Here is a 67,306-nt window from a genome sequence, read left to right as displayed (position 1 = left end):
TGGAGCTTTTTGGTTGGAGCTTAGTGTTGGGAAAGGACAGCCCCCACACTAACATCCGAGGCATCTACCTCGACAACAAAAGTTTCCTCTGGATTGGGCAGCTGAAGGACCGGGGGGTGGGGGGGGGGTGTCAGCCATGCCTTAAGTCCCTCAAATGCCTCTTGGGCTTCAGTTCTCCAATGGAATGGACCTGGGGTCTTCCGGGTAAGAGCAGTCAGGGACGCTGCCACACTACTAAGGTTCACAAAGCATCGGAAGAAGTTGGAAAACCCCAGGAACCATTCGACCAGCCCGAGGGAAGTAGGGCGGGGCCAGTCTACCATGGCCTTTATCTTGGCTGGATCCATACAGAGCATGTTCTTGGACACTCCAAAGCCCAGAAATTAAACTGTCGAGGCATGGAACTCCGACTTTTCCAGTTTGACATACAGGTAGTTCTCCAACAACAGTTGGAGTACTCGCCTGACATGCCCAACATGTTCAAGAGATTGGCTGTAAAAGATTGCTGGGGCGTTCATGAGCCCAAAAGGCATTACCTGGTACTCCATGCCCAGTGGGGGTAATAAATGCAGTCTTTCAGTAATCCCCCTGCCTAATGCGTATCAGATTGTAGGCACTGTGCAAGTCCAGTTTAGTAAATATGGTGGCTTGCTGCAGTGCCTCAAATGCTGTAGACATAAGTGGCAGGTGGTGGCGGTCCTTGATTGTGATTGAGTTTAGGCGCAGATTATTCCCGAGGGACCCCCTCAAGGTTCTGTGTTTCTGGGCCTAGGGTGGTTGGCCCTCCAGAAGGGGGCCTTGGACATGGCCCCTGCACTGTGGACCCCAGGCAAACACTGACCGTGTGGACCAATCAATGCGGGGGTTGTGCTGTTCTAACCAGGGGTACCCCAGCACTAATTGCAGGGGGGGGGGGGGGCGCTTGAGTTTATTTATATATATATATATCTCGAGGTGTTCTCACTGTGGGAGCCCACCTTCAAAGTGATTGGTCCAGTGCCCAATGACCAACAATCAATGGACATGACAGGAAAGGGTTGGTCCCAGGGTTCCAAAGGCAGTCCATGGCTGGCTGCCAAGGAGGCATCTAGGAAGCACCCCACTGGGAATCTAGGAAGGCATCTAGAAAGCACCCCAAGCAGGCACAAGCAGAGAAGGAGCTTCATTGGAGGCTGCAGTAGCTACCTCAGTGAGTCGAGTGGGTGGTGCATCAGCACTGGGCTAAACAGCCTTGATTAATGCAGACAACTGCTGGACCATCTCCTGCAGTAGCTGCTCATGGCACCCTATGGTGGCACCCTGGCTTTGCAAGGCTGTTTTAAACTGATCCAACTCTGTTGGTCCCACCTTTCTGTTAAAGGATGATCAGGAAGTGGATCCAAGTGCAGAGAGGAAAGCCTGTAAGGACCGGACTTAATGTGTATGGTTAAAATATGTGTGGTTAATGGGACTGTGGTGAATAGTTGTTCCCAGCTGGGTTTTAACCAGCAACCCTGGCAATGGAGGTCCAACACCTCACCACTGCTCCACCAGCAAGCACAGGCAATTGTGGAGTTGCACCCCTGAAAACAGTGAAATAAAAAAAGGTGGGAAAACCAAACAAAGGAGACGCCAAGATGGTGTAGTTCAGACTTAGGATAGTTAGCACTAAATAACTGATGAAAAAACAAATGCAGCTCTCTCTGGAGAGAAACCTAACTGAAGTAGCTCTTAAAACAAAGGAACTGAGAATCAATGCTTCACTTAAACTCTTTAGCTGTGCTCTCAGCTTCTTTCTTTTGCAACCCTGTTATCTTGTTTTGAAACTTTTCTTGTTTTCTTCTTTCAAAACTTTTCTCTTTCCTTTTTCAAACTACTTCCTCTTCAGCTTGCTTTCTTTCACTTCTTTGTAACGTACCAATCACCCCTCTACAAAGGTGTGAGTGCCGTTTGTCACATCCTTAAATGCTGTGACCACCAGGTGCGTCTGGTTTGCACTGATTACCCCTAGGGTCTCTGGGAAATGGAGTTCCCTTGGCTAACCGTGCCTCACTGTTGTCGCCCTCTGCTGGTAAGTGGAGGCAGACACTGACCCCTTACAGTCAACTTTTCAAACTTTTTAGATGTCCAACAAGATGCTCACAATATTGCCTTTCTGTGTGAAAACAACAGAGGGCAAGGGCAATCAAAAGGAAACAGGGTGGGGATTATCCATGTTGTAATCTGTAGTGTTTCAGTAGATCTAATCGTCTTGAGGTTGTGAGATTACATGTTTTGTTTAATGTTTAGTTCGGGTAACATCCTTATAAAAGCTAATGTTTAAGTTTATATATCTGTTGTAAAAACCTGCATACCCAGGACCTACAGACAGATGAGAGTCTGTCTTTTAGTTTTGTACAACTAAAACCACTTAATTAGATTATGTAACTGTCTGTCACAGTGTCAGACAGACGTATCATGTAACTCTCATGTTGCAACTCTGCACAACCCTGCGTATACCCTCAATAAATATTTGTTGTTTAAAATGTAAATGGCAAAATGAGAAATTTTACTGTAAATGTAATTTCAAGGTGCACTACATGATTACAATACAATTAATCTTTTGTTAAATTCAGCAAATTTGTCATTATCCTCTGCTAGCTCTCTGTTCCTAATAGGTTAAAAACTAAAAACTAAAAGTAGTCTGACTTGCACATTCAATATGTCTGTTGTCCATTTGAAATTACACAGATAAGTTAAATTAGCTACTTAGCTTCTAAACTTCATATGTTAGTTGCCACCATAATATGCTGAAGGTATTGTAAAGCACTGTCAATTCTAAAAATGTAAAATTCCAAAACCTGTCATTTCTATTTGAGACTTCTAATGTTACCCTGTTCTACACATTCTAGTCGCCTTTCTTCCGCCACTATATTTTTTAACTTGGGAGAAAGAACTCAAGTTGACCGCAAACATTTAATTTGGACATTTTTTTTAAACCATGTCCATGTCAAATACAATGACAAGTAACATTGGCTACGAAGTAACCAATGAGCTTACCATTGACTTGCACACTGCAAAAAGCTTTATGCACTGATAGATTTTAGAATTGTTAAAATTTAGTAGCTAGCTAAATTTGCTTGCACAGACATCATATATTAATTAGCTTGCTACAACAGCTTGTGCCTAGAAAAGGCGACAAATGTCTTGGTTATACAGAACCACACCAACAACAAATCTTGATAGAACTTAATATTAAATGCATTAACATTTACAAATTAACAATTGTCATGATACACTGCAACATGTTGAACAGGAATCTTCAATCCAGGAGAAAGAGTGTGCTTGTAATTTTTTCTTTTATTTCAAATGAGTAAGTAATGAAGTAACCATTAATTTGACCAAAAACAATAAAACAACCATTTAGACAAACATACATTACCTAGAAGATAACATATCATTTTGAACAATCACCCATATGTAGCATGTTGAATTCTATTATTTATTTATTTTTTAGATTTAGCAAATTACAAAGTCAGCATAAGGTATAATAATAGATTTTCATATTTTATGTAAAAAAAAAACAACAACCCAGAGCTACAATATTTTCCACTGCATACTTTGTCACTAATCCTGACTCTTAAATTGGGCACAGATTGGAGGATAGTTGTTCTGGACTTTGGACTTTCAACAGGACATTCAGATGACAGTTGTAGAAATCCTGTTAGGCTCTGCCTAAATAAAATATTTGGTTTTGATTAAATCTGATTAATTCAGAATCCAAGATTAGGCAGATTGTTTGACAGTCAAAGTCCAGACATCAATTGAAATGCAGGACTTTAAGAAAGCTCTGGATAAATGAAAGCCCACAAACCTCAATAAATTGAAGCAATATTGTAAAGACGAGTGGGTTAAAATTCCTGCTGAACAATGTGAGAGACTGATAGTCACACAGTAATCACTGTGGTTCTAAAGCTATTGATCAACGTGGTGTACTTCACACCTTGTTTTACATTTTTGCCTTATTTTATTATGTCCTGGTAAAACCATTTTTCACAATTTAACTGCATGCGTATTAAATCACAGTAAATCAAATTCTGATCAAAATAATAAAAAACAGATTGGACAGTGTTTGGGCTAAATGATTTTCTTTTCAATGAAGAGATCTGTGTTTGAGGTGCATGGTTTGTCACTTTCATGTGCTGAACTCTATTCAACTTCATTTTGTTATTCAACTATACCAAGATAAATACAGTTTTCCATTCTGAGCCACCTAAAACAATTACAACACAACAATTACTTACTCTCAAATTGTTTTCCGATGTTATACGATTTTAATATAACATATAGAAGCTTATAAGAAGCTTTGTTTGTGAGTAGATCAGGTCATCTTTGCTTTAAGAAATTCAGTACCATTGAACTTAAAGCCAATGCAAATTAAAATCCAGTTAAACACCTTTAAATTGTTAAAGATTTAGTTGCATTTAGTACAATAGTAGATTCCCATAAGCACTCATGGATGATTCCTGAACATTTTCAAGCACTCTTATTTTTACCATTGTCTGCTGAATACAGTGCATATGCACACTTGCAGTTCAGCAGCTTATTTAATTGTGAAAAATCAACTTATTTGGGAATGAAACTGATGAACAGGGACTGCTTTGTTTCCAGACACGAATTGCTGTTAGGGCTTCCCCACAACGCAATTTCCTGTCATCATTTTCATTAACAAGCCGTAAAACCTGCCAGTGGTCCCTATCCATAAGTTCCATCTTTCGGCCACAATTCCGACCAAACTTTCCTTGCTAGAAGAGGATTTCATGTCTGAACTGTAATATAATAGCACTGACTTACTTACACTGACTCAGCTCTACACAGAGCTTCTGTCTGAGCTGTAAAATAACTAAGCTCTACACACTGAGCTGTAATATAACACTGACTTACACTGACTCTCATATAGCCTCTGAGCTGTGAGATAATAACAGTGACTTACTGACTAACATTTACTCTCAGCTCTACACATAGCCGCTGTCTGAACTGTAATATAATGTGTCCCAATAAACGTACTTACAGTGTCAGCATTTGTTTTAACACTGTTCGTGCTAGCTTTGTTTTTGTTTTTTTCAGCAATTGTCACTATTTGCCATCTAGAATAGAAAAACATTGATCAATTCCATCAAGTGGTATGCTACATTGCAAATTTGTCTAAAGAAATCTATCTGAATAACCACATTAAACTTGCTTAAACCGTCAAATTAATCTTATATCACTACAGTAAAACAAGTCAGGAAATCAAGTGGATCCATAGTTGAGCTCTGTAAAAACAAAAAATACTTTTTTATTCAAATTATATTAAACCTAAAAATGTATAAAACAGTTAACAAAGCAAATGTGATTTTTCCCATTCATCTTTTGGGTTACATTTATTACGTATTATGATACAGTTACATTTGAATTTCAGGTAAGTATTCGGGGGGGGGGGGGGGCATATGGATTCATGTGGAGCAGAGCCTGTGCACAAACACTTTATTTCTGACTTTGTTTTCTGTTTTGTTATTTAAAAAAAAAATAAAAGTTAATATAATTAAAGAATTTTGAAGCCGTAAAACCTGCCAGTGGTCCCTATCCATAAGTTCCATCTTTCGGCCACAATTCTGAACAAACTTTCCTTGCTAGAAGAGGATTTCATGTCTATACTGTAATATAATAGCACTGACTTACTTACACTGACTCTGTCTGAGCTGTAAAATAATGACACTGATTACACTGACTCTATTAAAAAAGTTAATATAATTAAATAATTTTTAATTGTATGCTTTTTGGAGATTAGCTCATCCTGTTCTCACTTGCATGCCAATGAATCTATTTTAAGCTGAAAACACATGGTTTGCTGATTCACAGCTAAAGACTGCATAGCTCATAGATCTTTCAAAATGTTTTTTTTTAAGAAAACGGTTAATTAAACGTTCCTCCAAGCACCTTAAGAGATTCCTGCAAAAACATTGTATACTTATACTTTTTACAGCATTGCTAAAAGATTTCAGAAACTTTATTCCTTTAACATTTAAAATTAGTTGATCACTTAAATAAATTTTGGAAAAAGAAATATAGAAATTATACAAGAACATTAATATGATATGAGGATACTTAAATTGCTAGTAATGCCTTATTCTTGCAACAAGAATAAGATCAAGCCATGGCAAGTTGGTTTTAGACAGCATCCACTTGACATGTTGTCAAAGATTATCCAGCATGAACTGAAATATTCAGAGGCAGTTCTTCCATTTCTGATCTGACAGGATTGGGACACTCCCACTGCATATACTGACAAAATATATTGTTTATTATATTATAATATTTACATATCTGTGTGTGTGTAGGGGTGTGTGTATTAGAGTGTTCAGTGTAAGGTTGATTGTAGGTGGTTGTAGGAATAGAAAATTATACGTATTGCAGTGAGATTAGGTCTGAACTAGCACTAAGGGATGATCTTGCCTCTTTTACTACTTTTAATAATTATTGTCAACAAAGATTATGTCTGATTCAAATGAGTGATTACTGTGTATGCTTGTGTGGAAACAGACAAGCTAAATCTTCTAATATACAAATACACAGTTATATGAATAACCTAACACATCAGTTCATATTACCTAAATACATACTTTGACTCCCTTGATTTCACTTTTGTTGGGTTCATGTAGCATTTCTCAAGGTGTGGGGCGCATAGGTACCGCAGATGGGGCGCAAGAAATCGGAGGAAATTAACATTTTAAGCCTGTTTTTTTAATGCCTGTCTGTCCAGTTTGCCAATAAAAGGGGCGAAGGGGCGGCAGGAATAAGCCCCAGATGTTTAAAATAAACAACACAATATAAATATAAAATATACAATATAAATAAACAGTACAACAAGACAATGGAGGTGTGTGTGTACAGCATTTAAAAATGTGTTACAATGCATTCTTCCGTGCCAATTGAGAAAGAGAAGATAGACAGCAGCAAAAACTGTTAATTTCATATGTCTGCTTTGCAAATCACAGACAACAAGCAAAGATTTGCTCTTTTGCAAATCTGTGCAAACAAGAGCCATGGCTGAGTAGCTCTTCAAGATTATGGACAGCTACTTCACAGAACATGAACTGAAGTGGGGTTTGCTTTGATGGTGCACAGTCTATGGCAGGGAAAAGGAAAGGACTGCAGGAGGTCTGCACCAGACAGAGTTGACGCACTGTATCATCCATAGGAAAGCGCTTGGCTTTCAGGTAGCTCAGCCCCAAAATAAACAGTTTTGACAGTGGTTATGAATATGGTCAATTTCATCAAAATGTGTCCTCTGAAAGTGCGACTGTTCTTGTGGTATGAGGAAGCACTTCAATCAAGGAAATACTGAGAGTACTGAGGTAATATCTGAGAATCTGACTGAAGTTGCTGAAACAGTTGATTCTGGAGCCACCACAGTGATCCCATACATACAACAGCACATCAGCACATTGAAAGGATTTTTTCAAAAATACTTTTCAAATAGTGCTGTGCAGTATGACTTGGTTGTGAACCCAATTAAACCATAATTTAATTAGTAGGCCAATTTGCAAACATTGATGTTAATGTTGTATCTGGTTGCTATTGATTGAAACTGACTAGAAATTAATGTTACGTCAATAATTTAAATAATAATTTAAAACTGGCATGTGTTTTACTATTTTGTTGGGCCGATATGGCACAGGTGGGGCACAGAAATTCCCCTTCTTCTCAGGTAGGAACTGATAGAAAAAGTTTGAGAACCACAGGGTTACTGTCTGAAACTCTTTGTTTGCTTGAAAAGTAGCACTCTGTTGGTGGAAGACAAATATGGGGGAATGCTTGGCAGTGCAACGGAGAGCCGAAGTGAGGCTGAGACCCTCCAAAAGTGTATTTTTTGTGACACTGAGCACATCGGTAGATGGGTTTGTGAAGTTGTTGAGTGAGTACCCAGAATGCTCTTCAGGTGGCATTGTGCTCCCACCCTGTCTATGTTTCATATTTTTGGAAAATAAGGTAAGTTTCCAAATTTTTATTATGAACAATTAAATATTCTCCCCATGTGCAACTACAACTTATTTTGCCTCTCCTGGAGAGGGATTGAAAATCTGAACATCCAGACCAAGGTAAGTGTGACGAAAGCCTTATTCAATAACAGCTGTTATTATTGTGAGGTTATGTAATTTCTCAACTGTTTGCCAAAGTCCAACCTAGTCAAAAAAAAAAAAAAAGTAATGTGCCAATTTTTACATTTTTTTAAATTATTTATACAAGAATCTTTTTATCTATTTATTTTATCTGATTGTCTAAATTCAAACAATAAAAACAAGTATGTTCATTAGGAGTAACTCAAGAGTCAGAGCTCATCTTTGTTGACCAGAAAATCCCTGCAGAGTTCAGTGATTCCAATCTCTGATGGACTTTGTAATGACTTATTGTAATGACCCAAAGGATGACAATCTTTGACATTTTTTAATCCAGAGAAGAAATAATTCCAAAATTATTTATACAAACATTAATAAAGGCCTCAGTTGTTCTGCTGTCATTAATCATCCTTCATGGAAGCCATTTTCAGGTGTGTGGCAGCAAATCAAAGCATTACAACATAAATTAGTTGCCCTATGTAGCTTTATTTCCTTCACATTCAGCTGGTTCAGCAAACAAAGCCTCACTACTAAAATACTTCATCAAATAAAACATCAGATCATTGATTTTGCACTGAAAACTGATCAGATACAGGTTTTGCAATGTAGTTCTTATCTGACCTAAACACAAGTTAAGCTAATTGAACCTCATATCTTTTTCTAATTTTGAAATTTAAAACAAATCCTTCTCTTGGAGTATTAAACATGAATAACAAAATAGGTTCATCCCTTCATCAGGCATTGTAACAGAACAGAATAGAGTGTGTAATGCAGATTATATCCACTGGAGGGCAATGTCAGAAAAGGATAGAACTGTATTTTTCAATTCTGACAGTAAAAGGTCACCAAGGTAAAATTCACCCCAACACATACAACACATATTGTCGATGTCATGCAAAAAACGTATTTCCAAAATGACAAGGAAAAAAGTGGCAAGAAATCTTTCAATGGTAGTCAATGTAAAAAGGTTTTAGTTCATTTCATTATTAAATGTTGCCACAATGTAAAGAACTGCCAGATTAATTTTAAAGTCAAAAATAGATGCAATATACACTTACCCTAGAATATATGCATGTAATACAAAAACACCATATTACATTTAATTCTGTATATTATTACACCACATGCAGCTCAATTGCAGTATAAATGAAGAAAATATATAATTTAATTAATGCCAGTAAATGAAACTATAAAAAATTAAGACTCAAGAGCATACACTTTGTAGTGAAATGTATCAGACAATGTGATTTTCAGGGTTTTTTTTTTTCTAATTTTGTCTTTCATAGTTGAGGTCTACCTATGATGTCAATTACAGGCCTCTCTCATCTTTTTAAGTGGGAGAATTTGCACAATTGATGACTGACTAAATACTTTTTCCCCCACTGTACATATGGAGTAAAAAACAATGCTAAGATACTGTATAACCTGTATTATACTGCATTAACTGGTTTGTTTCCTAGAATCTTAAACCACAAGAAAGTGAAAATCTAAACAGCAGTCACAAAACTAGTCAGATATCATGCTATCCTAATGGTTTTTTTTTTATTTTTTTATTTTTTATTATTTTTTTTTTTACAATTTTAATCATCCATTGGTCAATTATATGTCCAAATTTGGCTTTGTATTAAAGGAAACTCTAGTTTTACAATTTTAGAATGCTAATCTGTAAGAGTCTAGTAAACATTGTTTCAAATGTTACCTCTAAGTTTTTTACATTGTGCAGGTGTTATTATTTATTATAATATATAATAATATTTTGCAATATCAACTGATATAAATGCATGTAGACAATCATAAATGACTTGTATATGGTTGACATTTATAAACTGACATTTATTGAAATGAGCCTTTATAAGTGTTCATGTAACCTCATGTCAGTTATGACATAATGAATGACTTACACACATTTCATGTAGTCCTATGAACACAGCTCTTCAAGAAAACGTTACAAAGTGTTACCTCATTGCTAAACTCAAACAGACCAAACTCAGACATAAACCTTAAGCTCTGTTCACCCATGCCAAAACCAAACCTACCTATACAAACTCATTGTGGGGTAATACAGAAATACAAACTGATAAAAGAAAAACATGGCATTCTTCCACCTTAAAACATTTACAATTATTTAAACATTTAAAGAATTGTAGTGGAACAGTGAAATATGTACAATCTGAGACAGAATTCTTTAAGAGAGATGACATGGTTGGTTTAGCTATTTATACTGAACTAGAGGGTGATCACTCCACTCAGGCAGGCTGCTCAGCTTCTCTTCAGTACCGGGCTGGATGGGCCAGCCCCAGGCCTTAAAAAAGGAGGCTAGATTCTTCTCCACCACCTTGGAGAAGGTTTCAGCATACAGGTTCATCTTGCCATTGTTGTCCTTTGGCACATTCTTCATGTCATGGTAAGCTGCAAAGACTTTCTTAAAGGCATCCCAGCCAAACTGTTCCTGTAGCTTTAAAAAGAGAAGAAAACAAATAACCTAAAGCTTACAGGTGATACATCTTTTTGTGAAAGCAGTTACTGACTAAATTATTAAATATTTTGTTTTAATTCACTTGTATAGATTTAATGTAATAAATTATTTAACATTATTTATTAAATTTATAGTTTTGTTTCAGCTAAGTACCTCTTTATACACTCATTATGTACAGCTAAAAGGTATGAGATGAAAAAAGAAATGTAACAGGCCTTTAAGATTTTTCTTAAAGATTTCAGATTGACTGCCTCAAAGACATTGGCCATCTACTATTGTTTGTGTTATCTTGTTCTGAGTTTAATATAGTATCTAAGTGCTAAAATCTACCAAAATTGTGACAGTGCTTTTTTTATTTGTGACAGGAAATACAAATGAATAGTCCAACCATATTCAACCATATTCAGTCAGATCTGCCAGAACCATGTGATGGCTAACAAAAGCATCTAGTCAAACTGGTAAAACTTGCTAAGTAGTATTTAACCACATATTAGATGTGTGGTATGTATAATGTTTATACTATATATATGAAATGTATATTTTACATAGGTACATCAGAACACTTTACTGAAAGGGTTACTTAAGCTGCAATGATAAACTACTAAGAATTACTTGCTAACAATTTTGTTCATATTTTGTGGAGTCCCAGTCAAAGTGCAAGTCTCTAAAGTAAGTCAGGAATATTAGACTGGGGTCTTCAGCACTTACCTGCATATAAGTCTCCAAGGCTGTAAACATTTGCCAGTTCTCCAGACACCTGCCTCCCGTGATATACTTTGTAATTTGACTTAGACGTTTCTGTGCTGTCATGTCCCCATGAGCATTTGCGCTGTTCACACCCAGCACCACCTCATGCACATAGACCGACCACAAATTACAGGTAGCCTCAGTCGTATGTGGAGGGAATTCCCAATGAGAGCTCTGCTGGTTATGTCCCAGCTCATGGATAGGTCCCCATAAATCACTTTTACCAGCAACATATGGATTCACCAGATCTGGAGCAGAGCCTGTGTTCATCATAATGGGGTAACCAGAATGCATGAAGCCTGTGGGAACAGGCAAGTCATGTAAACACTGTAATCACATTTATCATGGTGGTAACGATTCTGCCATAAAAGAGGGAAAACTACATGAGACTCACCACAAGAGATCTGAACATCAGCAACAAAGCGCTCCTTGCGGGGAAACTTTGAAGGCTTAGCTGCCAAGTCAGCTATACTCCTCATAATGGAGTCCCAGAGAACGGCAACCATGTCTGGACAATCCAGTTGGCGTATCACCTCTGATGGAAAGGCCATAATGAGATTTTCAAACTCCAGCTCTGCCCAAGGTGCTGGCGCTGTACGGATCTCGGATACCCAGTCAGATACACTGGTCTGTCCTGAGAAAAACATTTGACTTTTACCATGGAATACCATTTCTCAATATTGACTTTCTAATGAGGAGTAACTATTAATCATATTTACCAGACTTGTAGTATGGTGCCTTTACAGCTGTCTCTATGACAACCTCCAAGTCCTGTACTGTACTTCTAGGAGGTGCAATCAGGTATATGAGTCCTCCCCACAGATTACAAACTTGGAGACTCTCTTTTTCCAAAGGGAAACGCTCACACACCAAAGGTGCCCGTTTCAATTCCTCTGCATTGCTTAAGTCGTCTGTTTGACAGCCAATCTGAACCTGCAGATTTTGTGTATTTTATCATATTAAAGTATGCAATAATACAAAATTCAAATAGTTTCTGACATATTTTACTATAAACCTATTGTGTTTTAATTGTTTAGTGTGCAAGCCAATGTGGTGACATGTCAGAATAACATATTAAACAAGTACAGCCAGATAGATATATACCTGCCATCCTTTGCCTATGATTATTCTGGGCACTGTTATGCAAGTCTTCATTCCAGGAGAAAGATAGAGACCTGTGCTTATCCATTCTTCGTTATCTGAAATAAGAAAGCAATTCATTATTTATTTGACAAAAAAAAACAATAAAACAACCACTTAGGCAACATATCATTGTGAACAATCGCCTATATTAAGCCTTTTATATTAAATCATTAAATGTTTTGTTGACCAAACTAACATTAATTTAATTACAAAATTACAAAATGAACATAGGTAATATTATAGGGAAAAAAAACAAAACAAAGCGACTACATTTTCACTGTATTCTTTACCTGCTGTACTTGCACTGATCTTGACTCTTGAATTGGCCACAGATTGGAGGTTAGTTGGTTTTAAAATCATGTATGGCAGAAGTGCATCACGATCTTCACAAACTTTGAACATTGTAGTCCCCACTTGGAGAAGCAGACGATCTTTTGGACTTTTAGCAGGGCATTCAGGGGACACCTGTGGAAATCCTGCCTTAACCAAATATTTGAGAAGTTCAACTACTGACTTATACACATCACAATCGAATGCCTGCATGGACAGATAACGGACACAATCATTGCCAAGCCTTTTTAGGAATTGCTGTTCATAATCTCCCAGCTGCTGGCCATGGAGAACATGCCCAGCAAAACGCTGCAACAAGTCCTGGAAATGATATAACCTTGTAGAGATAATGCCATGTTGGTTCACCTCTGGGGCCTTGTACGTGCCAGCAGTCACAATTTTCTCTGAGAGACACAACCCCATTTTGTCAAGAATATGATTTCCAGGGAAATCTGTCTTCACATTACAACCAGGGTTGCACTTGGCCCACCACCAAGCATGTCCACCAATTAAAAGGCTTCCACCAGCAGCCACAAATTCCTGAATCTCTTTAGACTGAGCATCACTGTAGGAGTTGCAGACAAAGACACTCAAGTCTTCTTTAAACCCAGTCAACTGACACTGCAATCCTGACTTACTCAGCAGGCTGTAGGCATCTTGAAGTTCAGGTAGGACTCCAATAACACCATTAGGTCTTTTATCAAGCCAGTGAACAGCATTGATCATGAAAGTGGACATGGATTCACAACCTAGGTAAGATTCATGGCTGGCTACTATTACACGTCCCTGTCCGTAGTACGCCCCAGCAAGGAATGCCTTTCCCTCTGGGGTAAGCCCAATAGGAAATGCTGAAGGACCGTTCACCAGCACCTCAGATGGTGCAGAATCACTTTGGATGTTAAATTCAGACAAACCTTGCAAAAGGAATTCTAAGTCACCTTCGAAAACATGCGGAGCTTTGTACAAACCAGCACTTACAGTGTTGTCTAAAAGGCACAATCCCATCTTGCTGAGGATGCGATTTCCAGGACAATCTATCAAAACATTGCGCCCACGATGACTTTGGGCCCACCACCAAGCATGTCCACCTATCAACAGGCCACCACCTGCAGCAACAAACTCCTGAATCTCTTTACACTGAGCATCATTGTAAGAGGTGCAGACAAAGACACTCAGCTCTCTCTTAAAACCAGTAAACTGACACTGTAGTCCTGTTGTGCTCAGTATCCTACAGGCTTCTTTAAGTTCTGGTAAGACACCAATAACCTCCTTACGTCCTTTATTAAGCCAATTAACTGCATTAATCAAGAAAGTGGACAGTGATTCACGGCCAAGGTAGGATTCATGGCTAATCAAAATTACTCGTCCCTGTCCATAGTGGGCCCCAGCAAAGAATGCCTTTCCATCTGGATTGATTCCAATAGGAAATGCTGAAGGTCCGTGCACGAATACTTCAGATGGTACAGCCGGCCCCTGTATGTCAAACTCAGACACACCTTGTAAAAGGAATTGCAGGTCATCTTTGAAAGTCTTGACACTCCTGGTGAAGAAAACAATAAATAGGAATTTTAGGATAATAGTAAATATGTGGTATTTACAGTCAGACCCATAAGTATGTGGATGTCAACCAACTAATTATTTTTATTTTGAATTCCATAATGTATATAAACAGTAGACACTTAGTTTTACTTTGATTTACATTCAAATTACATGTATAGTGTACAAATTATAAATTCTTCCTCATTTTAGGGGCAAAAACTGTAGTTGGCAAACATGTATCTATGAATGGCACTGTATATATTTAATTTTCTTGCTTTCATTGCATTGTAATTCTTCCAGAGAGCATATACTGTTGTGTCCAAATATTTGGTCAAAATATCTATTTCTGTGAACAAGAGTGTGAACAAGAGTGTGAACAAAATAGTAGTTTAATGTTTCCTGTCCTACTGGCTGCAACATTAGACCAAGGCATGATTGATCTATTTATAATGCTGTAAGATGTTAATTATCTGAACAAGACATATCCTCAAGAAATGAATCCAAACTACTAAGTCCTGATGCCTTTTTGCTTTTAATTTGTCTCCATAATCAAATAAATAAATAAAAAAGTAGCATTATTTAAAATATTACAGAAATTTGCTTTTTTTTTAGATTCATTTCATTATCAAGTTCCCAAACTTTGCATGCTAATGTATCTAGTTTAAGCTGAACACAAATATAGGTGTAAGCTTGCATTTTATTCATAACTGTTGTTGAAAAAATCCACAAATCATGGATGGACATGTAATAAACGTGAATGCACTTGTTTTTACAATGCACTTTATAACAGGTTTTACTCACTGCATCTTTCACTTTACTACATAGGCTTGAGTTTTAAATGAGGTTTCAATGATGATGTATTCACATTTGCACCATCCTATCCCATTTATTAGTTTAACATATCAAATAGAAATTTAGATATTACACTTCCAAGACTGCAAGTATGACGTTGAAGTAAATATAAATATTTATGGAAGAAACTTACATGACTGGAAATGACTTCTGCTTCAGCAAGTGCAAGATGTAGCACAAGTTGAGTTGAGAAAGCAGCACAGTGAAACAAGCTGTTAGAGGTTGTCCAGCCTGAGATGTTATATGTACATATATAGCCAGTTCATCCCTCCCTGATCTGATAGGATTGGGATACTCCCACTTCATACACTGAAAAAATAGTCTATTCAGTGCTTTACGATGTGTGATTTGAAGGTGGAGGTGGACGTACACACAGGAATTTATTTAAAACAAAACAAACCAGAACAAACAAGCTACAAGAGAACATGAACTTGGAAATACTATAAGCACTGAAACTAATAAACAAACAGAAACAGGTTGAGCAACTATAACAAATGCAGAAACTAACTAAGAAAACTTACAGAAACCAAACAAACAGGCCATGCCAACATACGGTATACTGACATTTACATACATACACATGCTCACACATGGGGTAGTAATACAAAGACAAACAAGGAATACCTGGGACTAACAAGTAGGTGTGGCACAGGTGGGAACACTGATGAACAGCCGGGGCTAGGAATGACAAGAGACAAACAGAGCCATGTGCTAGGAAGAACATGGTGATACCAAACAAAGGGACAGGCGTGAATGGATACTGGACAGGTGACTGGACACTGGGTATGAATGGGGAGCGGACAGGTAACTGAAATGGGGACTGAACAGGAGGCAAAACAAGAGACTGAACATTGGGCATGAACTGGCACTGGACAGTTTGACCATCTCTGGGGCAGTGCAGTTATAAGAGTCTAAGTGGCCTCCCTCACTAGTCTCTGTATCGCAAGGTCACTCTGTTTGTTACAAATAGATTTACGCCATATTCCTTCCATTTCTTAATGAGGATTTTTAAATGAACTCTTTTTGCTTTTTCAGAAACCTTTTCTCTATGTTATGTGGAGTGTTTTTTGTCTTGATATATTTGTAGCCAGGAATGCTGATTAACCAGTGACTGAAACTTCTAGACAGGTGTTGTCACAATACCACCGAATGTCTCTGCAGTTCCAGACTCAGTATCCCAGAATCCTCTGGGAGATTGCCAGAGCGATCATGTGACTCCTAACTTCCTAACCTCCTAACTACATGCTCTCGGTTACCTGAGTTCAGATCTTTTTCACCTGTGCCATGTCTAATTAGTATAGTATATAAGCCCGGGCTTTAGCTTTAGTCAATGTCAATGAGACTTCTGCACCTCTCAGCAGGTATTTTGGGCCACTCCTCATGAGCATACTTCTCCAGTGTCTCATGTTTGAAGGGTGCCTTTTCCAGACGGCATGTTTCAGCTCCTTCCAAAGATGCTCAATAGGATTTAGGTCAGGGCTCATAGAAGGCCACTTTAGAATGGTGTAATAATGTTTTCCTCTTAGCCATTCTTGGGTGTTTTAGCTGTGTTTTGGGTCATTATCCTGTTGCAAGACCCATGACCTGCGACTGAGACCAAGCTTTCTGACACTGGGCAGCACATTTCTCTCTAGAATCCCTTACTAGTTTTGAGATTTCATTGTACCCTGCACAGATTCAAGACACTCTGTGCAAGATGCAGCTAAGCAGCCCCAGAACATAATAGAGCCTCCCCCATGTTTCACAATAGGGATAATATTCTGTTCTTATTCTGTCTCATCTGTCCATAGGACATTTTCCCAGAAGCTTTGAGGCTTGTCAACATGTAGTTTAGCAAATTCCGGTCTGGCTTTTTTATAATTTGTTTTTAACAATGGTGTCCTCCTTGGTTGTCCCCAATGAAGTCCACTTTGGCTCAGACAACGATGGATGGTGCAATCTGACACTGGTGTTCCTTGAGCTTGAAGTTCACCTTAATCTCTTTAGAGGTTTTTCTGGGCTCTTTTGTTACCATTCATATTATCTGTTTCTTTGATTTGTCATAAATTTTCCTCCTGCGGCCACGTCCAGGGAGGTTGGCTACAGTCCCATGGATCTTAAATTTGTGAATAATATGTGCAACTGTTCTTTCTTTTCTTTCTTTCTGCGTTATGTATTTTGAGAATTCCCCACCTAGCTCTGACCAAGATAACATATCGTTTGTCATATCTCGTCTTGACTGGTAAAGCCATAGAGTGGACAACGACTAGTCTGATTAATCACCTGACTTATGTTAAATTTATTAAAGATTTCAAAACAATCTACAACTCCTCTTAAAACCAGACTGCCAGGTTTCCAACTTTCCAGGTTTCCAGTGTTTCTTACCTTGCCTGTTTCTATGGTATATGTTTCATATATTTTGTAGCCTTCTGTGTTTCTGTTCCTGGTGTTTGTTTTCTTCTGTTCTTACCTAGTTTATTTGAGTTCTCCTGCATTGCTTCTGTTGAGTTTTCATAGATGTCCCTGTGGACTATGATAATAAAGACTGCTTGTATTTGCATCTTGCTATTACTCGAAAATCGTTTTGTTTCCAGGCAAGGATTGCTGATAGGAGTCAACACAGGTCCCTCACAATCAATTTCTAAAAGAACACTCATTCACAAGTTATGAAACCTGGCAGTGCTTCATCAGCCACAATTCTGAAAACTTTCCTCTACACTGAGATTTTTGCCACCACTGCTGGTGGACCAAATGCAGTCACGTCTTTCTGCCAGTTATTAACTTCTGCTTTGCAACACACTTTCCACACATCAAACAGAGAGACATTCTTGTGCAGTGCTGTCTCCAGGAGCCTGAAGTTACTACTACCTTAAACATGCAAGGTGGCTTTTTCTTTGTCCAGGGAGTTTATATATCCTTTTGACTCCTTTAGACTGCTAAAGGAGGAACTGACTCTGATTTGCATAACCATATTAAACTTGCTTGCACAGTCAAATTAATCTTATATCAGTAAAGTAACTCAAACAAAGGTCAGGAACCTAAGTGGTGCAGTAGTTCTGTAAACACAGAGAATACTTTTTAAAATAAAGAAATCATTAAACTTGAAATCAAACATTTTTGGGTAAAATATGGTTACGTTGATTTTTTTTCTTTTATTCTTTTAATATTAATATCTTTAGACAAACACACACAAATACACATTTCCTAATCCTTGTTATTATTATCATCATTCATTACAAACTAACAAATGTACCACACAGGGTTCATATATTTTTAGAATTGTGACATTCTCTACAGCTACACATTCTTCCACAATTGTATTTTAATTTTTAAAAAGTTACAAATATCCCCTCCAAAGATCATAGCAAATTGCTAACAGGTGACATTATTACCAATTCCAACAGAATTGAAAATTATATATACGCCTTAATGGATCACACTTTGTGGTCATAATGAGGTCTTTATTGATCCAAACACAGAATCAGAAAACAGTTTAACCAAAAGAGTCCAGAAAACACACAGAACCCAAAGCTACACTGCTAAATATGGGGCCAGGTGGTCGCTGGACCCCAGGTGGCCAGGTGGACCCTGTGGTACACCCTGAGCAAGGCACATCGCAATACTCATTGCTATCTTACACCCCACCAATAGTCTAGTTTCACGTGTGCCCAATGCACATATACCCCCGCTTTGCACAAGAGACAAACAGAGCCATGTGCTAGGAAGAACATGGTGATACCAAACAAAGGGACAGGCGTGAATGGATACTGGACAGGTGACTGGACACTGGGTATGAATGGGGAGCGGACAGGTAACTGAAATGGGGACTGAACAGGAGGCAAAACAAGAGACTGAACATTGGGCATGAACTGGCACTGGACAGTTTGACCATCTCTGGGGCAGTGCAGTTATAAGAGTCTAAGTGGCCTCCCTCACTAGTCTCTGTATCGCAAGGTCACTCTGTTTGTTACAAATAGATTTACGCCATATTCCTTCCATTTCTTAATGAGGATTTTTAAATGAACTCTTTTTGCTTTTTCAGAAACCTTTTCTCTATGTTATGTGGAGTGTTTTTTGTCTTGATATATTTGTAGCCAGGAATGCTGATTAACCAGTGACTGAAACTTCTAGACAGGTGTTGTCACAATACCACCGAATGTCTCTGCAGTTCCAGACTCAGTATCCCAGAATCCTCTGGGAGATTGCCAGAGCGATCATGTGACTCCTAACTTCCTAACCCTCTAACTACATGCTCTCGGTTACCTGAGTTCAGATCTTTTTCACCTGTGCCATGTCTAATTAGTATAGTATATAAGCCCGGGCTTTAGCTTTAGTCAATGTCAATGAGACTTCTGCACCTCTCAGCAGGTATTTTGGGCCACTCCTCATGAGCATACTTCTCCAGTGTCTCATGTTTGAAGGGTGCCTTTTCCAGACGGCATGTTTCAGCTCCTTCCAAAGATGCTCAATAGGATTTAGGTCAGGGCTCATAGAAGGCCACTTTAGAATGGTGTAATAATGTTTTCCTCTTAGCCATTCTTGGGTGTTTTAGCTGTGTTTTGGGTCATTATCCTGTTGCAAGACCCATGACCTGCGACTGAGACCAAGCTTTCTGACACTGGGCAGCACATTTCTCTCTAGAATCCCTTACTAGTTTTGAGATTTCATTGTACCCTGCACAGATTCAAGACACTCTGTGCAAGATGCAGCTAAGCAGCCCCAGAACATAATAGAGCCTCCCCCATGTTTCACAATAGGGATAATATTCTGTTCTTATTCTGTCTCATCTGTCCATAGGACATTTTCCCAGAAGCTTTGAGGCTTGTCAACATGTAGTTTAGCAAATTCCGGTCTGGCTTTTTTATAATTTGTTTTTAACAATGGTGTCCTCCTTGGTTGTCCCCAATGAAGTCCACTTTGGCTCAGACAACGATGGATGGTGCAATCTGACACTGGTGTTCCTTGAGCTTGAAGTTCACCTTAATCTCTTTAGAGGTTTTTCTGGGCTCTTTTGTTACCATTCATATTATCTGTTTCTTTGATTTGTCATAAATTTTCCTCCTGCGGCCACGTCCAGGGAGGTTGGCTACAGTCCCATGGATCTTAAATTTGTGAATAATATGTGCAACTGTTCTTTCTTTTCTTTCTTTCTGCGTTATGTATTTTGAGAATTCCCCACCTAGCTCTGACCAAGATAACATATCGTTTGTCATATCTCGTCTTGACTGGTAAAGCCATAGAGTGGACAACGACTAGTCTGATTAATCACCTGACTTATGTTAAATTTATTAAAGATTTCAAAACAATCTACAACTCCTCTTAAAACCAGACTGCCAGGTTTCCAACTTTCCAGGTTTCCAGTGTTTCTTACCTTGCCTGTTTCTATGGTATATGTTTCATATATTTTGTAGCCTTCTGTGTTTCTGTTCCTGGTGTTTGTTTTCTTCTGTTCTTACCTAGTTTATTTGAGTTCTCCTGCATTGCTTCTGTTGAGTTTTCATAGATGTCCCTGTGGACTATGATAATAAAGACTGCTTGTATTTGCATCTTGCTATTACTCGAAAATCGTTTTGTTTCCAGGCAAGGATTGCTGATAGGAGTCAACACAGGTCCCTCACAATCAATTTCTAAAAGAACACTCATTCACAAGTTATGAAACCTGGCAGTGCTTCATCAGCCACAATTCTGAAAACTTTCCTCTACACTGAGATTTTTGCCACCACTGCTGGTGGACCAAATGCAGTCACGTCTTTCTGCCAGTTATTAACTTCTGCTTTGCAACACACTTTCCACACATCAAACAGAGAGACATTCTTGTGCAGTGCTGTCTCCAGGAGCCTGAAGTTACTACTACCTTAAACATGCAAGGTGGCTTTTTCTTTGTCCAGGGAGTTTATATATCCTTTTGACTCCTTTAGACTGCTAAAGGAGGAACTGACTCTGATTTGCATAACCATATTAAACTTGCTTGCACAGTCAAATTAATCTTATATCAGTAAAGTAACTCAAACAAAGGTCAGGAACCTAAGTGGTGCAGTAGTTCTGTAAACACAGAGAATACTTTTTAAAATAAAGAAATCATTAAACTTGAAATCAAACATTTTTGGGTAAAATATGGTTACGTTGATTTTTTTTCTTTTATTCTTTTAATATTAATATCTTTAGACAAACACACACAAATACACATTTCCTAATCCTTGTTATTATTATCATCATTCATTACAAACTAACAAATGTACCACACAGGGTTCATATATTTTTAGAATTGTGACATTCTCTACAGCTACACATTCTTCCACAATTGTATTTTAATTTTTAAAAAGTTACAAATATCCCCTCCAAAGATCATAGCAAATTGCTAACAGGTGACATTATTACCAATTCCAACAGAATTGAAAATTATATATACGCCTTAATGGATCACACTTTGTGGTCATAATGAGGTCTTTATTGATCCAAACACAGAATCAGAAAACAGTTTAACCAAAAGAGTCCAGAAAACACACAGAACCCAAAGCTACACTGCTAAATATGGGGCCAGGTGGTCGCTGGACCCCAGGTGGCCAGGTGGACCCTGTGGTACACCCTGAGCAAGGCACATCGCAATACTCATTGCTATCTTACACCCCACCAATAGTCTAGTTTCACGTGTGCCCAATGCACATATACCCCCGCTTTGCACCATTAAAATAGCAATCTGCACAAAGTCAGACTGCGCATGGCTCTTGCTCTTAAAGGGAATAGCAAGTGACACGCTGTTTGGTTTATTGCACATTACGCCCAAAACACACCCATGAATAATTAAGAGATGTTTTAAGCCAAGCAAGGCATACTTTTCCAGTCATTACGATAGCAAAGACACACTGACATGCCCTAAATCAAACTGCGGGGTGCGCAGTTGACGGCTCACTTCGAGATCGCTAGAATAGGGCCCCATGTGTCATGGGGCTTCAGTGTGCACCCATTCATTATATCTAACAGCCTTTCCACCACTGGGTCTCTTCAGTTCACAAAACCCTTTTTTTGTGAGGGCCCTTTCAGCGGGCATAAACTCTCTCCCCTGGCTAAAACTCCCAGCCTCTGGTCTGTAGATAGTTCTACTTCTGCCACAACTCTGCCGAGGTCAGGCACTGACCTACTCTTCACCTAGCCATTTGTGTTAGGTGTGTACAGGGAATGATAAATCCTTAAAAAATGACCAGTGAACTCACAGATTAAGACATGACATAAAGGGTTGATCCATTGGTCTGGACCATAGACTGAAGCACAAATGCCCTTATGTTTTCCATGATGATGGAAGGAAAGAAGGGCTTGAAGCACCAATATTTAGTCTATCTATGCATTGTCTGCACTGGTTTGCGGATTGCCCATATAGGTAAAGCACTCTGCTCTCTTTCCTTACCTAAACGTTTGTTATCTCTAAAAGTATTGGAACGGCAAGGCAGCCTGAAGACATTTGGGTTTGACATTGTAAGATAAATATGAGGCGACAGATCAAACCTGCAGCTTTCATTTTATGATAAAAATTTGATATTTCCATCCAGATGTGTTAAACATTTAAGTGTATAAGATCTTTTGCTTAAATGCATCCTTTCAAACAAAATGTCACATTTAATACACAATGATGTATTCAGAGCAAAACATCCAAAGTGACCTGGGACTACAGACATTTACTATGCCATGTCTGTTGGTTCCAGTGTGTTGAAGCATTTGTACAATGTTCTTCAATCAAACAAGGAAATAACCCAGATATGTGTCAAATTTCCATTACATTTACAGCAATTGCACATTACATTTATATTAGCAACAAACATTTTCATGTGCCATGTAAGCGCTTTTACTGGTGGGATCCATAAACCACTGTGCTCATTACATTTATATTAGCAACAAACATTTTCATGTGCCATGTAAGCGCTTTTACTGGTGGGATCCATAAACCACTGTGCTCATTTTGTCCTGGAACAAAACCGTAACAGTGCAAGTACAAATAGTGATGCAAATACGTTTCATGCCTTTCTGCTATTTTATGGCATGACAGCTCAAACATGAAAACCATTTCTTACAGTAGACCTATTTAAAGACTGACCAGTTTGCACATCAGCTATCTCTGCTTAGAACATGTGAACAGGTTATGGTCATGCTCTGGTTGGTACCCTGAGTCCAAAGATAAGGATAAAAAAAACATCATGGTAAAAACAAATAAGAGCAAAGGATTATTGATAGGTTATTAGCACAAAGCAGCATTCTTGTATGCTATCACCATGTACAAGCCAATGCTTTTAACATTATAAAGCATTTGTTTTTTCTTTTGGCATATGAACATGTTATAGTCTGAAATCTACAGTTGTATATTTAATCTTCTGTATTCTGTATCTTCTGAGTTCTATGGATCATTGGAATAGGTTAATCCATCTCATATTTCTCTCTTGAATGTGTTGTCTATTCTCTGCACACCACTGCATTTCAGGCAGGATGGTTTACAATACCCTCAATGTACAGTGCAGCCCCTCTAGTACTGTTATTAACCTCATGTCCTTGGTCAAGGTGATGTGCAACTTTTATAAATCTTGCTATTTCAAGGAATTTCATTCTTCAAGCTTCAATCCAAATTAATCCCAAAGAAATCGAACGCAAATGAAGCTAGCCTAGCTGGAACAGTATAACACATATAACCTGTTCTTATTATAGCAGCTCATACTGTAGACCTACTTATTTTAAATAATATACATTTCAATTTCAATTCTGCACAGAACATGGTCATGATTCAGGCACTTTTTGGCATGAGCAAATGGTAGCATCAATCCACTGACCACTGTTTTGTAATGCTTTCCCAGGTCTTTACTGCAGCTTCAACAGTATAGTATATACACAATCTAGCCAACTATCTGGTTTTCATGTTGGTTTAGCCTTTTTTCATCACATATTGTTACAGGTAACACCCAGGGCTCAAACAAGTACTATTACATCTTTAAATCTATCTTTTTCATTTAGTTCTTTCAGAGAAAGTATTGGAGAAAGGCTCCGGATGATTTTTAAGAAACAGTGGTCTGATCATGATTACAATTATAGTGATCATAAATACAAATCACAATTAAAGATCAACAAAATATAATTAAATAAACTAATAATAACAAACAGCTGTACAGTTGTTCATGTCTTTTATTGAACACACTGAATATACATTCACAGTCCAGAAAAGAAACAAATAATGAATTCTTTTAATGAATTCCCAAGGACTAATTAGCAAAAGCTGTTACAGATTTTGCAGTGGATGTTTTTGCTACTGCTTGTCACAAGTGTTGAAATCCACAAATGCGACATGTTGCTTATGTCTATGCATAAGTGCTAGTTTCAGCACTAATGCAGATGCTATGTTGGTGTTGGTGCAACATAATGTTTTGACTTTTATTTTTAGTTTTTCGAATTTATTTTTATTCCACTAATACCTACAGCCTTCTGTCATGTTTTATACCAATAGTTGAACACAAAAACACTATATTATTAATATGAGGAATAAATGCATTTACATAATTTTCAATAATTATTTATTTAATTTTGAGCCAGCAATAATGCACCTTGAGCAAGCTGCGATGTCTGGTGATTTGATATCATATTTGCTCTTTATCAAGTCAGTATTTTAATTTTAATATACATTAAAAATATAAAATAAAAACAAAATTGCAAAAAATGTATTCTAAAAAAATAATTCTAGAGATACAGATCAGGCAAAGTTAAGAAAAGCAGGCAAGAAAATTTCAGATACAGCCAAGAACAGAAAGTTTCACTTTAGCAATGATTTCATGCAGCTCGAATGTCCTCTGTCCACTGATGATGATTTTCACTTACTTTCAGAAGACAAACTATTAATTTATATATTATATGGGCCGTAACCAATTCATCGTGTAAGTTGTTGCCATGGCAATACTAAAGACAGCAATGATTGAATCTAAAGTCTGAAGGGAGATCAAATACAAGTCAGGGCCTACAGCACTGACCTGCATATAAGTCTCCAATGCTTCCCAGTTCTCCAGGTGTCGGCCACTCTTGATGTATCTCTTAATTCGTCTCAGTCGTCTTTGCGGTGAGTGCAAATAATTTTTGCAAGTGCAAATAATTATGCAAATACGTTTCATGCCTTTCTGCTATTTCATGGCATGACAGCTCAAACATAAAAACCCATTTTCTTACAGTAGACCTATTTAAAGACTGACCGGTTTGCACCTCAGCTATCTCGGCTTAGAACATGTGTACAGGTTATGGTCAACAGTATATTAATTTTGAGCAAGCAAAAAATGCACCTCAAGCAAGCTGCAATGTCTGGCAATTTGATACCATACGTGCGCTTAACAAATCACCATTACATTCAATATACATAAAAATGAATGAAAAAATTTAAAAAACAAAATCACACACACACACACACACACACACACACACACACACACATATATATATATATATATATATATGGTAAAGGTGCATGTATTTGTCAGCCAAACGCGTCTTCTCCATTTTATTTATCTGTGAAAGTGAACACACACACACGCACACACACTCTAGGGGCAGTGAGTGGTGGGAAACCAACTCCTGTACCCTGGGTGCAGGGCCTTGCTCAACAGTGGCAGCTAGTCAAGCCTGGGTATCGAACCCACAACCTTGTCATCAATAGCCTGGAGTTCTAACCCCTGAGCCACCACTGCCCAATATAGATATAGATAGAAACCTAGCTACTGTTTCCACCTTTAATAGTCGCTACTTTCTTTTTCTTGTTCTGTGAGGGCTGGTATTTGTCTGTTTACATCTATACGGCAAAGCTGTTGTCACTTATAGAATGTGCTTTGGCATAGTCATAGAATCTGAACCGATCTTTTCTCTACAATAGAAACTAGTCATACTGGACCAGAGGGTGGTCATTCCAATCCGGCAGGCTGCGCAGCTTCTCTTCAGTACTGGGCTGGATGGGCCAGCCCCAGGCTTTGAAGAAGGAGGTCAAATTCATCCTCACCACTTTGGAAAACATTTCAGCATACTTGTTCATCTTGCCATTATTGTTCTTTGGTACATCATTCATGTCGTGGTAAGATGAAAATACTTTCTTGAAGGCATCCCAGCCAAACTGTTCTTGCAGCTGTATGAGAAAAACAAAAGTAATGTTGAATATATTTTATTAAAGTGCCTTGGGTTAGATACCAAGGGTCTTTTTTCTTTTCAATCATGCAATCATGTACTGACCAAAAGAAAAATAAATCACCTAAACTTGTGAAACATTCAGACACAATTGTTTCACATCAAATTTACACACACTAGATGTATTGCAGTTTTTGGAATATTGGAATTTTACTGTAATTATTCTTGCATGAATGGTCAGAATTTACTCACAAACAATGTTGACACGTATTTTTAAAAAAAAGGAAACATCTGCTCTCCTTGTCTTTGCCAGATCAGGCAAAGTCATATATATATAGGAAGGGATATCAAAAACAAGTTCTACAACTGACCTGCATATAAGTCTCCAATGCTGTCCAGACTTCCCAGTCCTGCAGGTGTCGGCCACTCTTGATGTATCTCTTAATTCGTCTCAGTCGCCTTTGCGGTGTCATCTGCTCATGAGCATTTGCCCTGTTTACACCCAGCACCACTTCATGCACATACACTGACCACAGGTTACAGGTACACTCAGTCGTATGTGGTGGGAACTCCCAATTAGAGCATTGCTGGTTATGTCCCAGCTCATGGATAGGTCCCCAAAAATCACTTTTACCAGAAACATAAGGATTCACCAAATCTGGAGCAGAAACTGTGTGCATCATAATGGGGTAACCAGAATGCATGTAGCCTGTGGGAAACAAGTAAGTCATGTTAAAATGTGTAAATCATGTAATCACGTAATGGTTCTTTCATAAAAGAGATTAAAACACTTCTACGTGATACACACCACAAGAGATTTGAACATCAGCAACAAAGCGCTCCTTGCGGGGAAACTTTGCAGGCTTAGCTGCCAAGTCAGCTATGCTTCTCATAATGGAGTCCCAGAGAGCAGCAACCTTGTCTGGACAATCCAGGTGGCGTATCACCTCTGAGGGCAAGGCCATGATGATATTCTCAAACTCCAGCTCTGCCCAAGGTGCTGGTGCTTTACGGATTTCTGCTACCCAGTCAGATACACTGGTCTGTCCTGAGGGAAAGGTTTTACACTCTAATAAATACAGGTACTGCAAAGGGTTGTTAAAGCGATGTCATATAAGAACCTTTCTATGAAATGGCATGGTATCGCTCAAAAAACCCTTTGTACCTTTATTTTTGTGTACTTTTATTATCAACTACATTTGCTCACCACTGACATATTTACAACAAATAACTCCATACATATTTAACATATTTACCAGACTTGTAGTATGGTGCCTGTACAGCTGTCTGTATGGAAACCTCTATGTCTTGTACTGTACTTCTAGGAGGTGCGATCAGGTATATGAGTCCTCCCCATATATTCCACACTTGGAGGCTCTCTTTTTCCAGAGGGAAACGCACATAAACAATTGGAGCCCGATTTAATTCCTTTGCATTGCTTAAGTCATCCGTTTGACAGCCAATCTGAACCTGTGAATATAACGTATTTAATGAATATATATCTTCTTAAAAGTAGTCTGTGTCCATTACATTTGTGAATTGAATTATATAAAAACTAGACATACTGCACAACACACAGATAATCTAGTCTGATGTAACAAAACACAAACTGTTTGCTAAGTGTATTGTTTAACTTTAAGCCAGAATACAATGAAGTGATACCTGCCATCCTTTGCCTATGATTGTTCTGGGCACTGTCATTTTAGTCTTCATTCCAGGACAGAGATAGAGACCTGTGCTCATCCATTCTTCTTTATCTGAAATTAGAAAGCTAGCTTATAGTGTCTCTCAAACCCTTTTTTTTCTCAATAGTACCCTTTAAAAAGGGGATGGTACTGATTGTATTATTTGCCTCACTAGAAAAATGTAATATGCACAGTTGTCATGTATTTATTGTGCATATTGCAAACTCTTGCTTTTTAAGACTGAAGAGACTAGTTTTGGATAATTTAATAAGACAAGAGTGATCTACTAGTGATCTATCCAGCTAAACCTTAAAGTGACCACTAGCAACTATAGCTAGCTCAATTCACAATTCACAAAAATTCTATTGTGAATTATTGGTAGAGGATGGGGACAATGTCATTCTTCGGCCAAATTCCAAACAAATCCTTCAGACCAATATGCATGCCACAGATTTCAATGAAAAATGAGCAGCTAGCACGCTGTAGCTTATGTTTTTTTTCAAATATTTTTTTAAGGATCAAAATAACACTGCCATTGACAGCATAACAGCATTTTTTCCAGATTTAGCTAGTATTCAGAAGAGCAATTAGCAATACGTTATTCTAATGAACTTTTCTGTCATTAAATTAGTCAGTGTACTCAGTTACAAAAACATTTTTGTTAAGAAAACATAAAAATCAGGTTGTCCTTCTTTACCTGATGTACTAGTACTGATCCAAACTCTTGCATTGGACACAGATGGTAGGTTAGGTGCATCCACAATGCTGTGTAACAGAGGTGCCTCAGGGGGTTCGCAAAGCCTGAACAGCTCTGTTCCCACCTGGAGTAGCAAGTGATCCTTTGGACTTGCAACAGGACATTGAGGAGAGACCTTTGGAAATCCTGTCTTTTTAAACAGCTCTGTGAGAAGTTCGACTACTGACTTATACATGTTACAGTCGTGTGCTTGCATGCGCAGATAACTGACACAGTCATTGCCAAGCTTTTTCAGAAATTGCTGTTCGTAATCTCCCAGCCTCTGCCCTCGAAGCACATGCCCAGCAAAATGCTGCAGCAAGTCCTGGAAATGATATAGCCTTGTAGAAGTAAAGCCATGTTGTTTCACCTCTGGTGCTTTGTACTTGCCAGCAGTCACAGTTTTCTCTGAGAGACACAATCCCATTTTGTCAAGGATACGATTTCCAGGGCATTCTGTCTTCACATTACAGCCAGGGTTGCAATGGGACCACCACCAAGCATGTCCACCAATCAGAAGGCCTCCACCAGCAGCTACAAATTCCTGAATCTCTTTAGACTGAGCATCGTTGTAGGAGGTGCAGACAAAGACACTCAGGTCTTCTTTAAACCCAGTCAACTGACACTGCAATCCTGACTTGCTCAGCAGGCTGTAAGCATCTTCAAGTTTGGGTAAGACTCCAATAACACCATTAGGTCTTTTATTAAGCCAATGGACAGCATTGGTCATGAAAGTGGACAGCGTTTTACGACCTAGGTAGGATTCATGGCTGGCCACAATAACACGCCCCTGTCCGTAGTACGTCCCAGCAAAGAACGTCTTTCCATCTGGGGTGGATCCAATAGAGAATGCTAAAGGACCATGAACCAGTACTTCAGATGGTACAGACTCGCCTTGGATGTCAAACTCAGATACACCTCGCAAAAGGAATTCTATGTCATCTTGGAAAACTTGTGGAGCCTTGTACAATCTGCCTTTGACAGTTTTAGTCAAGAGGCACAATCCCATCTTGCTGAGTATACGATTTCCGGGGCAATCTGTCATCACATTGAGGCCAGGGTTGCAATGGGCCCACCACCAAGCATGTCCGCCAATCAGGAGACCACCCCCAGCAGCAACAAATTCCTGGATCTCTTTACACTGAGCATCATTGTAAGAGGTGCAGACAAAGACACTCAGCTCTCTCTTAAAACCAGTAAACTGACACTGTAGTCCTGACTTGCTCAGTATCCTACAGGCATCTTTAAGTTCTGGTAAGACACCAATAACCTCCTTACGTCCTTTATTAAGCCAACAAACTGCATTAATCATGAAGGTGGACAGTGATTCACGGCCAAGGTAGGATTCATGGCTGACCACAATTACTCGACCCTGTCCATAGTGGGCCCCAGCAATGAATGTCTTTCCATCTGGTGTGAGTCCAATAGGAAATGCTGAAGGTCCGTGCACAAATACATCAGATGGTACAGACTCGCCTTGGATGTCAAACTCAGACACACCTCGTAAAAGGAATTTCAGGTCATCTTTGAAATGCTTGACACTCCTGGTGAAGAAAACAATAAATACGGATTTTAAGACAATAGTAAATGTGTGTTATTTACAGTCAGATCCAGATCCAGGGGGAAAAGATCAATAGAGAGATGGCCAGACCATCACTTTTCTCACTTTTCTACACTTCTGTGCACAATTTGTAGTTTAGGATATTTCCGAAGGTTTAACCAATGGGTCCCACTTGTTAATGCAAGTGTCATAAATACAGCATTTCCAACAAAACCTGAAGACAGCATAAATCTGGTCTGTCCATCATGGGCTTTATTTATTTTGCTCAAAGTAGTCATTACAATTGGACTGGGTGTAGTTTATTTAACATTGGTTTAATGTAATGCAGGATGTACACATGTTTCAGACATGTTTAGGCCTAATGTAGCCATGAAAAATTAGACTGATAAAAATGTACTGTACAAACCCAGAGTAATCTTTCTGAATATGTTTACAGACATGATCATAATCACTCAAAAAATTCTAATATATTGTCATTTTAATTTAATGTTGAATGAGAATGAAAGATAAGAATGAAAAATGAAGTACGAAAAACGAGTCATATGTTAGATGCCAGGACAAATAAGTAATTGTTGCACATTTATGAAATATAAATATATAATAAGTGTCGGTGTGTGATCAACACAGTAAAGTGAAACAAGCGACAGTGCTGTAGTATCTCTACTGCCCACCAGATGCCGTAATAGAGCTGAGTGTCAAATACTTCGAAGCCATGAACCATTTTCACCTCAAATCTGTTATTCATTATTAATTCTTCTACTAATAAACAGATAAATAACATTGAAACATTACAATTCCAGTACATTTACAATTCGGTTCTATTGCAGAGAATGGCCAGACCATCGCCTTTCTTACTTTGCTACACTTCTGTAGTCACTAATGTCTGCGTTACTCTATCAAATCTATTTATAAATTGTTTATTTATTTATTCATTAAACATTAAAGTCCTGGAAAACAAACAAAAATAGGCATTGGACACATTAGACTTCACATCTGACAAAATGTTCTCAACCTTTTACTTTCGTTTTACTTACATGGTTAGAGATTGGGATGATGTCCTCAACAAACTGTAGATGTGGTGCTAATTATAGCAGAAGTTGGTCCAGCTTCGGGTTTAGTTGTAAAGTAATTCCGACATTAGGAAACTCTGTAACGTTGTACGTCTTCTCTTCTCTTCTCTTATCTTATCTTATCTTATCTTATCTTATCTTATCTTCTCGCCGTAGGAACCTTGTAACGCGGAATCATTTATCCACACTACGGTTCAGTCCCCAATCACCTCCTCCCTTGATGGCTTTCACTCGGGAGTGAAAACTCTATTTTGCATGGGGTTCTCTTTCCAAAACAACATTATCTCATTATCCGCCATATAATACGGCTTTTACTAGGTGTTCATCAAGTTAATCATTCAAAATATAAAAATCACTAAGACAGACTTATTGTCCTCGGTGACTCCGCCTTTAGTGTAAGTGCGTAGGGGAAGTGAGCGAGGACTGAATTGCGGCCCAGCGAACGCTTTGAGTGTGACGCGCTTGTAGGCTGTGTCTGTGTATTTTGCAGTAGTTTTTAAAATCTTCTAATCGTTTAGATATTTTTTTTTTAACTCTTCAGCGTGTCTTTGTGTTGCAGGCTAGTACGTGATCTTGTAGTTTAAGTATTTTATTTTTACTTTGCCTTGATTTCTTATTCTGCGAGTCTTCTTTATGAGTTAGCTAACGCTAGCTCGCTAGCACTAGGTCAGCTGCAGCTGGTGTTTCTGCAGCACTGGGTTTACTGGAATAATAACGAAACGATGCGCTGATCGATGATCGCTAGATTGATGTAAAATCGTTTAAACGGCAGGTGATTTGGAGACGTTTGAATGAATCCTGATTTTGATGGTTGTGAGGTTGAACGTCCTGGTGTTTGTCAGTAACTAGCCCACGAAGTCCCCTTAGTTTCGTAGGTTTGAGGGGAGCTGACTCTGTGCGGAACATGCAGTGTGCACTAGTAAGCTCTTCAGGGTCCCGCGTGGAGCTTTGTGATGGTCGAGCCCTAATTTTTGGTCGGGGTCCTGAGTCCGGAGTTAAGGATAAAAAATGTTCTAGACATCAAGGTAAATATAAAAAAAAAACAAACATAGCAAATGCTAGGGGTGCACTGATATGAGATTTGTAGGCCTATAGTAAAAAAAATTGTCCTCATCTGCCATGTCCTTACATTAACACCTATAAAACTGTATACACTGTAACCTGTAAAGTGTTTTTCTGTAGAATTATTAAAAAAGTAAAAATAAATAAAAAGCAGACATTTTAGATATTTGTTCTGCACTTCAGTAAATACTGTCCAAATGTTTGTGGACACCCCTTCTAATAACTGCATTCAGATATTTTACTAGGACCCATTGCTGTCATTACTGATGTGCAAATGCATAAAGGCAGTTTGTCTAGTCCTTGTATTGATAGTACAATAGGACTTTCTGCAGCAGATGAGTCTGAGCATGAGCCTATTGGCACCGTGTCTAATGCCAGGCGTGAGCTAGAGGGGTATAAAGCCCCCCACGCTGAGCTGTGGAGCAGTGGCACTGTGTTCTCTGGAATGATTTGTTTTTGTGTTTGTGCCCTATCCAGTACTTTTGGGGTGAGTTAGTGATGTGGTGGGATGGTGATCATCTAGCATCCTGACCAGACCAAAAACACTCTTGTCACTGATTGCAGTCAAATTCTTAAAGCAGTGCTCCAAAATATAGTAGAAAGCCTTTTTTGGAGACAAAAGTATAATAACAAGGGTTATATGTTTATTTGAGAACTAAGGTAGTTTGCCCAAAATTGCAGGATCAGGAAATCAGTGTTTTTATGAGAGTTGCTTAACCATGTGTATAATATGATTAACCTAAAGCTGAAATTGCTCAAAAGGTCGGCACACTGCAAAGTGTTGTTACAGAAAAGATGGGCACTACTGGCATACAATATAGGCTCTTAGGCTCTAAAGCCCTTCAACATACAGTAGAAAGGAGCTACTGTAAAGGTGTCTAAGCAAGAACAACCAAAATAACTTTCATAACATTCTTATCATTTGAGATTGCATTGTTTTATACTAGGAAGGCAGAGTAAATAAAGTAAGCCAATTCAGTGCTGTCTAGAGAACGTCATGTCGACTCACTCGATTGTATTTCCTTTTCTCAGTCAAGCTCGTGGCGGACTACACCAACCAAGAGGTTCTTGTGACACAGGTAAAAGACTGATTAATAATAAGCCTTGGGCTGTTAAACTCATTTATACACAGGACGAAATAATGTGACCCATTTTTCAATGCAGTTCTTATTAACTTTCTACAGCTTGGTCCAAACCCATCTTGCTTGAATGGCCAGGCATTGGGCCGGGGTCAGTCAGGACGTCTGACCGTGAACGACACACTTCACCTGGTCAACCAGAGTTACCCGTTTACTGTCCAGTTTTCTGAAGCTAAAAATGGAGCCTCTTCAGTTTCTCCCCAGCAAAGGAAGGGGAATGGAGCAAAAGACGATGGGGGTAAAAAGCAGAAAGACTTGGGCAGGGCGTCTGAGAAAGCTGTGGCCAAAAGGAGCATCCAGGATTTCTTTGCTTCCTCACCTAAAAAGGTATATTGTTGGGCAAGTGTGCATCTCATTTGGGAATATTTTTATATTTAAACAAACATTTTGTATAACAATATTTCTGTTTTCCAGTCTACAAAAAGGCCACTTTGCTCGGAGGACGAATCACCCAACAGTAAACGTGGACGTACTGAGAACTCTGATGAGGAAGAAGAGGAGGGACTGGCAGAGGAGAAGCTCAGGCAGCTGCAGAAACTTGCACAGAAAGTGACCACTGAGCAGTCCCCTTCCAAATCAACAACCACTGCGTCCTCTGCATGCTCTCGGAGTCACTGGCAGCAAATAGGCAACCTCATGCTCTACACTGCTGCAGGGGTCACTGGAAGCTCCAAGGTGAGAAAGAACAAAGCAGATTTTAGGACGAAAGTGACTGGAGTGCTAATACCGTGGCGCCTGACTGCTCTAGTCGAACTTCATTTCAGCAGAAGATCTTGCATAGCAATGTGACGGCCTCACGTATGTTTCCTTTATGTTAATGACCTTCTTATCCAAAGCAACCATATATAAGTCCAAAGATACCAGATACACAAGAATCAGTGCTGATACCTAGATATGTTCAGCCACCCAGGTCGCAGGACAAAGACAAGTCTTGATTCTTGTCTTCCATGCGTATGTAGGTCGAGCTGAGCCGTAGGTTTGGGGCTCTAGGTTTGAATTAGAATTTTTTTTATGAAGTAATACATTTCTAATATAATCTAGAATCAGTGGTCATTTCACTACTGTACTCATTGCTGCTGGCATATCCATCCTGTAAAAAGTCATCTCTCCAGGTCACGTACTGTGGTCATTTTTACAAATTAGTAATATTTCTCTCAACTGATTAATTGATTAGTTGTAAAACTAATGTATCTTGCCCTTTGTTTTGGATTCAGATAGCTGGGTTTGACATTGATGGCTGCATCATCACTACAAAGTCAGGGAAAGTATTTCCTACAGCCCCGGATGACTGGAGGTAAGCGTGGTATATTCAGTTGGTAGGAAATGGGAACATCTCAGTTTGGCTTTTGTTTCTTTTTCCAAGCTTTTTGGTTGTTGGTCTTAAGTTTCTGCGCTTTGATCTTATGCAGGATACTCTTCCCGGAGATACAGCCCAAACTGGCATCTCTGTTAAGGAAAGGGTTCAAGGTACGGTGGAAAAAAAAGACCCAAGAGCTTGCTTACCTAAATAGTTTTGTTTGTTGATATGGGTGTAATACCTGATCTCTCTCACTGCTTGTAGGTGGTGTTTTTTACCAATCAGATGGGTATCGCTCGAGGCAAGCTCAGGCCTGAAGTGTTCAAGTCGAAAGTTGAGGACATTCTTCAGACACTAAAACTACCTGTTCAGGTCTGATGATTGTCTTTGGGTCATAAAGTCCCAGTGTAAAGCAATGCATTTTATAGAGGTTAGCTTTTGAGTCTGTAATGTGTTCATGAAAATAGCCTTCTAATAGACAGCGATCAGCCATAACATTAAAACGTAATACTGTGTAGGGATGATGTTTGGGAGATGCTCTTATGCTCCATGTCTAGCCACCACAATTTAGTGCCTTGGCAAAGTATCTCAGATTCCTGATCCTTCCATCACATCTACTTCTACATCTGCTTTGACAGGTGCCATTGTAACCAGATAATGAGTGTCACTTCACAGGTAACGTTATGGCTGATCGGTGTATGTATGCTTAGGTTATTTATATGAGGAAAAGCCATTCCCTAATTATGGTATGTCCCCTCTGTATTTTAGGTGTTTGTTGCAGCAGGTCCAGGTATTTACAGAAAGCCTGTAATAGGAATGTGGGAACACTTAAGCGAGAAGGTAAGACACTCGTCCACTGATTAGTCCATATTATAGAAAAGGTTTAATGTAGCCTATGTAGCCTTAGAATAGAGGTTTAGGAAGTGGAATTCATCCTGGTGTTGTTGTGTTAATGGGTTCAGTTTTCAGAATGTTTATATTTTTATAAACAAAAAGGCTGAAAATACCTACACGACAAGATACATGATTCTAAATGTTGATAAATAATAAAAATATTTTTCCAGGCAAATGGTGGAGTTCATGTAGACAAATCCCAGAGTTTCTATGTTGGAGGTGAGTATTGTTTTCATTGGAAAATGTACCACTGTATCCACTTCTTTTCAAAAGAGAAATGTTCTTAGTTTTCTAGTGGAGAATTAGATAGTTTTTTAAGGAATAGAGATTGACTGACACCAATGGACTGATGCAACAAGTTGTTGCTGACTGACAAAGGACAACACTGACTGAGTGACTAAAGCCCTGTTTGGACTAGGTCTAGTTTTACATAGGGAGATAGGGTAATGTAATTCTCAGTGATTTTAGTCTCATCTGAATGTACCATGTCTGTTGTTTTTTGGAAGGTAAAATAAAGATCACTAAAGATTATGGTGGATTATGGATTAAGATTATTATTACTTTCTGTAAAATGAACATTGTATAACCTCAGGTTATATTAATCACATGCGAATCAACATGTCTGTAAATATTCTGACAAATCCTATAGAAAAGCAGTTTTTGCATTTTGAGGAGGAGTTTGCACAGATACCTCATGCAAGTCTGTGGCAAACCTTAGATGTTGTACGATGTACAAAAGACCATGGACTGCGCAGAGGTGCGACGTTTCTATCAGCAAGTCGTTGTGTAGTGGGCCCTAAAGGCTACATAAGTGTTATGAATGTGTAGCTGCTAATTTTTAGAGTGAGTTAAAAGATTGGGTTTCAGTCTTTTAATACATTGGTCACTGGATGCTTTGTTAAAGGTGACGGCAGTGCTCAGTCGAGTAGCCCCTCCCATCTCAGTCACAAGATTTCTTATCATGTGCAAATAGGTCATAAGTGTTACAGATGACCTGTAGTGAAATTAAGTTACTCCACCCTCTGCCCAATGTAAAACTAAAACTGAGCTCTGACTCTCAGCTCTACATTCAGCCTCTGTCAGAGCTGTATTATAAATGCTATTCATGAACCGCATCAGTGTTCAGCATTTGGAGGGTCCACTTAAAGCTCCAGTAGTGCTAGCTAACATCTATAAAGAACATCAGGTCCTGTCCTATTGAGGAGGCAGTAGAAAGTACTACTACTGAGCTGGTTCTGGCCTGTGGGCTGTATTTATGTCACCGCTAATGTAGAAAAATAAAAAGAGTGAACAATACAATAGATGCGTTTTTTAAAAACAGTATAATATCTCTAATTCCAAAGGATACGTAAAACGCTAAGTATGAAGTAGTGATTTGATTTGGTTATGATTTGTGTGTTTTTTTGCTGATCTAGATGCTGCAGGTCGTCCTGTGAACTGGGCTCCAGGGAAAAAGAAGAAGGACTTCTCCTGTAGCGACAGGCTGGTGAGAGAGCACCTTCATTTCACAATGCAGATGATGTGTATGACCGTTTTCTGCTTACCTTTGTGCAAGTCATTGCAAAACATACAAATCCTGGTTCAAATATTTGATCTGACTCAACTTACAGTGCCTTACTATTGTGGTGATTCTTTGCTTTTCGTTCCTAGTTTGCTCTAAACCTTGGTCTAAAGTTTCACACGCCTGAAGAGTTCTTTCTGGGCTGGAAAGCTGCTCCTTACAACCTGCCATCTTTTGATCCAGTGAGTGGCAGCTCTTGTCTGCTAATGGCTTATTAGTTGATCTTATTTTGTTGGTGTTTCTGTGTTTTAGGGTTAGTTCAGCATAACCAATATTTTGAGGCATTGGTAGTTAGATTAGATGTCAGTTACATGTTTATTTTAGTGTACACTAAGCTGTTTTAATGTACACCATTTCATGCAGGAAGTTAGGCCTATCAGCATTCAGACGTTCATTGGGCACATCTACCTTAGTAGACTAATAGTAAACTATAATAAACTATTTTAGTGTCCCAATCTACTACACCAACCACAAGTTCATGTTAGCCTCTAGGTAACATTGTAGTCCTGATACAACTGGAATACACTAAATTTACCACATCCTCATCACATCACTCCAGAACTGACTGAAGTGTTACAGCAAGGAAAAAATCAGTGCAGATTGGGATTAAAAACAGCTGGTGGAGATCATTTTTTGATTTCTGATGCGTTATCATTTTATGGCCTCCAGAGGGCGCTGGACTCAAAGGCACATCTGTATGATCCTCCTGATGCTCTGCTGACTTCTACCAGGCAGGAAGTCATTGTTGCTGTCGGATTCCCTGGTGGTGAGTGTATTTTTTTGTTTTGTTTTTGTTTAGTTTTATTCTGAGAATTTTTATTATTATTTATTTATTCACAAAAAAACATGACCCTTGTTTTCATAGCTGGCAAATCCACCTTTTTCCACACCCACGTCATCCCAAAGGGATATGTATATGTGAACAGGGTGAGTAAAGAAGGGCTACCACAGCCTATACGTACAATATATTAAGAGTGGGAATTATACCAGGCTCCATGATACAATAATATCACAGTGCTTGGTTTTATATTGAAAGACATTAATATGATATGTTAAGCTTCTAAAAAAAGCTTTGAATATCAACTAAAATACGAAATAGACAAATAAGCATTTACAAATCAAGCATTTACAAACACCTAAATCAGGCTTTAGCCTTATACGTCTAAGATATGCTCTTAGCCATTCACAATTGCAAATTACAGGTAAATGTAATGTTAAGAATCCTACCCTTATTGGTGAATTAGAGTGGAGTTTATGCATCTCGTCTGATGGTAGAAGTAAATAATTGGCCTTTCTTGATCTGATCCACTGGCTCGGGATTGGGTGCCGATCCAGATATATTTGAATGGATAATGTACTGGCACTCTTTAGGTGGCATTAAGAGGCATTTACAGCCTGCAGCAGTGATATAGTGCTTTGACTGTATTTGTACTGCTTTTCCCTAGACGTCTATTTTTTGCAGCACCAAAACCTATAGTTCGAATCTGAGCGGATCAACGGGCAAAAAAAAATGGATGGGGACATCACTATGTAATACTATATTTATGTTTTTTATGTTTTTCATTATATAGAATTCACTTTAAAGGATTTACAGTATCTTCTGGTTACAGGTTCTTTGAGGCTTCACTAGGTTTTGATATCTGTAGTTATAAACCATAAAATATTTGGAGTTATAAAATTGATTGTCCTTATTCTGTTTATCTGAGTATAGTGGTTTACTAATGAAGTGTATGTAAATAGTAAAATCTTCTTATGTTCTAAGTTGAGTGTTTGGTTTATAGGACATACTGGGCTCCTGGCAGAACTGTGTATCTGCATGTGAGCGTGCCCTGAAGGAAGGACGAAGTGTAGCTGTGGACAACACTAACCCTGACATGGAGTCTCGAAAACGGTTAATTTCTTTAACAGCATACAGTGAGTCCAAGAAGTATTTGATCCCTTGCTGATTTTCTTTGTTTGCCCACTAATAAAGACACTATCCTTCTGCACTTTTAATGGTAGATATATTCTAACATGGAGAGACAGAATATCAAGACAAAAATCCAGAATATAATTTTAAAGAATATATTTTAATTAATTTGTATTTCAATGAGGAAAATAAGTATTTGATCCCTCTTGCCAAACACACTCAATACTTAGTGGCAAAGCCTTTGTTTGCAAGCACAGCGGTGAGACGTTTGTTGTAGTTAACCACAAGTTTAGCACACACACCAGGGGGAATTTTGGCCCACTCTTCTTTGCAGATCCTCTCTAAATCATGAAGGTTGGTGGGCTGTCGCTTGGCAACTCTGACCTTCAGCTCCCTCCATAGATTTTCGATCGGATTGAGGTCTGGCGACTGGCTGGGCCACTCCATGACCTTAATGTGATTTTTCTTGAGCCAATCCTTTGTTGCCTTTGCTGTATGTTTAGGGTCGTTATCATGTTGGAAGACCCAACCACGGCCCATTTTCAGATCCCTGGCAGAGGGGAGGAGGTTGTCCCTCAGGATTGTGCGGTACATGGCTCCATCCATCTTCCCAGTGATGCGGTGAAGTAGCCCTGTACCCTTGGCAGAGAAACACCCCCAAAACATTATGCTTCCACCTCCATGCTTGACGGTGGGCACAGTGTTCTTGGGGTCATAGGCAGCATTTTTCTTCCTCCACACATGGCGGGTGGAGTTGAGGCCAAAAAGTTCAATTTTGGTCTCGTCTGACCACAAAACCTTCTCCCAATAACTTGGTTCATCTTTCAAATGATCATTGGCATACTTGAGGCGCGCCTCCACATGTGCTCTCTTCAGCAGGGGTACCTTTCGGGCACTGCAGGATGTGAATCCATTGTTGCGCAAAGTGTTGCCAATTGTTTCCTTGCAAACTGTGGTCCCAGCTGCCTTCAGGTCATTTGCTAACTCCTGCCGAGTGGTTGCAGGACGATTTCTGACTGTTCTCAGCATCATTGCCACCCCACGAGGCGAAATCTTCTTTGGAGCACCGGGCCGAGGTCTGTTGATTGTCATGTTATACTCTTTAAACTTTCTGATAATTGCACCAATAGTTGTTACTTTCACATCCAACACCTTACTAATCTTTTTGTAGCCCATTCCAGCTTTGTGAAGGTCAACAATTCTGACTCTGAGGTCCTGTGACAGCTCTTTGGTTTTACCCATGTTGGAGACTTGAAATCTGTGTGATCTGTCTGATTCTGTGGACAGGTGTTTTTCACACAAGTGATTAGTGAGAACAGGTGGCTTCAGGTCAGGTAACAAGTTGATTGGGAGTGTCTAACTGGTCTGTAAAAGCCAGAACTGCTAATGAATACTAAGGGATCAAATACTTATTTCACTCCATGAAATACAAATCAATTAATATATATTCCTTAGATTTATTTTCTGGATTTTCTTTTTAATATTCTGTCTCTCCATGTAAGAATACATCTACCATTAAAAGTATAGAATGATCATGTCTTTATTAGTGGGCCAACGAAGAAAATCAGCAAGGGATCAAATACTTCTTGGACTCACTGTATATATATATTTTTTTTCCGCCTTAGTTACAATGTATTTGTTTAATAGGTGTTTTACCATCCCTATCATTCCCTGTGCAGATATGTGGATGTTAGTCGGAATGCCGGTGTACCCTGCCGGTGCTTCAACTTCACTGCTTCTCTGGAACAATCTAAGCATAACAACAGGGTGGGGATACTTCCTGTGGTTGTACATTTGTTTGTTTTCTGCTATTGCTATCAGGCATACTCATTAATCATTGTTTATGAGTTGGGCCCTGTGTAATTTAAGCATACATGTCCATTAGGTTTACTTAGAAAAGATCAACGATGTGCATGCCATGCCTGTATAAATGAGTTTTTGCAAGGTTTTTTTAGCATATACCTTAACATGAACTGATTGTGATTGAAATAATCAAATGTTGTTCAAATACTTTCAAATAAAACCTAGACCCAGATTTATTTTAGCCTGTTCTCACTGATTGATTTAGACAAGGACTAGATTTATGAGAGAAGGCCATGTCTAATACAGGCACCTCTTTTTTTTTTTTTGCTCAGTTCCGTGAGATGGTTCCCTCCACCACCAAGCATGCTCTTGTCAATGACATGGTCTTTTACAGCTACAAGTAAGTAAATGGGACCTGCCTTTTTTTAGCCATCCTATACCATAGCTGTATTAAACAGTATATAACGCATTACAATGTTTCTTTCTTATATTTCTGTGTATGCAGGAATAAGTTTGCAGCTCCTACTCTGTCAGAAGGCTTCTCTGAAATTGTGCAGATCCACTTTGTGCCCAGTTTTTCTGACCGTCTGTCTGAGGCTCTTTTCAGGCAGTTTTCAGAAGGTTGAGATCAGTCAGAGGATAGACACTAAAAAGAAAGACAAATAATTCCCAAGGTAGCCAGTCTTCCAGCTTGATTTTCAGTGTTTGGATTTGACATTTTAAACCTGGTTAATTATGGTCATTTGGAAATTTTAGAAAATGTACTATTGAGTAGAGCCAGTTGACAACGTCAGAATCACCAAAGAAGATACCATGCAGTCACACTGGATTGAAAAAAGACAAAATCACAGAAGGGTATATTTACTTTGGTGTAAAAGAAATGTCATGGAGTAAACTTTACTTCTTGTTTGTTAAAACAGACTAATAAAAATATTTTCACATGTTGTTCTTTGCAAAGTGTTCTAGTTCTGTGAGCATGCACTGCTCTTTTGAGATATATCCACAGATTTTATGATGCTGTTAGGCCGGGGTCTGAGGGCAATGCTAAAACCTTTAGCTTGCGCCTCCACTGTTAATTTTGAGGTGTGTTTAAGATCATTATCCTGGTGTAGAAGCTATTCTCTTTTTGCCTTTTTTTTACATAAGGTGTGATGCTTAAACTTGCTTGTATTTAATTAATTTATTCTTCCTTATACTAATGAAATGTTCCTTGTGCCACTGGCTGCAGCACATGCCCAAAGAATTAGGGATCCACCCCCATGCTCCTTTCATGACATTCTGCACCCTTCTATTCTCAGTGTACCTTTGGTTATTGCAGCCAAAAAGTTCTGTTTTCACTTTGTCAGTCCACAGGATTCCAAAATGCATCAGGCTTTAGATGTAAGGTCACCTCCATCACCGCCCCTGTGTTTGCTTTTATTTAAGTGTTAAGCTGCTTATTGTTGGAACGAGATTTAAGGAGAAGTATTTATAAAGCTTTGACATTTTAATCACACGGCCTTTCCTAACAACAACTGTGAACAAGCCATTGCTCCAGTGAACTAATTAAGGTCTAAGAGCTTTAATTTCATAGGGCGCCAAAACCTTTGCATGGTATTCTCTTCCTTTTTTTTACTCAAAAGTAACACAAATGTAATGGATTAGTCACTGCTTTTGCTTAAAACCTCAACAAAACATCTTCAACTTTATGCCTTTTGGAGATCAATTAATCTTTTGTTCCCAGTAAAAGGAATTTTAACCAGCGGTTAAAATCTGCATGCCACTTTATATGAGCCTATTGAGCATCCCATTCCAAAACCATCAGGTATGTTCAATTCTAAATGATAAAGCCTGAAATATAGCCGAGAAGACAGCCCACAAAATATCATAAAACACATTGATGATGGGGATCTAGTGTGAGGCTTAGTGCTTCCTTTAAAAGCTGCAAACATTTCATGAACAAATCTTAATTCTTGTTTGTTTCAAATGAATTAATTTATTTTCAGATTTTTATACATTTATTCACATTACAATCATACAATGGACTAAAAACGAATGACAAACTAATTCCTGTGACCTGCTTGAACATGACAATGGCACAGACTATATATTTACCTACTTTCCTGAGCTCCAGATCACAGTAAAATAATGAATGACACAAAATAATATTAGTTTTCTCTAGATAACTATACACCAGTGGTCTCCAACCCTCATTCTGGAAAGCTACTTTCCTGCATGTTCCAACTCCCATCCAAATCTAACACACCCCTTTCAGCCAATCATGGACTTCTGAAGGCATAAGTTAGATGGATTAAATCGATTATGTGTGGATTCAAAGTCTGTGGGAAGGTAGGAGCCCACTGCTATGCACAGACCACATCAATGGCATTTCTCCAAAAATGCTTCTAAAAAACTGTACATTTAGAAATAGGAAAAGTGCATTTTTATAGAACAGTGGTTATTACAGTGCTTTGCCATATTTGGTAATAGTAATTGAAAAGTCCATTTCAATTGGGAAGATTTTCCTTTGAGAAGAAAATGTAGTCCATGACTTCTGTTAATAGAGGTCATTGCTAAGCATTACTAATGTACATGTGAATCTAAACGTCTTCACTAATTTTCTTTCGTTTCATTACACATGTGGTTACAGCAGCTATGAGACACACCCCCATGATTGAGACACAGACGGAGATGACTATAGCGGTCAGGTTAAGGCCTGGATTTGAAATTGCAGGAGGCCTAGGAGTCGGGACAAAGCTGGTGACCCGAGCTATGTTAGATACATCAGACTTCAATGTGTCGTTGTCCTCTGTCCGAATAGCGAAGAACAGTGTGGTGCCATTTTGGATTGGAATATCAGACAGGGCATGCTGTTCAGCCGAGCCTGCCTCTTGTGGCTGAAGTGCAGTGTCTACTGATGTAGCATTGCTGAAGTTATTCTGAAGCATCTCCAGACTTTCACTCCATTTAATTTCATAGGATTTGGCTTAAAAGGGAAAAGAAGCAAAATTATTGAAGAAATGCCGGTTACATGAGGTCCTTCCTGACCTGACTGCATTCTTTATCAATTCATCAAATATAGTGTTTGATAATTATCTGATTAGTTGAATCAGGTTTATGAAATGGAGTGGTGTCAGTATGATACCCCTGTTTTGAACAATAGCAGTGTCTTCACCTTAACAAATGCTGTCTACTTATACAGCATTATTGGACTGCAAGACTTTATGTATGAATTAAGTGTTTGCAGGATAAAAATGCCTTCAGTTTTGAAGACTCGCTAACATTCAGTAATAAGTGGTCAGTATTTTTGGCCTTTTATGGGACCCTATAAGCTTTCCTAAGCCTTATAAGACTTGCAGTTTTAGTCACAGTGAATGCTAGTCTGTCTTGGTTTAGATGTTTTGATGTTGTCTGTGGGTTATTGCAAAGATCTACACCAAATATGGGCTGTCTGAGGCTGAAGGTAGCTGCTTTGAGGCCCATGTTCTCTCAAAAGGTGCGATTAAGGTCTCTAACCAAATCGCGAAGGTGCTAAAGTGTCGCTAGCTTTCTGCTAGCTGTTAATGTTTAGCTGCATGAGTATTTTTTTCACCCAATAAAATATATTTGAAGAAGGCTATGATACTACACTTCAATTTGGACATGACCTGGTACTTTTCTGCCTCAGTAAATTTTAAAGCTCTACATTGTACAAGCAGCGGCTTTTCGAAGGTGGAATTGTATTTTTACCTGTTCCCTCATCAAAGTCCTCGCCTGGAGCTGTCCAGCTAAGAAGCACAGTGTCTTTCTGGATTTCGGCACTCAGATCTTTGATTCTGTTGGGAGGAAACTTTGGTGGGATTCCGCCTGGGAGCGTCACCACAAAGCTCTCTCCAGTGGCTATTCTGGTGAAGCTGCCCACATCTGCGGGCACTACATTCGTTGGGGGCTTCTCAGGGTTTATCTCTACTTGACCTGAAAGGAAGAATGCTCTTTATGCTTCATTTTACAAACATACAAACTTACAAACTCATACCCTTATGATTTTTCTCTGGATCTGGATCTATCTAAATAACTAAAACTCTGACACAGTGGTGCACCTCATAGTTCTGGCTCCTTAAAAAAGCCTTAACAAGGTGGATTCAAAGTATCAGAAAAGAGACCAGGCTAATCTTTCCAGAGCCGTGGCCCAAAATGAAAAGTCAAGGACTATGGTTCCTGATGATGTAGTGTGGCTAGACGTGCAACCAAATCATACAGACTTCATGCAAACACTTCACTGGAAGACGATTCAAGCCTTGTAGATGATGTGATTAGCAAGAAGGGGTCTACGACAATAAGAACCATTCATTACACCCCCCTTGAATGTACTGATTGTTCCTAAAAAGAATGACTACCTCATGTATGGTGATGAAACTTTGCCATACGTACCATCCACAACATATCCAGGGATGTACAGTGCACCACCGTATCTGCTGTGTGAAAGTCTGGTGTCAGTATGGTCTGTCACCCTTACTTTCAGACTGTACCTTCCATCCTTTAAGTTAGTGAAATATCTTGAGTATGTGCCATCATCTTTGGTAGTATCAGCCGCTGTAAAAGACGAGTTCCTTGTGTAATAAGTATATTGCCAACCAGTTAAATGACTTTAACCCAGTGGTCATTGACCAGCCACTCTCCTGGAGAGCTACCTTCCTAAAAGTCACACCTTCAACCCAAATTGAACACATAGCTAATCCACCAGCACCTCTGAAGGCAGGGGTCTTGTGTATCAGGTGAGGCATGGAGCAGGAATGCAGATCTCAAGGAGTACTGTTGGTGACCACTGCTATAAGCTTTAATTCTGTGACCATATTTCAGATAATGTATGCCTTTATTTTTAACAATTTAAGAGCTGTACCTGCTCCATTATCCAGGAGGTATAATTGTACTGAATGGCCTTTATCTGACTCCAGGATGGCTGTAACATTGGCCCCAAGCACAGGCATGGAATTCTGACTGACTTCAGCATAAACTACCATAGGTTTAGTTCCATCGCTGCTTTGCTGGTTCATCTGGGCTGTAACAATGACTGGGTAGACATCTTCACGGGCTGCCCGACTAGTTACTGTCAAGGTCATAGTCTGACTATTGGTTTCTTTGTTGAGGAAGCTGTATTTCCACTCTCCAGGCTGTCATGCAAAGAGAAGGCAAAGAGAAGAATTCCCAAAGTCAGGAAGTCTCATATGTTGTGCTATGTATCTTTCATATTCTGCTATATAACAAAAATATTAGTCAAAGGTTAGACAATCATAATCTCCACAAATGCTGTCATACCTCTGCAGTTCCAGGAATATTTAAAGTGATCGTCTTTGTCGCTTTGTCCTCATTGATTTTAGACTGATTGTACACCTGCCCGCTTGGTGACTCAATGTACACTGTGGGCGTACTTCTTTCATAGATTACTGTAAAGGTGGTGCCGTTTCCTACAGTGCGGTCTATGGGCACTGTTCCATTGAACCAATCAGCAGTCGTCTTTCCAGTGCTCTCAAGCTATTCAGGAAAAACAAACAATAATAAGAAATCAGTGAAGGAGACAGCCTGACTCAAAGTGTCAGTTTAAGTTACTGTTTGTAGCCCACCTGCAATGTCTGTTTGGTAGGATCTCCATCAGACAATGAAAATGAAGAAAATGCCTCCACAAGCTGATTGGAAAGCAAATCGTCACTGGCTACGATAAACTTTCCCCCTGATGAAAGAAGAATATATTTTTTTAGGTAGAAAAAAGATATGACTTTAAAATAAGAGTTTATGAATAAATGTATTGCTTTCTTACTAGATCAACTAGATAAACTTACTAGATAAACTTACTAGATAAACACCTCATTAGTCAGTTATATTATACATATACAAGGCAAACAAAATGCTGCTTGCCAATTAGACCTGTCTACATTATATTCATCCATCAAATTAAAACTCAGATTGATTGACAGGTTGATTACTAATCAGTACGTATTATATGTGCTTCATCACATAATCAGATAAGAAGATAAAATCTTAGATAATGAGACCAAATTTTAACAGTTTACTCCCATTTAACCACAAAGAGAAAGTGCAGGTTTGGGCTATATTTAAAATAATTAAATTCACAGTCCGAAGTTTTAGGAGTATCGATTACCATGACAAGCTTATGCCATCTGCCCTCTTCCTTTAAGATCATCATTCAATTGCTGAATCACAAATTTTAGGTTTTCAATGTTTGGTTTGATGTTTATTGGCATATCAAACATATCAAAAGGTAATTCTAAGGCACTAAGCCACCACAGAATGTGAAATTTAGATTTGTACATCAAATTTGTAAAAGGTTCCTCACACGCCTAATGACCTCAGAAAATGTGCTGCATGCATAAACGCAAAGGCCATGTAGACACTGTAGTGAGATGTCTGAGGTGTACTGCATTCACCAGAAACATGATGATCGAACATCCTACCATGCTAACTTGTGGACTGCAAAAGTGGGTAAGCCTGATGCAGTTAGTGAAGAACCACTGTTTGTGTGTGTGTGTGTGTGTGTGGTTTCCCATGAGATGACTTGCGGGTGGCAATTGGAGATGTGGTACATATGTGGTACATGGTTGAAAACGTTTGAGAATTACTGTCCTTCAAAAACCCGTAGTAGCACCTTTATTTTTAAGAGTGTATCTGATAAATCTTGATACATTCTGCATTGTCATATTTACAGAACATTATCTTTACCTGTTTGATCTGCCATGTTTTTTAGAATGATAGAGGCGCTTGGTCCAAATGCTAAAGTATTGATCATTGCTTCACTGTTCACAGCTGACTGTAAACAACCGGCAATATTGTCTGTCGCTTCACCATCTGTCAGAAAAATCACATCATCTCCTATCGTTTTTCCATCATCTTGCCGAAGCACCTGAAATCCATAATATAAAAAAACCTTTCAGTCTTGATCACACTGAAACGGAATGTTAGACTAAAATATGTATTTTGTATGTAAATATCAACTGAAAGAGCATTTTTGTATAGCACAATGGATGCAATAAATACTGTCTGAGTAAGTATCTTACCTCAAAGCCTTTGCTAAGTCCCGTACACATATTTGTATATCCGGACGCTATCTTTGGCAATGAGCTGATTAATTTGTCTCTTGAGGCTTTCCCCTTAATTTCTGTCAATGAGCTTAAAATGTTTGCATTGGTACTAAACGTGACAATGCCCACTTGTGCTCCCTCCTCCACAATCTCTCTTAGGAACAGTGTAGCAGCCTGCTCTTGTCGAAGTATTCTCTGACCCTTTAAACAGAACATTATACACAAGCACATATTAGACCATTTCTCAAGACATGTCTTCTCTGATTTACACCAAGAGTGTCCCAATATCTCTTTTGTTTCCACTTTTCATATAGTATATATACAACCCAGGTTATAGCAGGCGTCAGTCTCTTAAAGGAGTAGTTGAGCCATACATGCTAAAGATGCTAATGTGGGATTGGAAGCTAGTTTTCCAATTTCACCACATGATGTCATATGGGTGATGCTGTTTTGTGACCATTTACTTTTATTCACTTTTAGCAACTGTAGCATTATTAATGAACCATTCTTTAACCATAAGTTCACTGAGTGCTGTCTCAGTATCAGAGAGTCGTTAATGGCGTCCTGCTTTCAACAGATGCTGGTTTACTAAATGTCCTTGTCGTTTTGAATCTCACAGCTGCTTTACTTACTTCTAGACTCTTCTCTCTTGTTATCACAGTTCTAGCTCTGGTCTTATCTGTGGGTGGCAAATCGTTCAGTGCTGCTGCTCCTTACTTCCGGATCTCTTTGCTACAATGTCTTCATGACTGTTCTAGATAAACCTTGACTGTAGCTGTGTTGACTTCCTGAATGATTTGCCTCTGCTCCCAAAGAGTAAGGTGGACAGCTAAGCCACTTGGCACCCACCCTTTGTAGTCAGATATATTTTACCGAATTCTTTTCTCTTCTGTATTTTCTTTTGATCATGGCCAGGTGTGCTTCTCATTATTAATACAATTTAGTTGTTGTTTGAGTAACTGTGGTAATTAGTTATTCACATCATAATAGATCCCTTTTCTTATATAAATAAAATAATAATTATTAAAAATGTCATGATAATCTGCTATAACAGAGAAATTTGGGACACAGCACCACAGATTTTAAAGTTTCATAAAGGTGTGTTGCATTGTAGCATACCTGCATGCTTCCCGAGACATCAAGGATGAGGCAAATGACCCGATGTCTTCTCTGGATTACTGTGAACTTTGGAGCTTGTGGTTGGGACTGTAGAGGTGTTAAAGTCCGAAGGGCATCCTTGTCTACTGAATTTTGAAAAATGACTGTACGTGTAGCTTTGTAGTCACATTTGTCATTCTGCAAGTTTGGGGCTTCAGTGTTATGGTCTCCGTCTTGACAAAATGTTTTCACCTACAGCAGGAGTTACAGTGTTACGTTTTTTTTTTTAAATGTCTACTTGTAGTCTGATAAAGAAATGCTATAATTTCAACTTACAGAGTCCAAGCTTTGCATGAACATGATTGAGGCGTTTGTTTTTTGCTCTCTGTCTGGAAAGAATTGACATCCCTCAGTGGGTAACCCAGATTGAGGATCATTTCGGCAAGGCAGGAAATTTCCATTGATGACTTCATACCACTGACCAGAGATCTCCCTGGTACATCTGGCATTAACATGAAATATGTGAGTATATAAAAATGTTGCCAATTAACATAGTGAAAAATGTTGACATAGAAAGCTGATACGACCTTGTAGGTTCAATCTGTTGTCTGTTGGACCAGTAGAATGGCCGTTTCTCATTGTATTCATCAAATACACCCCATCTGAGGTGAGCCCATTCATGCACAAAGACCCTTCCTGAAAACAAAACATATGTATGCCACCATGTCATGAATCTGTGGTTTAAAATGCACAATACCTCTATCTCAACAACTGCTGAATTTCAATAACTTTGTCATATTCTGCTAAACTGTTCTGTTATTTTCCTTTCAAAATATTCCTTACCTCTAGGCCCATACACTTTGAGAAGATTGTCGTTTAAGAGGAAGTTTGGGGTGAAGTGAATGTGCTCACCCTCTTCCCCACAACCTTTTATCTGTTTAGTGTATGGGTCATCATTAAATGCAGAGTGTGGGTCTTTAATGATTACATTGGCCTATTTTTTAAAACAGATTAGAAAACATTTAAACATGCAGTTAGAATAATAGAGCAGAACATGTGTTGTAGTGCAAATGTTATTACTCTACAACTATGAAGTATATTATCCTCACCACAGCTAAAAAACACATTACTGCACATTGTCTGCACATTACTGACAAAAATTTAGAACCTTATCGTAGGTTTCTCTTCTTGCTTTCTCGTAACTTCCATTCCATGTTGGTGGTACTAGTATTTTTACTTCTTTGTAAAACACTAGGTTGTCTAAGGCTTGATACAGATATTCTGATCCAGTAACAATCATTTCCTGGAAACAATAAAAAATATGAACATTGTGTCAAAACACTGCAAGAATAGACCGGAAATCCACTTGCTTGTGGTCACATATTGTATGGCTAATATCATGGAAATACGTATGAATAAATACCATGGTTTTCTTGATGAGCTCTTCATTTTCAGGCACAGCTGGGTTGATGGCTATGAGAATGTCTGAATATCCATTCCCTTCCAGTTTGATTCCTACAGCAGGTTCCAGTGCATTCAGGAGCAGCAACACCACAGTAAACGCTTTGGCCATGACTGCAAAACTGAAAGAAGGAGCCCAGAGTGTGAGGCTTTTTGTTAAAGGTTTATGATCACCTGTCGTCACTACAGTGGCATTACTGAAACTCTTCGTTTATATGGTTGGGGAAAAATGCAATCAATGGCATTTTATTGACCACTTACCTTTATATGCTATCATAAATCCAGTACAAGATACAAAAACAAGTAGATAAGGCTTTAAAGAGGAAGCTAAAGTATGCATAAGAGAAAGCTAAAGCTAAAGTATGAATAATTCAACACAGCTCTTGTTACTGGACACAGTTGTGTCTTTGCCAATTTGCGTGCCTGTGTTTGTTTTGATTTTGAGTTCTTGTGGCACCTGGGTTCAAATCAAGTCCTCTCTGGAAATGAGTGGACAAGTGTATTTGCACCAGTTGAGTAACTGGGATCTAATTAGCCCAAGGGCAATAAAACAAATGGTTCTCCCATTGACAAAATATGCCACCCACTTTCATGTAATATTCGCTTTTCTCTTTACACTCTTTCTTTATACATCCAATAATGTTATTATGACTAGTTAAAACATTTTAATTGTAGATTTCTACATATCTTGAATTAGCATTTGTACTAGTCCGAATTTATTCACAGATAAGTGAACTTCTTTACTAGTAAGAATTACTACGTAAATATCTGGAATTGCCGTTGTAAAATGCAATTACAGATAGGAGTGAAATTCCATTTATATTAATGGTAACATATGACTAGTCAAAATTACTTTAAGGATATATGACAAGTAGTTTTAGTCTAAAATCACACACAATACTCATGTTTGAGTTCAGCTATGAAATGTTTACTAGCAATAAGATCAAAGATCAAAAAGCTGTAATGTGCTTTAAAATATGTGCAGTTTTAGATCTCTATTATATTATGTAGATATCTTTTAAGGTTTTGACTAGTAATAGTAACAATTGATATCTAAAATAAATTAAATTATATTAATGAAATAACAAGTATAAGCAAATTATTTGTAAACAATATAAAGAGCTCTGCATACATCTTGAATGTATATGTGACTAGAAAGAGACATTATTTTGTGTTATGATGGGGTGGTGGCAACATGTTGTGGTGACTTTTTCTCAGCAGGGACTGGGCATCTTGTAAAACCGAAGGCTAGGTTGACGGTACAAAAGCAAAAGAGAAACTACATGACAACCAGCTTCAATTTGCCATAAAGCTTGGGAGAAATTTCATCTTTCAGAATGATAATGATCACAAGCACAAGTCCAAAGTAACACAGGAGTGGTTGTCGAATTTAAAAAAGTGAACATTGCAATGGCCAAGTCAAAGTCCATATCTCAATCTAATCAGGAACCTGTGAAAATTACATCCCACAAGCAATTATTCAGCCAACCTGCACATGACAACCTGGAGCACCCATAAAGAACTCCAAAACAGTGAGAAAAGCTGATAGAAATGTACCCTCATATGAGAGGTACTAAATGAATTACAATGTGTCATTGTAAATTTTAAATATACAAAGTTTGGTGTGTATGCACAAGAGAACAGATGATGAAATGATCGTAATCAAGGCGTTCCTCAACTTGTAAATTATATGAACTGAATTGGGAGCATTCCTTCCATGGGGATGGGAAATCATTACCTTTGTACTGGCAGTAATTAAGTCATGCACACTTACCCTTACTGGAAAGTAGAGGCAAGATAACACCGTGTAACAAATGAGAAAACAAAATGTTAGTCATCTGTTTCTGAACTGTATTATGTCAAGTTGATAAATCAACTGCATGATAATCAAAAATTACTGTCTGTCATGTGATGAGTAAGAATGTTTCAAGTTCACTCTGTTTTACATAAAAGATGAAGTTGGAATTCAGCAGTAACTCAGAGTAGGTACATTACAAAAAATCAAAAATGTAAAACATTTTAAAATATGTATTATTCTCATAATTTTTTGGTATTTGGTAAGTTATTTGGTAAGCATAACAAATCCTGTTTTCCCAAGTATTTCCATGATGTATTTTAAAAAAAAAGATGCAGGATTTAAAGAGATTCAGTATTTATACAGTTGCCTTGTGATACACATTTTAAAAGGTTTAAAATTGTATAAAACAAACCCAGAACCATTATGAATCCCAGCTAATGTGTCCATGTGTGGCCTGTATGGGAAGCTCAACTGGGTTCCATTAAAAGACATATGTAGAAATCCATGTCGAGCCCATGTTCCACCCATATGAGCCCCATATGAGCATGTTGACTGGATTTGGTCACTGGTGTTTACAGGACTTTTACATTTTATAATGGTAATGTTTAGCTCTGTTGGAGTTCATACTCCAACTTCGTAGTTTTTATTTGCTCATTTTATTTCAGAAATGTATTGATAATTTCATTTATTAGGCAACACTGATGTTGTGTGCTTTAGTATTTTATACTAGTATTTTTTATGAAAGGGGACATTCATAAACAAACTTTAACTTGGCTTGTCGAAGGGTGTGCAAGTGTATATCCAAAAGGGGTTGATGTGGAGTTGCTAGATGGTTGCTCTACTATCTGGTGGTTGATTGGTGGCTGCTTTGTGGTTAAAAAGCAAAAGGAGACTTTATTCAATGCAAAAATTTTATTTTTCAGAAACATCAGTAAATAATAGTGCTGAAATTTGTGCATCAATACATTTTTATAATAAATATCTTTATTTATGCATTCCAACGTGTCCCAAAAAACAATTTCAGTTTTAACAAAGCTTTGAACTTCTCTTGCTACTTTTTGCACTACTTACTGAAAATCACTTTTAAAGTACCAGTGGTTAAAAGATGTAATGTGATCACAATCACATATTTAAAATCACAATTACATGCTAAATTACATTAAATATGCATGTTATATTTGATATTCATAGTTTACATCTCCGCTAAATTAATATGCATACCCTGAGTTCATGGTATAGATAGATAGTTGAACTGAGAAGAGGGTTACATACAAAGGGGTTGAGGGCCAGGTAAAGATGGTCCTTCTCCCAAAATGTATTCATGTCATAGCTCCAACTTCTACACTAACTTCTTTTCGTTTCATTGCCCATACAGTTACAGCAGCTATTATACACACCCCAATGGTTACCACACAGACAGAGACAACAATAGCAGTCAGGTTCAGGCCTTGTTTTGAAATGGTTGGAGGTCTGGGACTTGGGACAAACTTTGTGGCTTGAGCAATGTTAGATACCTCAGACTTCATTGCATCCTTGTCTTCTGAGCGAACAGCAAAGAACAGTGTGGTGCCATTATGGATAGAAATATCAGGCAGGAAGGAATGCTGTTCAGCCGAGCCTGCCTCTAAAGGCTGGATTGCAGATGTGTTTAATATATTAGAGTTGCTGAAGTTGTTTTGAAGCACCTCAAGATGCTTGCTCCATCTAATTTCATAGAATTTGGCTTAAAAGGAAAAGAAAGAAAAACAGTTAAAGGGATGCTGTTTACTCAAAGCAATCACTCAGGTCTTGAAAAAGCAGAATCACTTGCTGTCTTCAAATGTCAACTGAAGACCCATTTTTACAGAGCACTTTTTTAACTGCATTTAAAAACTGCTCTCAAAAACATTTTGTACAATGGGCAATTTATTTTGAACTTGCTACATTGCATACAATTTAACAGGAATAATTACACTTCTTGTAATGAACCATGCAGTTGGACAGTGTTTCCGAACCCCTTAATAGGGTCACCTCTACTGTGACTTGTTTATTAATGTTATTTGCTCTTAATAGTAAATCTAGTGGGCTGTGTTATGATTCTGGCCCTTCTAAGCAAACTACAGACTTTGTCGTAATTGTTTTGCATTAGTTGTTCAATGTTTCCTTAAAATGAATTATTCAATATTTACCTGTTCCCTGATCAAAGTCCTCGCCTGGAGCCGTCCAATTGAGAAGCACAGTGTCCTCTAGGATTTCAGCACTCAGATCTGTGATTTTGTTGGGAGGAAAGTTTGGCAGGGGGACACCTGGGGGGACCTTTACCACAAAACTCTCTCCAGTAGCTGTTCTGGTGAAGTTGCCCACATCTGCAGACTGCACATTTATCGGAGGTTTCTGGGGGTTTAGCTCTACTTTACCTGAAATGAAAAAAAAAGATCTGAATGGCAGTCTTTATGCTGCATTATATACGTGCAGTATAAGCAGGCCTGTCTTATTATGGAGTACACCCTTTGCTAACAGAGCAATTAAATATAGCACATGGCCATGCAGTCTCCATAGACAAACATGGGCAGTAAAATGGGTTATCCTGAAGAGTTCAGTGACTAACCTAGTCATAGGTTGCCATAGCTTCCATGCCCCATAAAATGGGATGGGCATGTTGAGCAACTGCACATGAGCCAAAGATCACTTTGCCCAATGATGTGGTGTAAAGCACATAATTTGTTTTGGAGCAATGCCAAGCATCGAATGCACAATCCCAAGCATTCACTGGCATGGTCTAAATGACACCACTGCTGGGCTCTAGAACAGTGTAATCTGCCAGTTGGGTGGATGCTAAGAGAATGCAGCCTACTTGCCTAATGGATTAATCTGAGTTTGGTGAATGCTAAAAGAATGCTGCCAACAGAAATAATGGATTAATCTGAGTTGGTTGAATGCTATTAAAATGCTGTCTACTGGACTACTGGATCAATTTAAGTTTGGTAGATGCCAGGAGAAGGTTGCCTACTGGTCTAATAGATTGATCAAGAGTTTGGTGGATGCTAGAACAATGTTGCCTACAGAAATAATAGATGAATATAAGATGCCAGGAGAATGCTGCATACAGGATGAATCTGAGTACTACTGGACGAATCTGAGTTTGGTGGATGCTAGGAGAATGCAGACTGCTGGATTAATCGGAGTTTGGTGGGTGCTAGGAGAATGTAACCTTCTGAACTAATGCATACATTAGAGTTAGGTGGATGATAGGAAAATGCTGCATACAGGATTAATCTGAGTACTACTGGACTACTGGATGAATCTGAGTTTGGTGGATGCTAGGAGAATGCAGACTGCTGGATTAATCAGAGTTTGGTGGGTGCTAGGAGAATGTAACCTTCTGAACTAATGCATACATTAGAGTTAGGTGGATGATAGGAAAATGCTGCATACAGGATTAATCTGAGTACTACTGGACTACTGGATGAATCTGAGTTTGGTGGATGCTAGGAGAATGCAGACTGCTGGATTAATCGGAGTTTGGTGGGTGCTAGGAGAATGCAGTCTACTGGACTACTGAATGAACCGGAGTTTGGTAGATAACAGGACAATGCTACCTGGACTACTGTATGAGTGCCAAAATCTTGATTGAGGAAGGGTGATTGTTTCCAGGTTTGTGCTTCCAGTGAAGGGTGGTGTTAATGCTACAGCACACAAAGGAATTTTTGATTTTTTTTTCATAACCTTCTGTTGGGATAAAATGTAAGATCGTATCCCAAGTAATTTTGGACCATTTCTATTGGACATGCAGCATGATGGTTATCTTGTGTATAGGTTTGCGATACTTACCATCTACAATGTATCCAGGGGTATACAGAGCTCCACTGTATCTGCTGGGGGTAAAGCTCATGGCATTTTGCTGTGCCACCTGTACCTTTAGACTGTACCTTCCAGTTAGTAATTTTGTGAAATATCTAGAATAGATGCCGTCATCTTTCTTGACATCAGCGCCTGTTATAAAATTTAAATATGTCCATTACCTGTAATATTTTGCTCATTTTGTAAGTAATAAATATGATAAATGTAGTCAAACCTCAAGAGCAGTACCTGCTCCGTTATCCAGGAGGTATAAATGTTCTGAATGACCAGTGTCAGACTCCAAGGTGGCCATGACTTTGGCCCCAAGCACAGGCATGTAATTCTGACTGACCTCAGCATAAACCAACATGGGTTTACTTCCATCACTGCTTTGCTGGTTCATCTGGGCCGTAACAATGACTGGAGATACATCGTCACGGGCTGCCCGACTTGTTACTGTTAAAGTCATAGTCTGAGCAGGTGCTTTTCTGTTGAGGAAGCGGTATTTCCAGTCCCCAGCCTGCCATGCACATAAGGAAGCAGGGACACTTCACATAATTATTTTGGAAAAACCAAGGTCAGTGTTAAACTAATGTGAATTCTGATATATGCATATTTTCTTATTGTACCAGTCAGTTTTGTACAAGGATGTTCTTTGCTAATATTCATTCATGTATTATTCATTTATGAAAGTGTTGAATGTATAAAACATTGCTGTCATACCTCTGCAGTTCCAGGAATATTTAAAGTGATCGTCTTTGTCGCCGTGTTCTCACTGATATGTGTCTGATTGTACAACTGCCCGCTTGGTGATTCTATGTACACGGTGGGTGTACTTCTTTCATAGATTACTGTGAAGGTGGTGCCATTTCCTACAGTGCGGTCTATGGGCACGGTTCCATTGAACCAATCAGCAGTAGTCTTTCCAGTACTGACCAGCTGTTCAAAAAATAAAGAAGGAAATCAATGAACGATCAGTAAGAATGGCAAGACTGACTTGAAGGAGTATGTCTATATCTGTATGTATCACCTGGATCGTCTGATTGGTGGGATTACCGTCTGACATTGTAAATGAAGAAAAGGCATCCACAAGCTGGTTGGACAGCAATTTCTGATCGGCTACAATGAACTTTCCATCTAATGAAATGAATGAAAATGTATGTAAATATTTTAGATCCAGTACCAAACGCTGCATTATTACTACTGTTCAATTTGGTCACTGTTGTGGAATAAGTGTGAAATAAATTATACTAGCTAACAATTAATTTACACTGTTACATACCTGTTAGATTGGCCATGGTTATTAGCACGGAAGAGGCACTTGGACCAAGTGCTATAGTGTTAATGATGGCACCACTGTCCACTGCTAACTGTAAACAGTCTTCAACCCTATCTGATGCTTCACCATCTGTCAGAAAAATAACATCATCTCCTTTTGTGCCTCCATCATCTTTCTTAAGAACCTAAAAGAGAAAAAAAGTGTTGGTAAAGGGAAATTCTATCAATGTATCCAAATATTTAATTGTAATTTAATAACTTAGATAAAAACAATGCTTCAAAGTAGTTTGGCATAAAAGGAAACCATGTGGAGAAACTTTTTCCAGCACAATGACTACAGTGCAAATATAATAATTTTATTTATTGTCTAAAACCATTAGAGAACCTACACAAGTTTTTATGTGTGACATTGTGTAATGATGTCATCAATGTTATTGCTATGGTGTTGCTTGCAGTATTGTACAATACAGTACTGTATTGTAAATTGAAATAGACAAGTGCATCTCCTGTAGAAGATGCAGAATGGTTGCACAGGTTACTTGTTTCCCAAATCCAGGCAGTTATTAGTCTGTTTTTACTAGGTGATTAATAATACAAAGATTTGGGAGGAGGAAGATGTCTAAAGCCCCCCCCTCACAAGTCTTCACAACACTCTATCAAACCATCTCCTTCCTTTTGACTCTGTCCGTTCTCATTTTGGCTCCCCTTCCCACCATAGTGTTGATAAGTGTTTGTTGTCTGCTTGCTATGGTGTTGCTGGTGTATTATGGCATCCCAAGTGGTTGATATTATGTGGTGCTAAGTGGCTGCTAGATGGCTGCTATAGTGTTGCAATGATGTTTGCTGTGGTATTTTGTGTGTTTATGGCTATGGTGTTGCTTAGTGGTTGTTAGGTTGTTAGGGATTATAGCGGTTGCTATAGTATCACAGGTGGTTGGCATGGTGTCTCAGGTGGGTGCTAGGGTGTTGCCAAGTGGTTGCTGCAATACAGCACATGATTGGTTGGCTGTTACTAGTGTATTTGTATCATTGTAACGCAAGAGGCACACTTTGGTTTTTCAGTTTCTAACACCACCACTATGAACAACTCTAGCTCAGTAGGCCTTTCTAGAACATAGCAGGTCACTTCTCACCACTCTGAATGACTGGTTCTAGCCAGTAGTTATCCTTTTTGTTATGGTGTGGTGTGGGGTTTGGACTCAAGTGCAGTTATTTATTTATTTAAATGATACTACCCCTTTTTTGGTGCATGTAACAGATGGTGAATGTCTCAAGTCAATACAAGATTGGTACTTGGTGAGACTGTGGCTGTGGTGGGGCTCAAACTCCCAAACCTTGAAATGGGAGCCCAGTGCATTTCCACTGCACCACCACAGCTGTGAGAGGCGGCAGTATAAAAACTGTTTAAAAGCTATATAGAAAAAGGGCAGGAAAAGAAACAAAGGAAACACCAGGAGGGGTGTGTACTCAAAGGACAAACTAAACCTTTTTCAACACAGTAGTTTCTTTTTCTAGTTTTCCTTTTTGCCACTGTTCACAACTTAAACTCTTTCTTTTTAGCTATTGCTTTTCTTCACTATGTGTAGCACAAACTCTTTTTATTTTCAGCTCTTGCATTTTTCATTTTTCTGACTGCTCACAACTTAGAACCACTATTACCGTTCACCCCTCTACAAAGGTGTGACAGGAAATTGTGTTTGGCTGGGTGTATTTATACCGTGCCACACAGGTGGGTCTGGTCAGCGTTGATTACCGTTTGGACTTCTGGGGCTTGGAGTTCTTTGCTCCAGCTCCACCAGATTTCCTACTGTGCTGGTCAGGCCCCCTGCTGGTGGCTGACGGTACACACTGCCTGCTTACACTTTTAGAATGCATACTGAAAATGCCCCGTTTCTCCCCAAAGGTAAAATACCAGAGCAATGTCGCCCAATAAAAAAACTGGATAAGAAATATGTTTTATGCCTTACCTCAAAGCCTAGTTTAAGTCCATTGCACATATTTGTAGATCCGTCTGCAGTTGTTGGCAACTTTCTGATTAAACTGTCTCTAGAGGCCTTACCCTCTATTTTAGTCAATGGACTCACAGTGTCTGCACCAGTACTAAACTTGACAATGCCAACTTGTGCTCCCTCCTCCACAATCTCGCTTAAGAACAGTGAAGCAGCCTGCTGTAGTCGAAGTATTCTCTCACCCTTTAAACAAAAGATCATTCACAACCAAATATTAGACCACAAAGTTGGTACTTTATGTATGTTTAAAAAGCATTCCTATGGTAAACTCAGATCCAGTAGGATTTTCTGTCATGTAGCATGGCTCATCTTGAATTAGTTTTTTTTCTTTTGTTAGGACTGATTTTTGTTGTTGGCACTGATGGAAATCTAACCGCTGAACTAAGGGGGTGGTAAACACACTACCAGCAAGCCATGACTTCAGACTAGCAGGAGGGAAACAAAAAGGGACAGTATTACTTCATCACTAAAAGAAATCTTAGCACTAATTGTACACTAACTATTAAACTAGTGGACAATGAGTAAATTTTCAGAAAGGTGGGAGATATATACAGAAGTATATAACTAGTAAACAACAACATAACTAGTATATAGTATATGACTAGCATACGATTAGTAAACTAACTGCCCATAAGTTCACTTTTAGTGTAGGTGCAATACAAAATGAAATGTTGCTGTAATCTAGTTGTGTACTCAAAGTGTCCCCCTCTTACATCTAAAATATACTAATAAGTATACTTTTATACTTTAAACTAAAAAGTTGGATTAAACCAATTTCATCCCAAGAAGAAATAAACAGTATATTACTAGTACACTAATATCAGTGTGCGTACTATAAAAAATTACACTTGGGAAACATGCAAGACAATAACCCAAAGCACAAAAATATATAAACTAAAAAATGATTGAATCAGGAAAAAACCCTCATTAACTTTGAGCAAATTGTATTTGCAGTTGCAGGAATCTGTTTGAGGTCTGTAGAGGTGATTGTTTTAGATGCCACTAGAAATTCCTCTTGCTTTTGATGGCATTCACCTACAGTGTTTCCATCAAGGGCCCCAATGCGACACAGGACATTTCACAAGTCTTATAAAAGTTTTTCATGCAGTTTTTATTGAATTAATCATTTGAATCTTATTAATAGGCTAATCTTCTTATCTTATAACACAATTTAGGATTACTTTTCCTCCAGTTTTGTAATGTGTGTTTATGTACCATAACATACTTGCATGCTTCCAGAGACATCAAGGATAAGGCAGACTACCCGACTTCCTCTCTTCATAACCCTGAAAGTTGGGGATGGTGGCTGGGACTGTAGAGGTGTTAAAGTCCGAAGGGCATCTTTGTCTACTGAATTTTGAAAAATGACTGTACGTGTTGCTTTGTTGTCACATTTCTCATTCTGCAAGTTTGGTGCTTCAGCATTGTGGTCTCTGTCTTGACAAAATGTTTTCACCTACAGCAGGAGTTACAGTGTTACTGTGCTATCTGAAATATCATATCTCAGCTCAAAGTAGTGACCAAGTAGTGACAAACAAAATGCTCAGTGATGTTAGTTACTTGCTTATGTGCAATAGGTCAAACTTACAGAATCTAAGCTTTGCATGTACATGATTGAGGCGTTTGTTTTTTGCTCTCTGTCTGGAAAGAATTGACATCCCTCAGTGGGTAACCCAGATTGTGGATCATTGCGGCAAGGCAGAATATTTCCATTGATGACTTCATACCACTGGCCAGAGATCTCCCTGGTACATCTGGGGTAAATATACAAGATATGTATGAGTACATATAACAAAGGCATTATGTGTGTTAGGTTATGGGGAATGATAACTTTGCTAATACCTTGTAGGTTCAATCTGTTGTCTGTCTGACCAGTAGAATGGCTGTTTCTCATTGTATTCATCAAATACACCCCATCTGAGGTGAGCCCACTCGTGAACAAATACCCTTCCTGAAACAGAAGGACAGAAGAGGTCTGTGACTGCACTCTTCTAGCTCTTTCAAATTGTGTATCTTGTAAAAAATAATATTTTTGTGACCACAAGTGTTCCTGAATTCTCACCTCTAGGCCCATATGCATTCAGAAGGTTGTTGTTTAAGAGAAAGTTTGGGGTGAAGTGAATGTGCTCACCCTCTTCCCCACAACCTTTTATCTGTTTGGTGTACGGCTCATCACCAAATGCTGTGTTTGGGCGATCAATTATGACATTGGCCTACCAAAGGAATGCATAACATTTCATAACAAGATTCTTACATACATGACATAATAAATAATCATTTAATAATGAAAGTAGATGTAGAATGTTATACCTTATCATAGGTTTCTCTTTTTGCTTTTTCATAAATTCCATTCCAGGTTGGTGGTACTAATATTTTTACCTCCTTGAAAAACACCATGTTGTCTAAAGCTTGAAGCAGATATTCCGATCCACTAGTAATCATTCCCTGGAGACAGTTTAAACAGATAAACAGTAATGCGTAGTGATAGTATGACAACTTGGAAAAAACAAAGTTGCCTTCATGTTTGACAGGACTTCACAACCTTTTTTTTTATATATAATGAATGTGACTCTACTGAGATGGGGCAGAAAAATAAAGAATGATCTCTCAGCCCTTCCCTTCTCTTTCACCGAACACCCCATAGCGTACAATAAAGTTTCTAGTGATGGAAAGAAGACTCCCGAGACTGACTGCAGGTTTTCTGGTACCTTTTTATTGGGTTAGAGGTTAATTCTGCTTATCAGGGGCATGTCTAGACTGTGCAGACACCAAATGTTCGTTAAATCAAACCCATAATGAAATCAGACCTTACTGTGAGGGGCTTTGATATATTGGTAGAATTCTACTGAATCTCTGTAAATTGCTACTACATTGCATAGCGCTAAGAAATATCTGCTGTACTGTGTATGTGTGCTGTACACAAAGCAAAATATGTACCTGTTACTGTTGTTTTCTCAATTATTTTCCCATACAATTTACACAAAGCAATAGAGATGTGACTTTATACATATAAAGGCCGTTTAACTGACATGCAAAGTGACCAACTATAGAGAGTGGACAGGCCTTCTGAGGCTGAGACTGCTACATCCTAGCATACCAAACATAAAGGAACATTTTGACCCCAAAGTACAAAGTAGCACAAAAACACTTATGTTAAAGGGTTGCCATTTACATCTTCTCTGAAAAGACCCGGGTGTGATGAAAAAAGGGGGCTTATCCAGAGCTTAGTTAAGCGGGGCTTCTTCCAAGTCAGTGTCTTCAGCCAAGGTTACATGGAAGTATTCTTGTTGAGGTTGGTAATCGATGAAATGTTTATCTACCGTTACTTAGACTATTAGTACAGCGATTAGTGTCATGAGTGGATGGGGAGACTAAGAAAGGAGAGGTAATAAAATGGAAGAAGTTGCAAAAGAGAGTCTATTGACCAACGCCTGTGCTGCCTGCCAAATGTTGCAGCTGCATCTTTCAGAGCAATGTCAGGTAAGAGGAGATCTTCCTTTGTGTTGCAATGTTCTACACATACAACAGAGATCTTGTGACACACTTTGCACTTGACCAACATTTGCAGCATCATGAGGAGTCTTTTGGGTTGGTTTTCCAACAGGCCTGCAATTTCTCGAGGTGATTAAGTTGGCCACTTGGAGAAGAAAGTAATTCAAATAAATAATTTAGAATTTTAAATGTTTTTTCTCTGAATAAACTGACAGCAGCTAATTAAAATATCTTTCTTATGAAGAATGAACTGTCATATCAATTCGTTAATAGAAGGAAATCCTGGTTGGCTTCAATAGAAAAAGTGTACTGACAGTGGGATAAAGCAACAAGATGCAGGTCGCTACATGCTGTGTCGCATGCCATCATTATGTTCTTCCTCCTCATAGTCTTTTCACCAATGTTCAAAAATGTTCATTGGAAGACAATGCTAGCTGTAGTTCATGAAGTTATGATTTCCACACCACAAATAACACTATTTGTATATTATTATATTTTATTAATAATACTATTTTTATATTATTATATATTCTTAATAATACTATTTGTATTCAGATATATTTAGATCTGTAGAATGATTATATATACTGCTATATAATTGACATGATTGGAGACCTAGTGAATTAGTGTGTATTCCAACTAACATGAATATTAACTGTGAGGCTAGCTGTGGCTAGCTAAAATTTCTTATTGTAACCTCATTGATTACTGTCTGAAGAGCATGTAAAAGAGCTCAATTTTAAAGGTCACTTTTTTATCAGTACCTAATTAAAATAGGTTCATAGAACATTATCAACAGGTTATCATGATGAACAGTAAATGGGGCGTAAATCGGGAAAATGTAACATGATTTGGTAAAGAATGTAGATGTGGTTTAGTTGCTTAAGTAAACTAAGTAACTAAGTATTGGCAGTTTTGTCATATTAAACAACAAACAAACAAACCCTCAGCCTTTTAAGCGATTATATGTAAATAGGATTTATTGGGTGGGTGAAAATGTAATATAGCCTATAAAAAACAGAGGTTGAACATACAATCTTAGCAAGAAAAGCAAGGAATAAAGCTAAAGTAGCATTAACCTTTTTGTGTTATTTATGAATTTTATATACAGCATACCAGTAACCCAGGCAAGTGATAATTTTACATTGTAATATTTTAACTGTATAAGCTATTCTTTTTATTGGAAATGTTTCAAATGTTTGTAAATTATATTATTTTTATTTATATAGGAGTAAATACCTTGATTTGATTGAGGAGCTCTTCACTTTCAGGCACAGCTGGATTGATAGCTATTAGAATGTCAGTGTATCCATTTCCATCTAATTTGATTCCTATAGCAGGTCTCAGTGCACTGAGGAGCAGCAACACCACAGTAAGTGCTTTGGCCATGACCGCAAAACTGGAACAAGGGGCCCAGAATCTATCTTTTAAATTGTAAGTCGCCCCACCTTAATTCTTATTTCCACAAGTCATGTTGTCATTATGTAATTTCCACCATGTCCAAATTAGGAATACTGGGTCTAAGATGTATTGCAGAAATGAATGTTATGTTGCCACTAACATGCCCAACACATTGTACAACTGCTGGGTTGAGTCTGTGGGGTCATTTTACTAGGTTATTTTCACACTGTTGGGTAGCGTTTGATTAGCCTATCCACTGAATTAGCATCACTGCAGTTTACAGCACTGATTAGCAGCATCCGAGGAAGCAGATTAGAGTAGAGCTGTGTTGGTTAAAAAGTTTGTCATTAGACTCCAGCAGACATGTTTTACTACTTAGAATTAAGTGCTAGATATATGTTCCATTTCAAGTAAACAGGATATGATCAATTGTTAATATGTGACTGATAAAAGTATTTTAATATGTGCTACCACTGTTTTACTGGAGGGTCATTGGTAGCCCATTTTATGATTTTCAGAACAGACACTTAAACCAGCAGTTCTGAACAGGGCTGTTTTAGACGAAGAGGAAGAGGGTGCTGTACTGCTTGATTTGTTTAGTATTTTGACCAAAGCATGTCACAGGGGTTTTATTTGGTAAAAAGAAATTGCTATAGATGGAAACAATTTGTGTTGTCTTTTGACTTGTAACAATAGAGGAGCTCTTTTTTGGTGCTTTAGAGTCATGTTTTTTAAACAGTCCTAGAGAAAAATCCTTAAACTAGGCAAATAATAATTTTAATATCTTAACATTTAATTTACTGGGATTTCTAAATATATATGTGTATATATTCTTATTCTGGTGACTTCAATTGCCACGATTCCCCCAGTAGCATCTGTGTTCAGGACAGCTCTCTTTGGAAATGAGTGCAGCAAGAGTGATTACATATGCTAAGTACAGAAAAAAGGAAGGACATGTAAATCCTGTGTCACTACCAGTTATTTGATTGGATAAAAGGTTCTTTGTATCTGAATCTAGTTTACAGATTAGTTTTTTATGCAGGCATTTGACTTTATCTTTGGCATGACATCAGTGAGATGTAGGAGAAGTAAGAGTTACAATTAAGTTAATTTACAGCTTACTGATTATCTAAAATTGTCAAACACAAGACATCGACAGAAGTGTCAGGAGCATAGTACACACTGGGTCATTAATTTCAAGTAACTTCTGACGCTAATGTAATAGACTGAAATACTAATAGAGTTTTTTTTTTTCTTCTACCAATTTGGTGTTTAGTAAAAGTTATGACTTTGTTGTTGGGGGCATTGTGCATGCTTGGTTGGTTTTAGTTTCCTAATCATAGTTGTGTTCTGTAGTTGGTAAAATGAATATGTCCTGTCAACATGCAGTGATGTCCTTTAGGCCTATGCAGTGATGCTCATACTGAGTCATTTAAATTGTTCAACCTAAATTGAGTCATTTTTCAGTATTGCATGTGATTTGAAATGATTACAAAGGGAATCAGGCTTACCCCACAGTACTTCAATGCAACCAGTTGTTGCTAATTTACTTGAACAACTCTAGATAACTTACATTCTGTAGATTAATGTCAATTCAGTGATTAGCATCCACAAACCAGCTGTTTGTTTAATGTGCTCAGTAATTTTCTCACATCTGTTTACATTTATTCAGTTGCATTTCTCATCTACCAAGTTTGCAACAGCTGAATGATGTGGCAGGATGTTGGTTAAAAGCACAATGCTTATGTTTTTTCAGTAAGCTTTTAGCTAATATCCTGTCACATACTTATTTAGTAATCTTATCTGCTTGTTAGTTTGCTACCGAGGTCAAAGCAGCTATGCAGCAACTATTTTGGTAAGTTGCAGTTTTTTATTTGCAACAAATTGTTTTACTGACCAAGTTGAACACCAAACATTAATCTGCCACTATTGTGGTTTTCGTCAGCAAGTTTTAAAATGCAGTCACAAGGGGAAAATTTAGTTTGGTATTTTTTAGGTCTAGACTTAGATTTACACTTTATTAGCTAGCCAGACTTGGTAAGCTAATTTTAGCACAACTCTTGGACTTTTGTTGGGCTTAATAAGGCGATGTGGTTTGGTACTGTTTAAACCAGATCCTATTCCCTTTCTATTCAGTGTAGAAAATGAAGACATTTCATATATTGAGCATCCTAAACATAGGTTCTGTAAACAAAATGCTGCAGCAAATTGTTTTAAGCTGCTATTGACTGACCTTTACAAGCTAAAGACAGTACCTCTTGCACACAGGTAAATCATGTTGTTGGCTCACCCAGATCCAATCATCACCAACAACAAGGATATCAACAAGTAATCAACTATAATATACTATGTCCACAGACAGCATAAAAACATAAAAAGAAGACATTGGACATCCCTTCTAATTAATGCATACTTAATGCTTACTATTGACAACGATTTGCAGTTGCACCCATACAGTCCCTATAGAGAAGTACTTTTGGGATGATGTCCATTCAACATCCCGATCTCATTAACTTTCTTGTTGCTAAATGTGATGAAATTCTCACAGCAATGCTCCAAAATCTAGTAGAAGTCATTCCATGGGCAGTTAAGACAGTTACTCCAAACAAAGCCAGATAAACTCTTTTTTAATATAATTGATTTTAGAAGAATGAATTAGCAGATGTCCAAATACTTCTGTCCATGTACTTTTTGCAATGTTTCAATTTAAACCATTATGGCAGTAAGGAAGGATGTGGAAAAATGTTGGGGGCCCCCTTTTGACCTTTAATATAAATGCAGAAGAATAAGCATTCTTTAGGCTGGAGTGTTTTGGGGAACCAGAGGCAGGAAGTCATAAAAGTGGCCAGTTCAGCTAATATTGCTCAATGT

The 67,306-nt window shown here is 38.3% G+C and overlaps 5 protein-coding genes across 6 annotated transcripts; 1 reads left to right on the top strand and 4 right to left on the bottom strand.

Annotated features, from left to right (window-relative positions):
- Positions 1 to 10,127: 10,127 nt before the first annotated feature.
- LOC140565430 (TRPM8 channel-associated factor homolog) lies at positions 10,128 to 15,420 on the bottom strand. Its single transcript, XM_072691334.1, has 7 exons — positions 15,338 to 15,420; positions 12,774 to 14,353; positions 12,445 to 12,539; positions 12,060 to 12,273; positions 11,735 to 11,974; positions 11,302 to 11,639; positions 10,128 to 10,572 (listed from the first exon to the last, which is right to left on the bottom strand). Coding segments are annotated over exons 1-7 (2,712 nt in total). The 5' UTR covers positions 15,340 to 15,420; the 3' UTR covers positions 10,128 to 10,329.
- An 8,914-nt stretch (positions 15,421 to 24,334) lies between these two features.
- On the bottom strand, positions 24,335 to 31,642 carry LOC140565001 (TRPM8 channel-associated factor homolog). The gene is made up of 7 exons (XM_072690724.1): positions 31,327 to 31,642; positions 28,693 to 30,275; positions 27,973 to 28,067; positions 27,567 to 27,780; positions 27,119 to 27,358; positions 26,682 to 27,019; positions 24,335 to 26,311 (listed from the first exon to the last, which is right to left on the bottom strand). Coding segments are annotated over exons 1-7 (2,715 nt in total). The 5' UTR covers positions 31,329 to 31,642; the 3' UTR covers positions 24,335 to 26,068.
- Positions 31,643 to 31,804: 162 nt separating this feature from the next.
- On the top strand, positions 31,805 to 41,972 carry pnkp (polynucleotide kinase 3'-phosphatase). 2 transcript variants are annotated; one of them, XM_072690721.1, is made up of 17 exons: positions 31,805 to 32,387; positions 33,457 to 33,503; positions 33,609 to 33,890; positions 33,978 to 34,238; positions 34,778 to 34,857; positions 34,973 to 35,030; positions 35,125 to 35,232; positions 35,629 to 35,700; positions 35,925 to 35,973; positions 37,170 to 37,240; positions 37,405 to 37,497; positions 37,985 to 38,081; positions 38,181 to 38,242; positions 39,097 to 39,206; positions 40,904 to 40,991; positions 41,360 to 41,427; positions 41,533 to 41,972. In XM_072690721.1, exons 1-17 carry the CDS (start codon positions 32,267 to 32,269, stop codon positions 41,651 to 41,653), a joined length of 1,788 nt encoding a protein of 595 aa, XP_072546822.1. In that variant the 5' UTR covers positions 31,805 to 32,266; the 3' UTR covers positions 41,654 to 41,972. The 2 variants fall into 2 exon arrangements, with proteins under 2 accessions (XP_072546822.1, XP_072546823.1); XM_072690722.1 differs by lacking the exons at positions 40,904 to 40,991; positions 41,360 to 41,427; positions 41,533 to 41,972 and having other exon boundaries at positions 38,761 to 39,190.
- Positions 41,973 to 43,467: 1,495 nt separating this feature from the next.
- LOC140565105 (calcium-activated chloride channel regulator 1-like) lies at positions 43,468 to 50,750 on the bottom strand. Its single transcript, XM_072690916.1, has 14 exons — positions 50,601 to 50,750; positions 50,346 to 50,480; positions 50,021 to 50,171; positions 49,765 to 49,873; positions 49,514 to 49,679; positions 49,199 to 49,429; positions 48,056 to 48,280; positions 47,721 to 47,901; positions 46,607 to 46,713; positions 46,302 to 46,517; positions 45,886 to 46,156; positions 45,417 to 45,578; positions 44,736 to 44,960; positions 43,468 to 43,992 (listed from the first exon to the last, which is right to left on the bottom strand). Exons 1-14 carry the CDS (start codon positions 50,748 to 50,750, stop codon positions 43,607 to 43,609), a joined length of 2,715 nt encoding a protein of 904 aa, XP_072547017.1. The 3' UTR covers positions 43,468 to 43,606.
- Positions 50,751 to 53,400: 2,650 nt separating this feature from the next.
- Positions 53,401 to 64,423, bottom strand: LOC140564999 (calcium-activated chloride channel regulator 1-like). The gene is made up of 14 exons (XM_072690720.1): positions 64,274 to 64,423; positions 61,853 to 61,987; positions 61,605 to 61,755; positions 61,385 to 61,493; positions 61,131 to 61,296; positions 60,768 to 60,998; positions 59,501 to 59,725; positions 57,538 to 57,718; positions 57,286 to 57,392; positions 56,979 to 57,194; positions 56,505 to 56,775; positions 56,247 to 56,408; positions 54,605 to 54,832; positions 53,401 to 54,159 (listed from the first exon to the last, which is right to left on the bottom strand). Exons 1-14 carry the CDS (start codon positions 64,421 to 64,423, stop codon positions 53,756 to 53,758), a joined length of 2,736 nt encoding a protein of 911 aa, XP_072546821.1. The 3' UTR covers positions 53,401 to 53,755.
- Positions 64,424 to 67,306: the final 2,883 nt, after the last annotated feature.

Source organism: Salminus brasiliensis, chromosome 11, assembly GCF_030463535.1.
Source record: "Salminus brasiliensis chromosome 11, fSalBra1.hap2, whole genome shotgun sequence".
Taxonomy (NCBI): Eukaryota; Metazoa; Chordata; class Actinopteri; order Characiformes; family Bryconidae; genus Salminus; species Salminus brasiliensis.
This window is presented reverse-complemented; position numbering and strand designations above follow the sequence as displayed.

What these genes read in the sequence shown, in the direction of transcription:
- LOC140565430 (XM_072691334.1), bottom strand. An exon ending in GATCAGTGCAAGTACAGCAG is followed by an intron (nt 12,540 to 12,773) that starts GTAAAGAATACA and finishes TTCTTATTTCAG; the next exon opens with ATAACGAAGAATGGATAAGC. An exon ending in TGATGTTCAGATCTCTTGTG is followed by an intron (nt 11,640 to 11,734) that starts GTGAGTCTCATG and finishes CTGTTCCCACAG; the next exon opens with GCTTCATGCATTCTGGTTAC.
- LOC140565001 (XM_072690724.1), bottom strand. An exon ending in TGATGTTCAAATCTCTTGTG is followed by an intron (nt 27,020 to 27,118) that starts GTGTGTATCACG and finishes TGTTTCCCACAG; the next exon opens with GCTACATGCATTCTGGTTAC. An exon ending in CATTGGAGACTTATATGCAG is followed by an intron (nt 26,312 to 26,681) that starts GTCAGTTGTAGA and finishes TTTCTCATACAG; the next exon opens with CTGCAAGAACAGTTTGGCTG.
- pnkp (XM_072690721.1), top strand. Translation starts at nt 32,267, where the DNA reads ATGCAGTGTGCACTAGTAAGCTCTTCAGGGTCCCGCGTGGAGCTTTGT. An exon ending in CACTAAAACTACCTGTTCAG is followed by an intron (nt 35,233 to 35,628) that starts GTCTGATGATTG and finishes TCTGTATTTTAG; the next exon opens with GTGTTTGTTGCAGCAGGTCC. An exon ending in TGCTGTCGGATTCCCTGGTG is followed by an intron (nt 38,082 to 38,180) that starts GTGAGTGTATTT and finishes TTGTTTTCATAG; the next exon opens with CTGGCAAATCCACCTTTTTC.
- LOC140565105 (XM_072690916.1), bottom strand. Translation starts at nt 50,750, where the DNA reads ATGGCCAAAGCGTTTACTGTGGTGTTGCTGCTCCTGAATGCACTGGAA. An exon ending in CAACAGATTGAACCTACAAG is followed by an intron (nt 49,680 to 49,764) that starts GTCGTATCAGCT and finishes TGTTAATGCCAG; the next exon opens with ATGTACCAGGGAGATCTCTG. An exon ending in TCATGCAAAGCTTGGACTCT is followed by an intron (nt 49,430 to 49,513) that starts GTAAGTTGAAAT and finishes CTCCTGCTGTAG; the next exon opens with GTGAAAACATTTTGTCAAGA.
- LOC140564999 (XM_072690720.1), bottom strand. Translation starts at nt 64,423, where the DNA reads ATGGCCAAAGCACTTACTGTGGTGTTGCTGCTCCTCAGTGCACTGAGA. An exon ending in GACTTAAACTAGGCTTTGAG is followed by an intron (nt 57,719 to 59,500) that starts GTAAGGCATAAA and finishes TTTCTCTTTTAG; the next exon opens with GTTCTTAAGAAAGATGATGG. An exon ending in CCACCAATCAGACGATCCAG is followed by an intron (nt 57,195 to 57,285) that starts GTGATACATACA and finishes TTTTTTGAACAG; the next exon opens with CTGGTCAGTACTGGAAAGAC.